At 38.8% G+C, this 72,089-nt stretch overlaps 1 protein-coding gene and 1 pseudogene across 1 annotated transcript; both read right to left on the bottom strand.

The window, feature by feature from the left end:
• Window positions 1–20,379: 20,379 nt before the first annotated feature.
• LOC149178981 (uncharacterized) lies at window positions 20,380–43,329 on the bottom strand. The gene is made up of 2 exons (XM_089422312.1): window positions 43,084–43,329; window positions 20,380–23,484 (listed from the first exon to the last, which is right to left on the bottom strand). Exons 1-2 carry the CDS (start codon window positions 43,327–43,329, stop codon window positions 20,380–20,382), a joined length of 3,351 nt encoding a protein of 1,116 aa, XP_089278438.1.
• A 10,566-nt stretch (window positions 43,330–53,895) lies between these two features.
• On the bottom strand, window positions 53,896–63,202 carry LOC149178980 (histone-lysine N-methyltransferase, H3 lysine-9 specific SUVH6 pseudogene; annotated as a pseudogene).
• Between the last annotated feature and the right edge of the window lie 8,887 nt (window positions 63,203–72,089).

Raw genomic sequence — 72,089 nt, 5'->3', positions numbered from 1 at the left:
CTTGAGCCACGAATTTGTTATTCTGGTGCAAGGTTTTTTCTCAAAACATGGAGCAATTTTGACATTGTTGCCAACTTTTGTTCTTTCGATGTACTTGGTGCAACAATAACAGTTGTAATTTCCCTGTGCGCAACTTGATCATTGGGTTTTCTTGATTTTCCAAACATATTAAATTCCTTTGATATATTTTTAGTGGCATTCATATGTGTCTTATTGATTTTAGCATCTTGGACACCAAAAATCTTTGTGGCATGTTTTAGTTTCTTATGTTTGATCAACCCATGTAGTATCTCAGCTTGTGCAACAACTGAATGTTTCTCAAAATGTTGTAGAGTGATGTTATTGTCATGGTATCTAATAGTGTGAGGAGGGATAGGCTGCCCAAGGTCGTCTATTGTTCTTGCATCCACATTTCCTATAAATGGTCCACCACTTTCCAAACTACTGTAACTCCTTATTATCCTCTTAACTTGAGAGGAAAAAATTTGTTCTTCTAGTGGTTGATCAGCTTCATAGGGAAAATATTCTTCCTCCATTGGTTGATTAGCTTAACTAGCACATGTTGTTCCCCTAGTAAAAATTAATTAGCTTGATAGGGCACATGCTCCTCTAGCGGTTGATTAGGTCAATAGGGAACATCTTGATCATCTTTTGATTGATAAGCTTGATTGGACACATCTTATCCATCATGTGGCTTTTCAATTTCCATCTCTACATAGTGAAATAAAAAATATACTTGTAAGTCAAGTGAATCATCATCATAAGACAAGTGAATAGTAAATTTACACATGTTTATTTAAGAAACCACCATAGGTGGAAGGTCATGCTATGATTTGATAGTAGGAAACTAGGTAGCATAAGTTGACATCGACCAAGGGTTAGAAGTTGAAACATGAAAATAAAAGGGTGATTCATAATGTGATGAAAAGTAAAAGAATTCCTCCTCACTCAAAAAAAATCATTTTGGAAACCCTAGGGTTCTAGTCACAAACCCTAGGGAAAAGTTAAATGAAAAACATGTTGAGCGTTGGCAACTAGGTAGCAGAAGTTGACATGGACCAAGGGTTATAATATGAAACATGGAAATAAAAGGGTTTCTACCTCAGGTAAAGATGGGTCAAAGAAAAGCGGACCAGTAAAGGTATTAGTCCTTGTGTCAACAAAAAGGGTGATTCACAGTATGATGAAAGGTAAAACCATTCCTCCTCACTCAACAAAAATCTATTTGGAAACCCTAGGCTTCTAGTCACAAACTGTAGGGAAAAGTTAAATGAAAAATAAGTTAAGAGTTGATAACTAGGTAGAAGAAGTTGAGATGGACCAAGGGTTATAAGTTGAAACATGGAAATAAAAGGGTTTCAAGCTCAAGGAAAGATGGTTCAAAGAAGAGTGCACTAGCAAAGTTATGAGTCTCTATGTCAACAAAAAGGTTGATGCAAAATATGACGAAAGATAAAAGCATGCATCCTGAATCAATAAAAATAAATTTGGAAACCCTAGGGTCCTAGTCACATGGACCAAGGGTTCTAAGTTGAAACGTGAAAATAAAAGTTTTTTTAGCTTAGGGAAAGATGGGTTGAATAAGAGAGGAGCTTAGTAAAGGTAGCAGTCTGTGTATCAACAAAAAGAGTGATTCAAAATATGATGAAAGGTAAAAATTTCAGCATGTATCAAAGGTAAAATAATTTTAATGATGTTTGAATTGTATGTAGGAGGCAGTTGAGGATGATATAATCCCTATGAACCATGTAACTAATGACAAGCATTATATTTTGAGAAATAAATGAGTTCGAAAGAAAGGACCAATCAAACTTTGGAGGACATGCTAAGAATGTATGTTATGAATCAACCTACTAAGTGGGAGGAGCTTCTACATTTAGTATAATTCGTGTATAATAATAGTAAAACTTTCAGCATGTATGAAAGGTAAAAGAATTTTAATGATGTTTGAATTGTATGTAGTAGGAAGTTGAGGATGATATAATCCCTATGAACCATGTGACTAATGATAAGCATTATATTTTGAGAAATAAATGAGTTCAAAAGAAAGGACCAATCAAACTTTGGAGGACATGCTAAGAATGTATGTTATGAATCAACCTACTAAGTGGGAGGAGCTTCTACATTTAGTATAATTCGTGTATAATAATAGCTACGAGGATTCTATTAAAATGAGTCTCTTTAAGGCTTTGTATGGTAGGAATTGCAATACACGCCTGAGCTAGTGTCAAGCAGAAGATAAGCTAATATTAGGGCCAGATGCTTTGCGGGAAATGGAACAGATAGTGCGGAAAATCAGGTAGAATACTAAAACAACACAAGATCAAAAGAAACGTTATGCAAACAAAAAAAGAGTACATAAATAATTTAACATTGAAGACCATGTGTATTTATGGGAAAAACCCAGGAAGAGTACTCTAAGCGCACAAACTTGTCAAAGTTGGTGCCACAATTTTGCGAGCCTTTTGAACTCTTGGACACAGTTCACGTAGTGGCTTATCATCTCGCTCTGCCCAACCATGTTAGATTTCATAATTTATTTCATGTGTCTTTATTAAAAAAATTATGTTCATGGAAATTCTCATGTGATTGACTGGAATATGATACATGTGGAAACTGGAGAAGATTTCATGCCCGATCCACTTTTCATCTTGGAGCGAAGGGAAACCGTGGTTCAGAATCAACTTGTCACTTAGGTTAAGGTACATGTGGTCTTGTGTACATGTCATACATGTGGTGCAGTGTACATGTGCCATCATGTACATGTTGTGTACATGTGACATTGTGTACACATTGTATCGACGGTGCAGTGTACATGTGGCACTGTGTACACGTTGTGCATGTGGTTTCGTGTACATGTGACATTGTGCACACATTATGGAAGTGGTGTTGTGTATAGGTCGTACTGTGTACATGTTGTAAATATGGTACTAGTATACATGTGGTATTTTTTGCATGTCATACATGTTGTGTTACGTGTTATGTATGTGTATTTTGTAGTTGTTATATCGTGACATGTGTATTCGTTGTGTTACCTGATTCTACCTGATTCTATAAAGAACAATTTAGGAAAATGTTCATCAGCAAAGGGTATATGGGACACACTTCATGACCTTCACTCAAAAGGAGCATTGACCATGACCACTAGTCAAGAAGATGATGGAAACCAATAAGGAAATCTAGAACCCATCATAGAAGCTGAAAATGAGAATGATGACATCAAGGCTAAAGAAGACCTAAAAGATGAAGAGAATGAAAAATATTTTGAAATAGATCTCCTCACTAAACTTATGGCTGCCATGGAAGAGATTATCAATTTGAGAAAGGAAAACAAGGAACTTAATAAGAAAGCACTAGCTGGTGACCAAGACCAAACAAGGAAGAAATTTGACCTTGTCAAGCTTAAAGTACAAGAAAGGGATGAAGAGCTTGCCAGGCTTAAGAAGGAATTTCATCAAAGAAAAAGAAAGCATCATGAAGAAGTAATATCCATGACAAATCAATTAGATAAAGCAAAGAAACAGAAAGATAACTTGTCAAACCACCTTGAACAAAGGCACCAGAGCTTGAACAAATTTGAAGCAGAGATTGGTAAATACAAGGAAGAGGTCTCCTCCCTTAGATCACAACTACAAGAAGCAATAAAGTTAGCACAATGAGCTAAGAAGACAATGGAAACACTGGTAATCATAGGACAACAGGTTGATGAAGCAGAAAAGGAGAGAAACACCATGATATACCAACTAAAAGAAAAGGATGAAGATATCTTCAAACTAAAATCCGACCTCAATCTTCTCAAGGATGAAACATATAAAGCTACTAAGATCAAGGAAGAAATGGAGAGTAGTCTGGAAAAAGAAAATGAAGAAATCTACAAAATGAAGTTAGATATCATCTCCCTTAAAATAGAAGTGAATGAGGCAATACATATCAAGGAAGAGTTTGAGAAACAACTTGCTAAGAAGAATAATGGTTGCGAAAGATTGGAAGAAGAGATTGTCTCCCTCAGGAAAAGGGTTGAAGGAATGGATAAAATATTGAAGAGATCTCAAGCCTTGGATTACATGCTCAACCATGAAAGATCTCCATTTGATAAATCAGGTCTTGGCTATGAAGGTGAATCCTCAAGCAAGAATGATAATACTTCAAACAACAAAGATGTCAATATGTCAGAACGAAATGTTGATGCTCCCAATTTTAGCAAAGGTAAGGATAAGAGTCAAGGAAACAATGAAGTCTTGTTCCAAGAAGAAATGTAGATGACGTCAAGGATGCGAGAAGCAATGGTTATCATCAAAGGATCTCAAGGTAGAAAGACTTTAGAAGCACATCAAGGAAATATCCATCTCCCATGTACCAAAGTTTATTTCTTGGTTATTGTTATTCTTGTTCAAACTTTGGACACATGGAAACATATTGCAGCGCTTATAATGATCCTTGTCAATCTTCGAGAAGCAATTTCGCAAGAAGAAGCCATGAATTCTTATTCACGAACAAAATAGAATGCTTCAAGTGTCATAACATTGGTCAATTCCTACCAAGTGTCATAACATTGGTCATATGGCACGTAATTGTAACTTGATTTGGGCACCTACTCAAGCTAGAACTATGCTAGATAATAAAGTTATGCAAGTATGGAGAAAGAAACAAATTGGATCCGAAAAGTCTCCTCAACTCTCCTACCAACAACACATTTTGTTGAGCTGATCTCGACAATCTAAGCATTTGATGGGGAGACTATGCCAAAAGGAAGATCATGCATACAGTTAGGGGGGCCTCAGGAACACTCCTTTGAAAGAACATGATCTCTTAAATTCTTGCAACACCATGGCTATCCCAGAGATGACCTCTCCACAAACTTCATGACCTTCACTCAAAAGGAGCATTGACCATGACCACTAGTCAATAAGATGATGGAAACCAATAAGGAAATCCAGAACCCATCATAGAAGCTGAAAATGGGAATGATTCATCAAGGCTAAATAAGACCTAGAAGATGAAGAGAATGAAAAAGATTTTGAAATAGATCTCCTCATTGAACTTATGGCTGCCATGGAAGAGATTATCAATTTGAAAAAGGGAAACAAGGAACTTAATAAGAAAGCACTAGCTGGTGACCAAGACCAAACAAGAAAGAATGTTTACCTTGTCAAGCTTAAAGTACAAGAAAGGGATGAAGAGCTTGCGAAGCTTAAGAAGGAATTTAATCAAAGAAAACGAAAGCATCATGAAGAAGTAATATCCATGACAAATCAATTGGATAAAGCAAGGAAATGAGAAGATAACTTGTCAAACCACCTTGAACAAAGGCACTAGAGCTTGAACAAAATTGAAGCAGAGATTGGTCAATACAAGGAAGAGGTCTCCTCCCTTAGATCACAACTACAAGAAGCAAGAAAGTTAGCACAAGGAGCTAAGAAGACAATGGAAACATTGGTAATCATAGGAGGACAGGTTGATGAAGCAGAAAAGGAGAGAAACACCATGATATACCAACTAAAAGCAAAGGATGAAGATATCTTCAAACTAAAATCTGACCTCAATCTTCTCAAGGCTGGAACATATAAAGCTACTAGGATCAAGGAAGAAATGGAGAGTACTCTAGCGAAAGAAAATGAAGAAATCTACAAAATGAAGTCAGATATCATCTCCCTTAAAATAGAAGCAAATGAAGCAATACGTATCAAGGAAGAGTTTGAGAAACAACTTGCTAAGAAGAATAATGGTTGCGAAAGATTGGAAGAAGAGATTGTCTCCCTTAGGAAAGGGGTCCAAGGAATGGATAAAATATTGAAGAGCTCTCAAGCCTTGGATTACATGCTCAACCATGAAAGATCTCCATTTGATAAATCATGTCTTGGCTATGAAGGTGAATCCTCAAGCAAGAATGATAATACTTCAAACAAAAAGGATGTCAGGAAGTTAGAAAGAAATGTTGATGCTCCGAATTTCAGCAAAGGTAAGGATAAGAGTCAAGGCAACAATGAAGGAAGTCTTGTTCCAAGAAGAAATGTAGATGATGTCAAGGATGCGAGAAGTAATGTTTATCATCAAAGGATCTCAAGGTAGAAAGACTTTAGAAGCACATCAGGGAAATCTCCATCTCCCATGTACCAGATTTTATTTCTTGGTTATTGTTAATCTTGTACAAACTTTGGACACATGGAAAAATATTGCAGCGCTTATAATGATCCCTATCAATCTTCGAGAAGCAATTTCGCAAGAAGAAGCCATGAATTCTTATTCATGAACAAAATAGAATGCCTCAAGTGTCATAACATTGGTCATATGGCACGTAATTGTAACTTGATTTGGGCACCTACTCAAGCTAGAACTATGCTAGATAATAAAGTTACACAAGTATGGAGAAAGAAACAAATTGGATCCGAAAGTCTCCTAAACTCTCCTACCAACAACACATTCTGTTGAGCTAATCTTCGACAATCTAAGCATTTGATGGGGAGACTATGCCAAAAGGAAGATCATGCATACAGTTAGGGGGATCTTATGATGATTAAACATTTTTTCAGAAGCCATCTGTGAATGGGGCCTTATGTATTCCTTGATGAGATATATTAACAATAATTCTTTGATGGATCATTTCTCAGGAACACTCCTTTGAAATAACATGATCTCTTAAACTCCCGCAACACCATGGCTATCCCAGAGATGACAAGGCTACGCAAATCAACTATTAATCCAGGCAATCATCCCTGCCAATGATGAATCATAACCAAGAAACCACATGCATATGCCATGCATGCCCAAACTAATGGGCAAAACATACATGAAACTCAGTACCTGCAAGAAAATCACGATGTGGCTACTGATCCCGATGTCCTCTTGCACTTTCCTGCTCTTCCTTTTCCTTCTTGCTCCAAAATTCAAGTATGCCACACTCCTCTAAGTGTCCAAGAGTATGAGAGAGAGAGAGCTCCACCAAAACCTGTCAAAATGTTGCCAACTAATCCTCAAAAGCATTCTCAGCTCTCTCAGCTCCTCTCGCTTGTACCTTGTACCTCCTCTCGGTCGTACCCTGTACCTGCTCAGCCCTTTGGCTCCCGATCTGTAGCTCTTGTGTCTATCAATGCTGCAAGTCCATCTAGCCACTGAATCTAGGTTACCCAATATCCTCTCTAATGTGCCTTTGTCCATAAAGGACACAACACATCAATACTCTTGTCGAGTTGTTCATAGCTCCACTTCTGAACAACTCTCGATATTCCCATTATTTCTCCTCACCTACTAAGGGACTTCATCCCACTATGGTCTTCTGATGTTGCATCGATGAAGACTAGGCTTGTAGTACTATTCGTCATCTACTGTAGAATCACTTCTTCACACACGATTCTCGGGCTCCATAAACTGCTCCTGGCTAATCAGACCCTTGAGCTCAACAACTCCCTCTCTTCAAACTACCTTTTTCCATCAAGGTGTTGGTCATTGGGCTCTAGCTCGGACACTATCACATTGTCCTCCAGCAGACCATAAGTGCCCAATGACGTCCACACATGGTCTTCTCTCATGCTGCCCTCCAACAATCTACAAGAGACCAAGTCCACACTTTAGCATATGCACCTAGTTAGGTCATCCCCACGCTTAGGAGAACCTTACACATGTTTTCCAAGAGACTCCACCAATATTCCCTTTTCTTTGCAATAGAGGAGCTATTGCACAAACACGGGCACCAGCAACCTGTCCTCTCCTAGGACACAATCAACCCATCATACAAGAGTCATTTGCAACTCCTTTTGTTGTTGTCCTCTTGCCTCTCTCTTGATGTTCATGTTGTCACCTTGTTTGCTTGGTAGGCCTCCCAACACTCCACGTGGGCTCCTCCAAACAACACCTAAGTTCTCCTACGACTACCCATCAAACTCATCATTAATGCATACCTCTAGGGATAATGTGATTCTATTGTAGGTTGTTGTTTCTAGTTAGGGTTAACTACAGATCATGTCAACCTTGTTCCATTCTCCAGCAAGCCTTCCCACAGCTGCAACATCCCTCCAATAGACTTCACTTCCCTTCATTGTTCTGAATGGAAAGTCTGCACTTGATCTCTAGGCTTTCCAATCCTCTCCTCAAGATGTTACAAACTCGACCTAGGAATTCCAAGCTACAGGTGCTTGCGACTCTATTGAAGGTCCACCCACATATTAAGCACCATGAAAACTACCCAGAATTCGTTCAATATGTACATGGAGAACTCAACTCCTCTAAAAATTATTTTTCCCTCAAACCCATGCAAAAATCAACCCTCAAGTCTTGGCCTAGATAGGGTATACAAGGTCTGCATTAACTCAAATTTTCTCCACCCTAGAGGTTTCCTTTCCTTGCGTTCTTGTTGGATATGCCTATGACCTACTTTAGGGAGTATGTAGCCTACTCGGCCTCCCTAAATAGGCCTTATATCCACCTACACTTTCAATGCAACACTTTAGCCTGCAATAGAGAAAATACCCATAGATTTTATGCCTAAGACACCTTTCACCTACTTGGCCTAGTCTCAATTAGACCCTCTCTTCCTCATTGGTTGCATCTGCTCAATACTGGCCCAACAGTCACAATAATTACTACATTATCCTCTTCATTAGTTCTCCTAGGGCTGTGGCTCCCTCAGGTATATTTTGACCTCCTTCCTCCTTAAATGATCTCCTTTCTATGCTCCTTAAGGTGTGACTATAACCTACAGAACACCTCTTATTTATAGACCAACAAGAGGGGTTCTCCAATGTTATCTGAGGGCTTGAACAGCTATCGCAAGTAATTTTTATGCCAACCCAACCTTGACACTTCATGTGCAAACCCATTAAATAACTTCAAAAATTTGTAAATCCTCAACGACAAATTGAAATCAGATGATTCTCATTGCGTTAGAATTGTCTCACTAAGAGCTATCATCCTCATCCATCGCATGTCAAAGACTCGTCATGGTTTTGACCCAAATATCTATGGGTGAGAAACCCTAGGCTTGGGTTCTAAGCCAATACGCATACTTGTGGTGCTTTTTCCTCCAACTCTTGAACACTAGTGCTTGGAGTAGCTCATAAGCTACACAAAAATCAACACCCCCTCTTAGTAATGGAGGTGCTTCGAAGACTACGAAGTAACCATCATCATTTGGCGACACTATCCCATCTATCATCCATCACTGCAACGTACCCTATAGAACGAATCCAGCAATATCGGTAGTGACTTTGCCTCTATCACATCCAAACCTGAAGATCCTGAACCTCGACAGGATTGCTCCCTATGAGGCTAGACTCCCTCTGAGCCTACACGATCTCGAGTGGCTCAGTCCTGCAAACACTCATCCTCCTAGATCGAATACCACTCGTGCAAGTTCCTTCAATATTGGATATGAAACATCATGATCTGATGAAGAATCCAACATTCCAACTTGTAGCCCATCAAATGAAGCCATATCGATCAACCTGATCTCTTCCTTGCCAAAGAAACCCTCGAGTTGTCCCAACCATTCATGAAAAGACATAGGAAGTCCATGATCTATAGATTGCCACACAACATGCTGAAGTGCACCAGGTTCACCATCGATCCACCAAAACTCCCAACCCATCTCATAATGTAGTCTATCGAGACCACAACTCCATGTCTCCACCTCAATCATGTGTAACTCCTACAGTTAAATGATGCTTGCGTACATACAACAAAACCACACCAACCCTAGAGGTATGTATTAATGATAAGTTTGATGGGCACTTTTAGGAGATCTTAGGAGTTGTTTGGAGGAGCCCATGTGGATTTTTAGGAGGCATACCATGTAGCCAAGGTGACATCAGGAACATCAAGAGAGAGGCAATAGGACAAGAGAAGGAGTTGTAGATGGACTCTTATATGATGGATTGATTGTGTCCTAGGAGAGGACAAGTTATTGGTGCCTAGATTTGTGCAATAGATCCTCTATTGTAGAGAAAAGGGAAGATTGGTGGAGTCTGTGGGAAGCCATGTGTAAGGGTATCCTAAGTATGGGGATGCCCTAACTAGGTGTAGATGCTACAATGTCGACTTGGTCTCTCGTGGACTATTGGTGGGCAGCGTGAGAGAAGAGCAAGTGTGGATGTGAGTGGGAACTTATGGTCTGTTGGAGGATAGCACGATAGTGTCCAAGTTGGATCCTGGTGAGCAACACCTATATGGACAAAGGTAGCTGTGAGAGAGGCAATTATTGAGCTCAATTGTCTCATTAACTAGGAGAAGTTTGTGGAGCCCGAGACTTGTGTTTGGAGAATGACTTCTACAAAAGATGATGGGCAATCCTCCTAGCCCATGTTCGTTGTGGGATATGAAAATATTGCAGTGATAGGTAGCATCCCTCTGAGCCCTATGTTGGTCTTCATTAGTGCAGCACAGGAAGACCATAGTGGGTTGAAGTCCCTGAGTAGCTAAGGAGTAGCAGTGGGTAGATTGAGAGTTGTTCACAGGTATAGATGTGAAAACCTTGACATGGGTCTTGATGTGTTGTGGCCTTGATGGACAAAGGCACAACTAGAGAGAATAGTGAATAACTGAGATTCTGTGGTGAGATGGACTTAGAGCATTGACAGAGGCAGGAGTTACAGATCGAGAGCCGAAGGACCATGTTGGTACAGGGTACGACTAAGAGGAGCTGAGAGAGCACGCTACAGTCATATGGTAAGCGTATCTTCTTGAGGGTATATTGGTTGTTGATGGACTAAGACCAAGCCCCTATATATTGTCTTGTACTAGTGGATGTATGAGGGCCATTATCCTTGGTATGAGAACCTTAAACTGTTGTATTATATGTTGTTTAATATAACAAAGTTGGGGTGAAAATTGTAAAAAGTTGTCTATACTTTGTAAGTGTGTGATTTATTGTTGTTTATAATCCGCTATGCAAAGTAGTATCGCTGAGATTCTTGGTTTGGTAACGTCAGAGATTTTAAGATTCTATATTAGACCCAAGTTCATCGAAATTAAACATGGTATCAAAGCATATCTAGGCTACTTTGAGGGACAATAAATCAAAGTGTGGACAAAGAAACAAAAAAGAGGGAGTTGTGGGTGTCTGGATCATGTAGTAGAGGGCTCAGCAAAAGACATGGTGATGTGGTCTTGACAGACTACATGATGATATGGGTTGGGAGTTTTGGTGGATCGGTGGTGAACCTGGTGCACTTCAACATGTTGTGTGGTAGTCTATAGATCTGGACTTCTTATGTCTTGTCATGGATGGTTGGGACAACTCGAGGGTTTCTTTGGCAGGGAAGAGATTAGGTTGATTGATATGGCTTCATTTGATGGACTACAGGTTGGAATTCTAGATTCTTCATCAGATTGTGATGTTTCATATCCGAGATTGGAGGGACTTGCATGAGTGGTATTCGATCTAGGAGGATGAGTGCTTACAATACTGAGCCACTTGAGATCGTATAGGCTTAGAGGGAGTCTAACCTCATAGGAGCAACCTTGTCGAGATTCAGGATCTTGAGGTTTGGATGTGATAGAGGCAAAGGCACTACTGAGATTGCTAGATTCGTTCTATAGGGTACGTTGTAGTGATGGATTCCAGATGGGATAGTGTCGCTGAATGCTGATGGTTACTTCCTAGTCTTTGAAGCACCTCTCTCGCTAAAAGGGAGTGTATATTTTTGTGTAGCTTGTGAGCTACTCCAAGCACTAGTGTTCAAGAGTTGGAGGAAAAAGCGCCACAAGTATGCTTACAGGCTTAGAACCCAAGCCTAGGGTTTTTCACCCATATATGTTTGGGTAAAAAACGTGATGAGTCTTTTACATGTGATGGATGAGGATGATAGCTCTCAGTGAGACAATTCTAACTCAATGAGAATCATCTGATTTCAAGTTGTCGTTGAGGAGTTACAAATTGTTGAAGTTATTTAATGGGTTTGCACGTGAAGTGTCAAGGTTGGGTTGGTGTAAAAATTAATTGTGATAGTTGTTCAATCCCTTAGATAACATTGGAGAAGCCCTCTTGTTGGTGTATAAATAAAAGGTGTTATGTAGGTTATAGTCACACCTTAAGGAGCATAGAAAGGTAATCGTTTAAGGAGGAAGGAGGTCAAAGTATACCTAAGGGAGCCAGAACCCTAGGAGAACTAATGAAAAGGATAATGCGGTCATTATTGTGATTGTTGGGATAGTTTTGGGCAGATGCAGCCAATGAGGAAGAGAGGGTATAATTGAGATTAGGCCAAGTAGGTGAAAGGTGTCTTAGGCATAAAATCTGTGGGTATTTTCTCTATTGCAGGCCAAAGTGTTGCATTGAAAGTGTAGGTGGATAGAAGGCCTATTTAGGGAGGCCAAGTAGGCTACAGACTCCCAAAAGTAGGTTGTAGGCATATCCAGCAAGAACGCAAGGAAAGGAGACCTCTAGGGTGGAGACAATTTGAGTTAATGCAAACCTTGTATACTCTAACTAGTCCAAGACTTGAGGTTTGATTTTTGCATGGATTTGAGGGTAGAATCATTATTACAGGAGTTGAGTTCTCCATGTACATAGTGAAAAAATTCTAGGTAGTTTTCATGGTGATTAAGGTGTGGGTAGACCTTCAATAGAGTCACATGCAGCTATAGCTTGGCATTCCTAGGTCGAGTCTGTAACATCTTGAGGAGAGTGCTGGAAAGCCTAGAGAGCAAGTGCAGACTTTCCATTAGGAACAATGAAGGGAAGTGAAGTCTATTGGAGGGATGTTGCAGCTGTAGGAAGGCTTGCTGGAGAATGGAACAAGGTTGACATGATCTGTAGTTAACCCTAACTAGAAACAACAACCTACAATAGAATCACACTATCCCTAGAGGTGTGCATTAATGATGAGTTTGATGGGTAGTTGTAGGAGAACTTAGGATTTGTTTGGAGGAGCCCACGTGGATTGTTGGGAGACCTACCAAGCAGCCAAGGTGACAACATGCACATCAAGAGAGAGGCAAGAGGTTAACAACAAAAGGAGTTGCAAACGAATCTTGTGTAATGGATTGATTGTGTCCTAGGAGCGGAGGGGTTGTTGGTGCCCATGTTTGTGAGAAGCCTTTTTATGAATAAGGCCTCTATGTTCTTCATTTTCCATTATTTTTGTTCATTTTCCTCCTCACATGCAACCTATGACCTTTCACCTCCTTTTTCTCCTAATTTCCATTATTTCCATAAATAGACGTGCCAAAATGTCATTTAATGCAACATCCATTGCCTTTGCCAATTTTCTTAGCCATAAACAATCAAATGAACACCCCCTAGGATGTCTTTCCCAACATTCATCTTGGAATAAGTGTCCTGTCCATCTGTTTTTAGTTTTTAACATTTATTACATGGAATTTTCATGAGAGTGGTTACAAACATGATAGTGTCTAAGTTGAAGCCCGGTGTGCATATTGGTTGTCGATGAACTAACACCAAGCCCCAGTTTTGTGTCTTGTATCAATGGATGTATGAGGTCCATTATCCCTGATACGAGAGCCCTAGACTGTTGTATAATATGTGGTTTAATATAGCAAACTTGGGTTGAAATTTGTAAAAAGTTGTCTATATTTTGTGCACTAGTAGATCTACTATTGTTTATATTCCACTCTATCAAGTAGTATTGTTGTGATTCTTGGTGTGGTAGTATCAAAGATTTTAAGTCTCTATCCTAGACACCAAGGTCGTGGAAAAAAAACATCGTATCAAACGGTACCTGACCTACTTTTAAGGGAAATGAATGAGATTTTTCACAACAAAAAAACTCAAATGGAGTTGTGGGTGTCTACATCATGGAGAAAATGGTTAAGATAAGGACATGGAGATGTGGTCTTGATAGGTTACATGGCGAGATGGGCTGGGAGTTCTGGTGGATCGGTGGTGATCCTTGTGCCCTTCAATATGTTGTGTGGTGCTTTTCATATCATGGACTTCCTTCGACTTGTCATGGATAATTAGGATAGTTCGAGGGTTTCTTTGGCACCGATGAGATTAGGTTGATCGAGATGGCTTCATTGGAGGGACTTTAGATTGGCAGGCTAGAGTATTCATTGAATCACGATGTTGCATAGCCAAGGTTTGAGGGATTTGCACGAGTAGTATTTGATCCAGAAGGATGAGTGCTTGCAGGACTGAGCTAATGGAGATTGTATAGGCTCAAAGAGAGTCTAGACTTAGAGGGAGGAGCCCAATGGAGGATCTTTAGGTTTAGATAGAGGTACTACCGAGGTTGTCGGGTTCATTAGATAAGGTATGCTACACTAATGAACACCATATGGGCTATTGTCACCAATGATGATGGTTACTTCCTAGTCTTGGAAGTACCTTGTTGTGGAGGTAAATCCTCTCTGTGGACAGAGACGATCCCTACTAGCCCAGACCGGGTCTAGACACAATCACACAATGCTATCACGCAAGTTCCTAATTGCAAATAAAAAGTGGATGGTGAGAACCTACTTGGATTCCAATGCTAATGTTCGTAGAAGAGACGTCGCCCTCGTTCCTTTGCCTCGGCCGGTCACGATCCCCATGATCTCCGTGATTGGACACCTGCACATGCAAAGAATAACACGAATACAAGCATAAAATCTAGTAGATGCAATTATATATCAGTCAGAAAAGATATAACTCAACATCAAACATAGGACAATGAGAGTGGAACCATAATGATAGTCATCTATTATTGATAAATAACAAAGAAGAATACAACCATTGTTCTGACGTCAAATCCTCCTTTGGCTGGGTAGTCAGCTACACAAGTCTTGCAAAGCTTGTTGGGATGGGAACAAGCCTCTCTCTCTTTGGGTGACAAGAATCTCCTTACTTAGATTTGGCCTTATGGGTGCAAAGAAGGCTCTTGCAGCTTCAAACTCTTGAGCTCCTGGAATTCTCTATCACTATGCTAGAACTGGAACTACTAGCTTGCTCAAGGCATAGAGACAAGCTTTTATAGATAGAGAGGGAAGAGATAGGATCAACCACATTATTCATGGGATTGGCTTTATCACTTGGAAACTTCCATGAAAGGTGGCAAACCACTTCCCTTCTATGGAGATTCGAAGCCAAACCATCCTAGCTCAACATAGATTCAGTTGGTGAATGGGTTAAGGAGAACCTTCGGAAGCTAGTTCATTGAAAACTTTACTCAATTCGGTTGGCGTGAGTGCGACTCCGAGACAGAGCGCCAATGACACGCCCTCTTTAGAGGATTTCCCTCATTGGAGCGGGCACTGAACTGTGGACCCGCGCTAATGCAAAAGAGCTATTTTCATGGATATTTTGCAGGAGTCCTCCAGTGTGAGAGTGAGGGGTAACAGGGACGGTGACAAACAGTGACAAATTACTGTGTAACATACCTCCCTCGCTAAGAGGGAGTGTTGATTTTTATAGGTTGCTAGGTACTCCAAGCCATGAGGATTGAGAATTTGGAGGAAGGAGCTCCAAAAATGGCCTTGTGGGCTTGAAACCCAAGTTTGAGGTTTTGAATCCATCGATGCTGGGGAAACAACTATGGAGATATTTTTACATGTGATGGATGAGGATGATAGTACTCATTGAGGCAAATCTGACACATCGAAAGTCATTCGATTCCGAGTTGTGGTTGAAGAGAAATGAATTTTTTAGGTTAAGATGGGTAAATTTGTCTAGTTGGGTAGGTCGAGTTAAGGTTAAAGTAGTGAACAATGACAAATTTGTTGGAGCCACTTGATTCCTATGAATATAGATCAAGTGTGAGGAATGTAGACACATCCGAGAAGCATCTTTCATATCTACACATTAATAAAGGTAGTGAAAGCGTAGGAAACATGAGTGCAGGAACGCACAAGTTCATGAATATGGGTGAAGAAAATCGCATGTGCAAGAATGCAACAGTGTGGGAATGCGAGTAAAGGAATGTGAGTGCAGCAATGCACGACTATAGGAATGCGCAGGAAGCACAAGTGCAGGATGAACGCATGAGCGCAGGAATGCGCGAGTGCAGGAATGCATGAGTGCAAGAAAATGCCAGTGCAGGCAAGCATGGATGAAAGGAGCACAAGTCAGGGCTGGAAATATTAGTAATCCCCCTCTTACTACCCAAGTAATAGGGTGTGTAATGCCCTCCTCCCACATCTACCCAAGTAACTGACCAACTAGGGTAAAATGTGACGAAGAGTTACTATGATGTGATTACACTCCCCATGTGTCAGTTAAGGAATTATAACCTGCGGAACACAACAACATATACCTTCTAGACCTACTACAAAACCCCCAGGAGCCATCCAAATCTTCCAAGTGACTAGCCCCTCAGACAAACTAACATTATTACTGCATTAATCCCCCAGTCACTTCCATGACAAGGGCATGAGTGAGATTGGGACCCTCTAGTTTCTCCCAGAGCATTGGTATGCCTGCGACTAGGGAATTTCCCAAGCAATTTTGTGCCTACGTCTCTAAATTTTGTGCCACGTTTTTTGGCCCAAGGCTCAGGTCACTGCCCATAACTCTGTGACACTTCCAGAAATGAAGGATAACATCGAAATAATGATACACATGTAATTAATTGAACAAGGACTTGACTAGACCCCTACTAACCATGGCATGCATTTCGTCAAATATGTCACAAATATGGATTTTACAGGTTTAAACAACATATCTAAGCATAGGGGTCACATACTTATTTGAGAATCACTAAGAATCATTGATGTGTCATTACAATAATTGCATTACCATCTATTAAGTCACATATTCATTGTACATTCAATGGTTAACAAAAACATGATGGGAGTCATACATTTTCACTGTCATAAAACTCATTCATAACCAACATATAACCAATAGAAAAATTAGGGATATAACAACCATATAATCCACATATAAACAAGTATATTTAGCCATAAAATACTAAGGAGAAAGAGAGCTCTTATTGATGATTTCATAAACTGACCAGGTATGGGATTTCCACAAACCACGCAACCATAGACTAGGCTGAACCAAATCTTTCTTTAAGTCAGTCACCCCCATGCCATATTCCAAGCATGAATGTGGGATCTCATAAAAGAATCAATCAAAACCATCCATGGATTCTATTGGCCAAACCACCTCAACCCTCAACTAGTGTTTCCACCCCACATTCATACAACACTAACCATCCCCATATTTGTCTCTACCCAAGCTCTCTAGGGCTCCAAAGCGTTCTTTCAACCAAGGCTCCAGGACCAATAACTCAATCCAGAACTATTGGTGAGTTCTAGAGTGTTTGTCCAACCAAGGCTCTAGGACTAGTAACTCAACCCACAGGGAAAGGAACATGAGAACCAACCAGAAAACAAAAGGAAAGACTCCCACAACAACATGGCTATCCCAGAGATGACAAGGCTACACAAATCCACTATCAATCTAGGTATTCATCCCTGCCAAGGCTACACTTTATAAACTTAGGCTATAACTGATGCTCTCTTAGAAATTTCAACACTACTGCTAAATTCTCGATGTGCTCTTCCTCATTTTTTGAATATACTAGTATATCATCAATGAACAAAACAAAAAAATTATCCAAATATGGATGCAACACACTATTTATCAAACACATGAATGTAGTTAGAGAATTAGTTAAACCAAATGGAACAAAAACAAACTCATAATGCACATACCTGAACCTACATGAAGTCTTGTAATTGTCCTCCTCTTTGGTGCATACTTTATGATATCCAGATCTCAAATCAATCTTTGAGAACACTGCTACTACCTTCAAATGATCGAACAATTCCTCAATCCTCAGCAAAGGATATCTATTCTTGATAGTCACTTCATTCAACTACGTGTAGTCAATGCATAAATTGAGAGTACCATCTTTCTTCCTTACAAACAAGATCGGTACACCCCAAGGTGATACACTTGGCCTAATGTGTCCCTTGTCCAACATTTCCTTCAGCTCCAATTTTAACTCAATCATGAGAGAGGCTACTATGGTGAGATTCAACCTCCTACGTGACCTCAAGGAAGTGTAATCGACGAAACATCACTAGATCCTCCACACACACTGTAAATATTTGACAACCTTTAGTAAAACCTTTTTCAAGGTATGGGGTTAAAAATTTAAGTTATGGAGATGGGTTTTTGGAATTCATTCTTTCATTACCCTTCCTCATAAAGGCAATAAATTCCTTATTGTAACAATTTAGGATAAATAATATTTTCCCACCAATTCCTCCCAACAAGAATATCATAGGAACCCAATGGAATGATATATAAATATGCAATTGTGTCCACCCCATTCAAATTTATAGGATAACTCGTGAAAATTTTGCTAATCTTTCTCTTGGATCCAATGGTTTGTTTGACGGCCAAGATATTTCAATATGGTTATTTTTCAAGTGAAATATATCCGCTAGCTTAGAATCATAATGTGACCAAATTGCACTAGCCTTATCTTCCACCTCAATCATGTGTAACTCATGTTCAACTTTAGGTCTTCAAAGGATGCATATATGTTCAGAATATTCCTCATTATTCTCCCATTATCAAACCTCTAACATTGCACTTTCATTTAGACTCATGTTCAACTTTTAGATCTTCAAAGGATGCATATATGTTTAGAATACTCCTCATTATTCTCCTATTATCAAATCTCTAACATTGCACTTTCATTTAAACTCTTCATGGCGGTTTTTATCTTAATTAGATATGGTCTACTCCAATGTCCACTACACTATGTCTTGATTGCCCATATTAACATCCATGTTTCTTACTTCTCCTTAATGGCTAAGAGCTCTCTAGTCATCCTTTGTGCTTCTAGCCCTCATGATTTTGCAATGTGTAGAAAACAAAAACTATTATATACAGGTAATGCTATAATTATGGAAGTTACATGTACTATTTTACTCTTTAAGACCACTAATTTATTTTTCTTGATTTTTTTTAGATTTAAATTACCCTAATGAAAATTATGGGTGGAGAGATGTATTTAAATCTTAAACTTTCTAGGGATTATTCATATGTCCCATTCATAGAGTTATCATCATATGAATTTTGTCAATTTTGGCCAAATTTTCCCTTTAATTTCAACAAGAAACTTGCTTCTTATCTCTCAAGGATTTGAGTGCTCATATTCCAATTATAACTTTGGAGGTAGACTTTCCTATCTGATATATTTATGATGACTACTCTTATGCTATTTTTTTAGCTCCAAGAAGAAAGTTATGCTTCATTATTTACAATACATAATTTTGGCACTTAGCATATAATGTAACTCCCCAATGTATATGACCTATGTCAATTGTTGGACAAAATAATTGGTCTATATAGAAGAGAAAAAGAATCATTTTAAAGATAAAGAGAAGGCACATAACTTCAGAAAAAAAAATTCATGTGATTGGTGCGGCAAGGAAGATGGAAAGTTTGAGATGTAATGACTCAAAATCCTCATTCTATCTAGTGAAAAAGTTCATCCTTGAATCTCAAGTTTTTATCATAAATGTTCTTAGGCTTTGTTTTAAGAAACAATAGAGGAGAGTGCAAAACTCACACCATATAAATATTATGGTTATAAGTTTTTTATATAAAAGAAGCACAATGTAATTTCAACATTTTATGTTGATATAATTTTCTCAATTCAGTATTTTATAGACAACATTTAATGAATAATTTCTTCTAAATCTAATCATAATCGATAATAAAACTAACAAATATTTGGAAAATATCTTGAAGTTATTAATATCACATTTAAAACAATTTTACCACAAAACCTTCTATTCCTAATCACAAAGTTTTGATGACTATTTTCAAAATAATGCTTTATTCCTGTTATCTTTAGTGGCTTCTTACAACATTTGTAAGTTTTAAGACTCTCAGATTTATTTGCTTCTTAATGATTGTTGTCTAACTTTTCCAATAAATCTACAGGACCACAATGTTTTTCCTTCTCTATTTCAATAACAATTCTATCAAAAACAACTCTTGTTATATGTGTATTGAACACTTGAAAAATCCCATGAATAAAAAAGAGCTAAATACTTTGTATAGAATGACTACAATTCTGGTTTATATGCATAGCAAAGCTTCCCAGCAACAAAAGCACACTTAGAACACTGACCCAAACAAAGCCTGTAGATATCGTGCTTTCAAATAACACAAAAATCTCCGTAGATATATTGCTTTCAAATAACACAAAAATCCCTGCACCTGTAAAAGTCCACCTGTTCCAACACAGTATATATTCTAAGAATCAATCCCATTCCCAAGTGTTTCATTCTCAATATACCATTAGTTAAAGAGCAAATCAATCTAGACTATAGCAAATCAGAATACATCATTTGCTGATTAATTGAATAGCTGATTGAAGCAAATTTAAAAAGCATAAGAATTATGAATGCAGAGAATGGTTCTGTACCTGGGAAAAAATCTCTAATTGTATATCAGATATTGCAACCAGAACTTCCAGGCACTTAATACATCCTCACGGTGCATTGTGAAGAGCCACAGTAACAGGGTTTCGTTTTTATGTTACCATCAGAATCACGAACCTCATCCACACTGTAATTATAGTGATAACAAAGCTCCCTCATAGGAGGAATGTTCTCAGCAGCAAAGAGCATGATATGTGGTAACTTTCTGTCATCATGGTCATCAAGAACATTCTGTGCATACAGATTAGGAGAACAACTATGATTAACAAATCTACCCACATTTCCACACTCGGCTGCATCAATCGTGAATCCTCCATCTTCCACCATGTCAGAGGTTGCACTAGCCTCAATGTCGGGCATCAAACTAGAAAGATCACTCCAAAGAGATTGATCTCTGCTATTGCAATTGCGACCAATATCAAAGAGGTACTCATCATTCCCAACACATTTTTCAGCTTCAGTATCAGAAAGAAGGTTACCAGTGTATTCACAAATAAAGCTACCAGAAGGTATGGACTCTAACGATCTAACCCCCCAACCTCTCTTATCTGTCTTGAAAACCTCAAGTGTATATCGAACACCATGTTGACTCACTCTATTGTGACAAGTCCCACGACATTTACAAGAAGGACCGCATTCATATACAATAGGCTTAGGAAACACAATAGCACCATCGTGATTAAATGGAAATTCTCCCCCGTTTTTCGAAGCACAGAAGAATTTGGAAGGATCCAAACACCCGTCTTTACATTCACATCCCTTGGGAGGCTCAGGCTTAACCTCATCAATGGTATTCACTGCACAAATGCATTTTCTCTCTTTGCCTCCAGAAATGTCCTTAACGCTAAGACCTTCACGAATTCGATGTTTTTGTTCCCTCCCTATAAATTGCACTGCCTTCAAGCCCAGCTCTGGTTGACCATGCCGTCTTTTTAACTGGAACTTGAATACTGAGTATCCAGATTCCCCTTTATCGAGCCAGTATGTTTGCACATCATAGAGCCCATCATATGTATATATTACATTGACTGTGCCTTTTCTGTTTTCATGAATTCCAGTATTCGTTTGCTTGTATCCACGGATAACTCTCACGGGTGTCTTCCTGTCTATGCTGTTCTTAAGTGCCAAGTTTCCGCGTTCAAGTTTCTGGTGTTTGTATTGCCTTTTGTCCCCACTGTAGTTATTTCCACCATGGCCAGTGTATATCAACACATCCCCACCGTCTATATCATCTTCATAACCACCTGATGCCACGATGCTGGTAGCCAGTGTCACATTTCCTTGTCTCAAGAAATCAATCCCAGCCTGTACCTGCCGATGAAGACCCACAATGCAGAGCTCAATTCTATAATGAAATTGGTCTCCAACTTCTACTCCAGGAACAGCTCCCACAATTTGTTTACCCGTATTGACATAAAGGTTATTATCTCTTAAGATTTTGGATGCCTTTAGATCCACACGGAAACATTTACCAGCTAGTGCATGGTCTTGAACTTGGGCTTCATGATTCTGCAACAATTTCCGGCAAACCACTTGAAATAATCGCACGGTTTCTTTAACTTTTGACCGGGTATGGGACTCTCCAATTTTAAGAACTGCATTAGTCAGAGATTTAGATGGGGGAAGCTTTGGGGTATTTGTCACAAGACTATGCGGATACAGTGGATCTCTGGTTCTGACATTTTTTGAAGAGAGCTGCTTAGGGGTTGACACACCCTTATATGGAGGCACTCTAATGGTTCCAATTGGTGGATCTCTGGTTCTGACATTTTTTGAAGAGAGCTTCTTAGGGGTTGACACACCCTTATATGGAGCCACTCTATTGGTTCCAATTGGTGGATCTCTGGTTCTGACATTTTTTGAAGAGAGCTGCTTAGGGGTTGACACACCCTTATATGGAGCCACTCTATTGGTTCCAATTGTATTATGTTGAGAACATAACCCTTGAACCTTGACTGTAGAATGTCTTGGGTTGGCTTCTTTCTTGACCATATGGGCCACCTGATTAGCATTCTCTGTTTTGGGTCGCACCTGGAAATGTTGCAAGTTTTTGTACTTTACTTGGCTAGAATGCTGAGAAATATAGTGTGGTTCTTTCAACGCTGGTCTACAAGGCTGGAGGTTCTCATTCTCTCTGTTTCTAAAAGACAGCATGCTTTTCTTCTCTCTGTTTCCAAAACCATCTTCTTTGTTTCTAGCACTATCTTTGTTCACACCATCCGACTGAAGGTCGCCCTCTCTGTTTCTAAAATACAACATGTTTTTCTTCTGTTTCTTTCCAAAACCATCTTCTTTGTTTCTAGCAACATCTTTGTTCACACAATCCGGCTGAAGGTTGCCTCTAAATTTGACACTTTCTTTAGCACTTGAATGATTTTTAAAATTAGAATACACCATGTTTTTCTTCTCTTTCTTTCCAAAACCATCTTCTTTGTTTCTAGCAACATCTTTGTTCACACAATCCGGCTGAAGGTTGCCTCTAAATTTGACACTTTCTTTAGCACTTGAATGATTATTAAATTTGGAATGATGTTGACTACTACCCTTAACACCATCAGTATGGGACTTAGAGGCAACGGATAATTGGTACTGCTCCTTGCTTACTGAGGGAACATTTCTACCATTACCAGAGGTATAATATCCAGAACCTGAAACTGGTGGCGTGAGAAATTTTTGTGGCAAAGATTTATAACTCGCAGGTGCAACAGTAGATATATATCTCCCACAGCCAGGAGGAAAATTGCTGACTGCAGATGGTTTGGTTGGCTTCTTAAGCTCAGGAATAAGATTACTTTCCTCTGAACGGTTGTTGTCCTTTTCAACTATCTTTTTCCCTACAATTTTATTTAGAACTTCACTATGATCAGGGTTGACACTCTTACCAGACTTCTGCTTCTTGAGCTTAGATAAATGTACATGTTTCAGGGAATCATCCATGTTCGGGTTTTCTTCAATCCTGCGTTTGCCCAAAATGGTCTTACCAGCAGCATCATCGTGGGTGCCCAAAATGGTCTTACCAGCAGCATCATAGTGGGAGCAATCAGCCTCACCAGAATATCTGAGAATGTTATGTTCTGTTTGGTTTCCCATTCCCACTTCAGGGATCGCCAGCCTGCGAGAACGTATTATTTCCAACAGTCCCTCCTGTCCATATATGAAAATGATCAACGTTTCAAAAAAGATAGGTGCAGAAATCATTAACACCATAATAGGAATAATTTGAAAGATTCAACCAAGAAAAATAATTTCATAATACAATTAAGAAAAGATCAACTACATTTCACAACAAAATAAATTGCATAAAATATCAGATCTACGAAAGTTCAGATGTATCTCCAGAGGCATAGGAGAGTATTGCATTTGGACTAATCCCTACAGTACAGATAGGCCAAGAGAATATTTCAGAATGGTCGAAGCCAGGGATTTGCCTGAGGAAGCAATAATGATTATGATTTCCAAATTGGACGGACACCGTAAATTGGATCCTAGGGTTTCCTTTAGACTTTTATGATTTCCCAAATAATCCGGTCATGACATATCTATGAATATCAACCACGTGGGTGATGATAACGCATTCAAGGAAAGGAATCAACGGCTGTGGTCCATTGTCGCAACCTGCAGAAAACGTCAATTCATGCAGATCGGTAAAAGATAGTTATGATCTAATCCGGTAAGGCATTTTAATTGTACAGTAGCAGACCCCGCCGAGGCTAACAGGCTGCGTCGTGTGGAGATTTTACGATGAGGCCCTTGTGCATATAATCGGCTACTAAATTCTTATTGTATCTCGAATGCGATGACCGAAGACGTTAGAATTTTACATATATAGAATTTTGATAATCTAACAAAATTGGTCGATTCAAATAAACAAAATCTTGAATTCTATAGTAAATCTGGGCAGATCTGAAACATTTACCACTCCTATCAATTTAGAATTTTACAAATCTAAAATTTGACTATCTGGAAAAAGTTGGCCGATTCAACTTAACAAAATCTCGCAATACAATTATATCGTGGAAAATTTGAAATCTAGTGAGAATTTGAAATATCTGCATTTCTATCACATTATTAAAAAATTCTTCACTATGCGATAAACTTACTCCGTTCACAATAAACGGCTTCTTACTCAGAGTGTTGGCCGGATGAAAGACTTGTACAGTAGCAGACCCCGCCGAGACTAGCACGCTGCGTCGTGTGGAGATGTTACAGCTCGTACAGTTGAAAATGTCACCAAACTGACCCGGAATGGCACCTTGTATTAACACCCTCCCAATGGTACATTGCATTCCTTTTATAGATTTAATAATACATGGATTCTTTCAAGTCCATGTGGTCGGCTAGATGAAATGGTGGACGCCCCACGAAGAAAGTGTTTTCTAATCAATATGGGGTGTGCTTGGGTTCTAATATTCCGTTTCTAATTAATAGTGGGTCCGTCAAGGTTCTAAATTGAGTTAACTTATTTGAGTTACTTACCGTGTTTGTAACCACTGTCCTAGGTTCAAAAAATTCAATTAAGTTATCTTGTTTTGTGTGTTTGAATATTCCGTTTCTAATTTATAGTGGGTCGGTTTAGCTTCAATTAACATTTTAAAATAAAAATTTTATACAATTAATTCTTTCCATCGGTTAAATCTTAAATCAAATATATATTTTTAATAATAAATGTAACTTAATAACTCATAGTTATTAAATGTAGTGTTGCAAAATTCAATTTTGATGATGAAACTAAGAGTGTTTTCCCCATTGAGGGATTTTAAGGATTTCCAATAAAATACCTTGTACATCTTTTTAAGGAAAAATTCTCATTATTCAGTTTAGAATATCCTTGTACCGTTATTTTAGTGGAAAGGCTCTCAATTTGCACAGGAGCATTGATGATGTTATCACAAAATCTTGTAAGAAATCAAATTATATTATATTTTATGAAGGGTGCAATCATATATCGCAAATTGGGCATGATATTGATTTTGATTTTTTTAAAGATTTAGAGAAATTGATAATTTTTTAAGATTATTTAGTTTAGATCATTTAAGAGTCACTCTAACCTATAAATTAGTGTTGAGTAGGAAATTTATGACTTAGAGACGTTATGTTTATAGACACACCCACATGGGATCCCACTTCACGGTTGCATCTTTGCTTTTAGGATTATTACAATTGGCTAATATATATTTTGTGAAAATAAATCTCGGTGCAGAGAAGAATAAACAATCCACCCAACTAACTAAAATATGATGTTAGAAAGTATCCCTAAAAGAAAAGGTTGAAATAAGGCTCTAATAAGTATATTTTCCCAATTTTATTCAATATTTTATATATGTTTTTTAAATTTTATTAAACAAACTGCTCCAAAATCAATGCATATTAGCCTTGGAAAGCCCCTACACAATACAGTGCCAAATGAATAAATTTTGGATGTTGTTTGATAGTTAGAATTTTATTATCCTACATGGCATTTAACCAGCCCAAACATAGTATAGTAATCAATGTACACCTACAGAAACTTATGAATGAATGGTTTGAATGGAGCAATGACTACACATGAAAAAATCACAGGTGCATTCTTCAATCCGAAAGGCATTACATTGTACTGAAAACATCCCCACTCAGTCACAAAGATCATCTTTCTTCTATCCTCCATCGCGATTTTGATCTGATGGTACCCAAAGAACCCATCAGTGAAGGAGTACACTTCCTAGCCACGTACATTATCCAATACCTCATCAGTGAATCGAGACGGGAAAGGATCATGTACGCAAGCATCATTTAACTGTAGGAATTTACAGGGTAAGTTCCTCAGACAGAACACCAAAGGACACTGCTCACAAACAGATCACAAATCAATACACCAGTACTTTTGACGTGGTTAAAACCCTCAAAGAGGGAAACAGTCCACGACCTGCACCAACACGGCCACTTCAGGCAATTTATTAATAAAAGAATGAATATTTACATAAGCTTCTCTCATGAACGGTTAACCTACAAATGACCCTCCATGCTCTTTAAATAGAGATCATGGACCAATCAGGTGTTAAGCCATGGATCAAGTGTCGGTAATACCGAGGAGAGAATGAACCGTTGGATCACTACATATCGTGACCGTCAGATTGTAAGTTACAAAATGTACATAGTAAAGAAGCACACTTTACCTAACTCTATACCTAACTCTATACTAGACCAAGTTGTACTTAACTATTTCCTATGTGTCGGAATATCCTAACATCCCCCCTTAAGAACAACTTGGGATAGGATTGAAGGATTTACAAATATGACACAATAGGAGAAGGAAAGAGGCACTAGAGCCTATGCCCCCTTAGTGACAACTTCCTGAACTCCAACCATAAATCAAAGTTTAGTGAACTTAGCCTCTGTGAGAGCCTTTGTAAAGATGTCTGCAACTTGATCATCTGTTGAACAATATTGAACTTCAAGAACATGGTCATGAATGAGCTTTCTGATGAAGTGCATGTGCAGTTCAATGTGTTTGCTGCGTTGATGTTGGACTGGATCTTTGCATAGTTGAATGGCACTTTGATTATCACAACAAAGTGTAGTCGGATGCTACTGCTGAAAGCCAAACTCTGACAGGATCTGATGAAGCCACAAGGCTTCCTTACTAGCTTCTACGGCACCACGATACTCTGCTTCAGCTGAAGAAAGAGAAATGGCACCTTGTTTCTTGCAAGCCCATGTAATAGGTCCTGAACCAAGAGTGAAGACATATCCTGCAGTAGACTTCCGATCATCAGGGTCACCAGCCGAATCGGAATCAGTGAAACCAACCAATAGAGGAGATGCTTCGGCACTATAATGAATCCCAAACTGAACTATACCTCGAACATAACGAAGTATTCTTTTAGCTACTTTCCAATGACTTTCACGTGGGTTTTGCATAAACCGAGCAACAAGGCCAACAACAAAGGAAAGGTCAGGATGAGTATGGGTTAGATACAAAAGTTTTCCTACAAGTTGCGGGTATAAGGTAGCATCAACTTCAGGAGAAGTACAAGTGACTGAAAGTTTGACTCCAGACTGAAAGGACACCGCTCACAAACAGATCACAGACCAATACACCATTACTTTTGACGTGGTTAAAACCCTCAAAGAGGGAAACAGTCCACGGCCTGAGCCAACGCGACCACTTCAGGCAATTTATTAATAAAAGAATGAAAATTTACATAAGCTTATCTCATGAACAATTAACCTACAAATGACCCTCCATGCTCTTTAAATAGAGATCATGGACCAATCGGGTGTTAAGCCACGGATCAAGTGTCGGTAATACCGAGGAGAGAATGAACCGTTGGATCACTACATATCGTGATCGTCAGATTGTAAGTTACAAAATGTACATAGTAAAGAAGCACACTTTACCTAACTCTATACTAGACCAAGTTGTACTTAACTATTTCCTATGTGTCAGAATATCCTAACATTAACTTCCTATCATCTATGCATATCCTTATTTCATCATTTTGCTTCTTTTCCTGTACCACCATTGGGCTCACACGATCTCATTCTTCTATGGGCTCAATAATGCCTGCCGCGAGCATCTTGTCCAGCTCTAAGCAGACTTTCTCCTTCTACTTCGGATTGAGATGATAAGGTATTTTCTTAACTGGCATCGCTTTGAGATTTAATGTGATCTTCATAACACCCAAGTCTCCTATTATCCCTTTTAGCTTCATAAACATGGTAGGGAAAAAATCCTAGTATTCGCGGAGAAATTCAATGACCTTATCGACCATCGCGTCATCCCATTAATCTCCAATCTTCGCGAATTTGGGCTCTGCCTCAATACCAATATTTACCTATTTTGTTTTCAGTGGCGCAGTTATATCAAGATTCTAAAGCTACGGTCCGTCCACCTCACAATGACCCTCTGTTTCAGGGATGTTAATATTTCATGAATCCACATCTTCTTCTTCATCAGTTACATTATAGCATTTCAGCGCATGGCTCAACTGAGTAGTCGAATCGGGCTGAATTAGATCCAAAGGATCCTGCGGTATCCTAAAGTTTACTGCTTTCACTCCTTGTCGCACTTCGTCAATACAATCAAACCCATATTCAAAGTTGAATGTCATTATAAATCCTTCGTGCAAAATATCGCATTCACTTGTACCATGGCGGAGCTCTATTGCCAAGTACCAGTTCATTGGGATGACATTGAGGGTATGACAGAACAAGTGGACCCATTCAGGTTGTGGCTTCACTCCATAAGCCTTAGCCCGTTTGACCAAGTGTGCATACAGATCATTATTCCCATCATATTTGTCTATCATTCTTATCTTTAGCTTCCCAAAGCATGTGCGCATCATCCTCCTACACTCACGCCAATCATCAAAGCTACCCTTATGCGTACCCCACCATCTTGCGGGCATAGCGCGCAGTTCCCAATCCAAAGCCTCGAATCGCTGCTTCTCTGGTACTTCCCTCTCAAATTCATCCATAAATACATCTACATCATTCAAGCCATCGTAAGTGGGAAGATTTCTTACCTCCGATGACGCACATCGTAGTGACTGGGTCATCATGTTATAGTTCAGCGTCATTACTTCATGTAATCGATTCTGCTAGCACTCTAAGTCTTCATCAGACTCTGAGGTGCAAGAAATCTCACGATCCCATATAACTCGTCCATCTACTATTGGATTCACCCAATCTTGGTCTCACATTGTTATCTTATATATGCAGTCAAAATCGTCATTGCTCTCATAATCGCAGACTAGTTCAATATAGCACTATCCTTCAGCAGGATCTAGGGGTAGTATTACGTGGGGCGATTTCTTATCAAATATCATCTTTCACTTTTTTAGGTTGATTACCCTGTTCATATCAGGAGCCCAATCAATACCAAGGAGGACAAGGTAAGGGTTGTTGTCATCCACAATTACTATTACTTCAAAGCCATCAAATGCACTTGCGCCTTCCAAATCTACAGTTACTTCTTGTATTCGTCCCTTGGGGATGATCTTCTATTGATTTTCCATCCTTAACTAAATCAGAGACCACTGCAGTGTGGGCCTTCCCATCCGATCCCAAGTCTGCTTCGGTAAAATTTTCGTGTTTGACCCCAGATCTAAAATAACCTGATCAATTTCATATTCTCCTATCTGCAGGGTGAGTCTCATCTCTTGACCTATCCTTGCTTTAAGCTTACCAATCTTCCGTACCATGCACGGTTCACCTGGAGTGTTTCCGACGCATTTATTTTTAAGCTCATGTAACCCCTTTATAGCTTTATTACCATGCATCAGCTTCATGCAGGTTTCTAGAAAGGTCGTAAGCATAGAAGGGTTCATTTCTTGACGAGGCTCGTCCTTTCTCCCTAGGTTGGAGGCCTTAGTGAAGATCTTATTTGCCTCCATGAATGTTTCACGTGCGCGCTTCAAATCAAATTAAACCTCCTTCGCTAGAGATTTGCGAACCCGTGCACTGTCTTCGGGTTGTTTCCCCTTATCATCACCTGTTTCAATTCCACTTCGGAGCACTATATTCAAATTCAGATCCTCTTCGCGAGACTCAATCCTCATCATCTGCAGGTTTTGAGTCGGCTGAGGTTTATACACGATGATTCAGTTAGATATTATAGTTTTACTTGTTTTGACAGGAAGTAAGCATAATTTCAAGTGTACCTTGTTAACGAACTACCAGTGACGTATGATTTGAATTTATTTCAATTTGTTTTAAATCTAATGGACGTTATTTTCTTGGTACATGAATCATGAAAATGCTTGGTTGGCTAGTTGAAACTCACTGCAAGGATTGGCAACAACATAAAATAAGCAACATTATGTCGATCAAGCACTTCAGGAGTAGGGCCATTGTGGGACACTATTTCCTAATAGCATCCATTGATTTTAATGAGCATGCTATGGATGGTATGATTGTTTTGAGGCAGGTATATGCCTTGGTTATTGACCTTCTGATTCGAGGAATCCTTACCAAGGAATGGATCGCCCAGAATAGGGGATGTCAGATAATTTGGGCGGTGACTGACTACACAAAAGGGGGTGAGTAGATAGCCCGAGGAACTATGTAGTAGATAAGGGAAGGTCAGGGATATATTTGTTTTGGTCATTAGAATTACCAAATAGAATTAAATTCAAATTGGGAGTGTGCCTTAAAAGAATGAGCCAATAATTGTTCCCTGAGAGGACAACAACACAGGATTGTAGCATTGGACATTAGATGCATCTTTGACTTTGGTAGTGGATTCTGGACTTCCTAGGAAGGAGGTTAATCCTGGTACTACTTTTGACGGTGGAGGTGTAAGCCTTTGTATTCCCTTATTGAGGATGCGCACAACATATCCTTTTATTTGTTGGTCGAGAACATGTGCATATGTGTATATGTGTATATTATTGTATATATTGTATCGATATGGATTTATAAATCTCCATAGACAGTATAGTTATTTACTAGTTGAAGCAAGTATGAATGAATATATGAGCTTATTGTTATAAATACCATAATGAGCTCTCTTATAAAGCTCCAATAAATAGTATGCTTTTCATGTTTCAAAAGTGGTCATTGTAAATACTATAATGACCTGTGTTATAAAGCTCCTTAGGCGGTATGTTTTTCTTTTCAGCGGTCTTGCTAGTTTTAGGTGTCATTGAACACCAACGATAATGTCCCCCCAAGGGAGGATTTTGTAATAGCCCTGGTTAAAAATTCATGTAAAAAAATATAAGACCAAGTTCATGGGACAAGTAATCTAAGATGAATGGTGGGAAAAACATCATAGTGGAAATTATCAAAGGTAATGGAAAAGGCTTTCGAATGGCATAATGGCATTAACTAACATTTTATTTATGAAAATAATGGAAATTAGGAGAAAAGGGAGGTGAAAGTTCACAAGTTTCACGTGAGGAGGAAAATGAATTAAAATAATTTAAAATTGAAGAAAATAGAGGCCTCATTAATAAAAAGGCTTATGAGGATTAGTTGGTGGAATTTTTTCATTTTAGTTTTGCAAATCTCTTTATTCTCCCTCTCTCACACTCTTGGACACTTGTATTTTTCTTGGATCACTCCTGCATTGGATCAAGAAAGGAAAAGAAGGCAAGGGGAAGCAAAAATAAAGAAAGGAAGAGCAGGATCAAGTGGCTACCACAAGATTATTTGGAGTTATCGAGTTGCATGCATGATTTCCTTGATATTTCTGGAATGCATGGCTATACATGTGTGTTCTTAGTTCTCTTGTTGTCAGTCTTATGGGTTTTTCCAAGTGTGAAATTTTTTTCAACCTACCATTTCCATTTCTGAATAGCCATGGTGCGATTGGGTTCTCATCTTTTAGTCAAGTTGGATTTCCAGATGGATTCAAAGATGAGTTAGGTGGATCTCTAAAAGGAAAGATCACATGGCATAGTGATCCCTCAACCAGACTATGGATTACGGTAAATAAACTAGTGTAGTGTCCCCGAAACCACACTATGGGTTGCGATAAAGCCAGGTATTTTGTGCCTCGGTGGGCCTAAGAACCCTTGACCAGTGAATGGTAGGATATATGATAAATCCTAGAGGATGTTTCCCTTGATTAAGCCTCGTAATCCTTACCATTGAATGGAAGGATGTACGATAATACCTTGAGGGTGGTGTCTCGACTATGACCTAGTGATCCCTAGATTGGATCATGGATTGGGGTAAAGCCTAGAGACTAGGAGACACACAAATTCCTCATGGTATAGGTGGATAAATCCAATGGCATACATTCTTGTTTATGGCCTAGTGATCCGGTGAGGGCTGCGATAATGCCTGATTTTATTAATGAGGGTGAGAGGATTTAGCCTCCGGAAGCCCTATTTGGTTCTTTTGTTTTGAGTCCCACATTCATGCTTGCAATATGGCATAGGGGTGACTTGCTGGAAGTAATATTTGGTTCATCTTATCTATGGTCAGGTGGTTCATGGAAGTCCCAACCTTATTGGCTTTTGTATTCATTAATAAGAGTTCCTTCTCCTTAGTATTTCATGTGTAAATGTATGGATTCATATGTGGTATTTATGGCTATTGTATCCTTGTTATTTCTGTTGGTTATATGATGGTTATGAGTATGTATTATGATAGTTATGATGTATGGATCTCATGATGATTTGGTTTATAAATGACTAAAAAATAGATATATTACCCAATAGATTATAATGCAAATAATTTGATAAGGCATCAATGCTTCCTTACGACTCTCGGATAAGTATGAGACCCATATACTCAGATATGTTGTTATAACCTCTAGATTACATGTGCACAATGTGTTCGACGAAATTTATGTCATGGTTAGGCTTCGTTAGGTCAATTCCTTGATCAAGTTTTGTGTTAAGAGGCTTTGTCATAGTTTCATTTATTGTCTTGGAAAGTATCATCAAGTTTCAGGGAGTGGTTTGGAGACTAGCCTTGAAAACGTGGCTTAAATCTTGTAGTCTGTGACATATAATTGGTTGAAAAATACTACAGTCTCTCCCTTGTAGGCACCGTGGGAGTCAGTATGCATCATGAATCATTTTTATTGGCTCAACCAATAAAAAGTGTGTGTTGACCTGAACTTCCCTACACAACCATCTGACCATATTCAATGCTTCTTGAATGTTATACCATTTTTTTAATGATTCATAAATCATGTCAAAGAAATGGTGCACGAACAATGTGTCATGCTCATGTTAATCACTGATGTAAAAGTGATAGTCCTTAATCACATCATGTGACTCATGAGTGTTATCCCTCGCATCAATATTCAATTGTGCACGTATATACAGAACATATACTAATATGGACACTTGGTTTGAATTATAATACTCACTTTGTATCTATGATTGAGGACCAAATGTGTAACTTTAAGAAACTTCCACCACTAATAAGGTTGTTCTTGGCTCAGATACTTTGCGAGAATGCTTAAATCTAGATGCTTGCCACCTCGACCTATGGAACTGTTTGATATATTTATAGATATGGTTTTGAAAAACCACCATTAATTGTGGAATAGGAATCTCATCCTCAACATAGTTGATCCTCTTAGGTGCCAGAGTTGAAGAAGATTGTTGATTTCCCATGACATACTCATAATCCTTCCATGTGACGATGACATCTAACATCCCATATTGGTTGGGATCAATAAAAAAGTTCATATGGAACAATGTTAAATCACCACATTCAATGCTTCTTCTCCCACCTATACATATTTTCTTATAATACAACTCTTCTGGATCCCTTTTGCACAATATTGATGAAACAAAATCATGCACTATAGGAGGGTCGTCGTTACAGTTATTCTTGTAAAATTCCTGGAAATTATCATAATGTAGTTGAAATTCAACATGACATCAACAAAAACATGTGTCACAGATTGTTTTAGGCCTAATCAACCATGTCTTCAATTTCTAAAACTTTTTTATGGATATCTTCAAATGGTGATTGCTTTCCTGGAATTACATGAACATTGCAACTTCTTTCATTTCCACAATGTTCTTAGCACGTTCCACATACTCACCTTTAGTTATGTGATGTCATATGACATGGTTTCTATCTAGAATAGTAGGGGAATGACTCTCCGAAAACTCTACCACAAATGCTCTGATTCTTGCTGTAAACTTATCTTGGTAGGGTTGCCTGGTGATAAGAGCCCAAAAAGAAGATCCATCATTTTCATTCACTTGAGCCACGAATTTGGTATTTTGGTGCAAGGTTTTTTCTCAAAACATGGAGCAATTTTGACATTGTTGCCAACTTTTGTTGTTTCGATGTACTTGGTGCAACAATAACAGTTGTAATTTCCCTGTGCGCAACTTGATCATTGGGTTTTCTTGATTTTCCAAACATATTAAATTCCTTTGATATATTTTTAGTGGCATTCATATGTGTCTTATTGATTTTAGCATCTTGGACACCAAAAATCTTTGTGGCATGTTTTAGTTTCTTATGTTTGATCAACCCATGTAGTATCTCAGCTTGTGCAACAACTGAATGTTTCTCAAAATGTTGTAGAGTGATGTTATTGACATGGTATCTAATAGTGTGAGGAGGGATAGGCTGCCCAAGGTCGTCTATTGTTCTTGCATCCACATTTCCTATAAATGGTCCACCACTTTCCAAACTACTGTAACTCCTTATTATCCTCTTAACTTGAGAGGAAAAAATTTGTTCTTCTTGTGGTTGATCAGCTTCATAGGGAAAATATTCTTCCTCCATTGGTTGATTAGCTTAACTGGCACATGTTGTTCCCCTAGTAAAAATTAATTAGCTTGATAGGGCACATGCTCCTCTAGCGGTTGATTAGGTCAATAGGGAACATCTTGATCATCTTTTGATTGATAAGCTTGATTGGACACATCTTATCCATCATGTGGCTTTTCAATTTCCATCTCTACATAGTGAAATAAAAAATATACTTGTAATTCAAGTGAATCATCATCATAAGACAAGTGAATAGTAAATTTACACATGTTTATTTAAGAAACCACCATAGGTGGAAGGTCATGCTATGATTTGATAGTAGGAAACTAGGTAGCATAAGTTGACATCGACCAAGGGTTAGAAGTTGAAACATGAAAATAAAAGGGTGATTCATAATGTGATGAAAAGTAAAAGAATTCCTCCTCACTCAAAAAAAATCATTTTGGAAACCCTAGGGTTCTAGTCACAAACCCTAGGGAAAAGTTAAATGAAAAACATGTTGAGCGTTGGCAACTAGGTAGCAGAAGTTGACATGGACCAAGGGTTATAATATGAAACATGGAAATAAAAGGGTTTCTACCTCAAATAAAGATGGGTCAAAGAAAAGCGGACCAGTAAAGGTATTATTCCTTGTGTCAACAAAAAGGGTGATTCACAGTATGATGAAAGGTAAAACCATTCCTCCTCACTCAACAAAAATCTATTTGGAAACCCTAGGCTTCTAGTCACAAACTGTAGGGAAAAGTTAAATGAAAAATAAGTTAAGAGTTGATAACTAGGTAGAAGAAGTTGAGATGGACCAAGGGTTATAAGTTGAAACATGGAAATAAAAGGGTTTCGAGCTCAAGGAAAGATGGTTCAAAGAAGAGTGCACTAGCAAAGGTATGAGTCTCTATGTCAACAAAAAGGTTGATGCAAAATATTACGAAAGATAAAAGCATGCATCCTGAATCAATAAAAATAAATTTGGAAACCCTAGGGTCCTAGTCACATGGACCAAGGGTTCTAAGTTGAAACGTGAAAATAAAAGTTTTTTTAGCTTAGGGAAAGATGGGTTGAATAAGAGAGGAGCTTAGTAAAGGTAACAGTCTGTGTATCAACAAAAAGAGTGATTCAAAATATGATGAAAGGTAAAAATTTCAGCATGTATCAAAGGTAAAATAATTTTAATGATGTTTGAATTGTATGTAGGAGGCAGTTGAGGATGATATAATCCCTATGAACCATGTAACTAATGACAAGCATTATATTTTGAGAAATAAATGATTTCGAAAGAAAGGACCAATCAAACTTTGGAGGACATGCTAAGAATGTATGTTATGAATCAACCTACTAAGTGGGAGGAGCTTCTACATTTAGTATAATTCGTGCATAATAATAGCTACGAGGATTCTATTAAAATGAGTCTCTTTAAGGCTTTGTATGGTAGGAATTGCAATACACGCCTGAGCTAGTGTCAAGCAGAAGATAAGCTAATATTAGGGCCAGATGCTTTGCGGGAAATGGAACAGATAGTGCGGAAAATCAGGTAGAATACTAAAACAACACAAGATCAAAAGAAACGTTATGCAGACAAAAAAAGAGTACATAAATAATTTAACATTGAAGACCATGTGTATTTATGGGAAAAACCCAGGAAGAGTACTCTAAGCGCACAAACTTGTCAAAGTTGGTGCCACAATTTTGCGAGCCTTTTGAACTCTTGGACACAGTTCACGTAGTGGCTTATCATCTCGCTTTGCCCAACCATGTTAGAGTTCATAATTTATTTCATGTGTCTTTATTAAAAAAATTATGTTCATGGAAATTCTCATGTGATTGACTGGAATATGATACATGTGGAAACTGGAGAAGATTTCATGCCCGATCCACTTTTCATCTTGGAGCGAATGGAAACCGTGGTTCAGAATCAACTTGTCACTTAGGTTAAGGTACATGTGGTCTTGTGTACATGTCATACATGTGGTGCAGTGTACATCTGCCATCATGTACATGTTGTGTACATGTGACATTGTGTACACATTGTATCGACGGTGCAATGTACATGTGGCACTGTGTACACGTTGTGCATGTGGTTTCATGTACATGTGACATTGTGCACACATTATGGAAGTGGTGTTGTGTATAGGTGGTACTGTGTACATGTTGTAAATATGGTACTAGTATACATGTGGTATTTTTTGCATGTCATACATGTTGTGTTACATGTTATGTATGTGTATTTTGTAGTTGTTATCGTGACATGTGTATTCGTTGTGTTACCTGATTCTACCTGATTCTATAAAGAACAATTTAGGAAAATGTTCATCAGCAAAGGGTATATGGGACACACTTCATGACCTTCACTCAAAAGGAGCATTGACCATGACCACTAGTCAAGAAGATGATGGAAACCAATAAGAAAATCTAGAACCCATCATAGAAGCTGAAAATGAGAATGATGACATCAAGGCTAAAGAAGACCTAAAAGATGAAGAGAATGAAAAATATTTTGAAATAGATCTCCTCACTAAACTTATGGTTGCCATGGAAGAGATTATCAATTTGAGAAAGGAAAACAAGGAACTTAATAAGAAAGCACTAGTTGGTGACCAAGACCAAACAAGGAAGAAATTTGACCTTGTCAAGCTTAAAGTACAAGAAAGGGATGAAGAGCTTGCCAAGCTTAAGAAGGAATTTCATCAAAGAAAAAGAAAGCATCATGAAGAAGTAATATCCATGACAAATCAATTAGATAAAGCAAAGAAACAGAAAGATAACTTGTCAAACCACCTTGAACAAAGGCACTAGAGCTTGAACAAATTTGAAGCAGAGATTGGTAAATACAAGGAAGAGGTCTCCTCCCTTAGATCACAACTACAAGAAGCAATAAAGTTAGCACAATGAGCTAAGAAGACAATGGAAACACTGGTAATCATAGGACAACAGGTTGATGAAGCAGAAAAGGAGAGAAACACCATGATATACCAACTAAAAGAAAAGGATGAAGATATCTTCAAACTAAAATCCGACCTCAATCTTCTCAAGGATGAAACATATAAAGCTACTAAGATCAAGGAAGAAATGGAGAGTAGTCTGGAAAAAGAAAATGAATAAATCTACAAAATGAAGTTAGATATCATCTCCCTTAAAATAGAAGTGAATGAGGCAATACATATCAAGGAAGAGTTTGAGAAACAACTTGCTAAGAAGAATAATGGTTGCGAAAGATTGGAAGAAGAGATTGTCTCCCTCAGGAAAAGGGTTGAAGGAATGGATAAAATATTGAAGAGATCTCAAGCCTTGGATTACATTCTCAACCATGAAAGATCTCCATTTGATAAATCAGGTCTTGGCTATGAAGGTGAATCCTCAAGCAAGAATGATAATACTTCAAACAACAAAGATGTCAATATGTCAGAACGAAATGTTGATGCTCCCAATTTTAGCAAAGGTAAGGATAAGAGTCAAGGAAACAATGAAGGAAGTCTTGTTCCAAGAAGAAATGTAGATGATGTCAAGGATGCGAGAAGCAATGGTTATCATCAAAGGATCTCAAGGTAGAAAGACTTTAGAAGCACATCAAGGAAATATCCATCTCCCATGTACCAAAGTTTATTTCTTGGTTATTGTTATTCTTGTTCAAACTTTGGACACATGGAAACATATTGCAGCGCTTATAATGATCCTTGTCAATCTTCGAGAAGCAATTTCGCAAGAAGAAGCCATGAATTCTTATTCACGAACAAAATAGAATGCTTCAAGTGTCATAACATTGGCCAATTCCTACCAAGTGTCATAACATTGGTCATATGGCACGTAATTGTAACTTGATTTGGGCACCTACTCAAGATAGAACTATGCTAGATAATAAAGTTATGCAAGTATGGAGAAAGAAACAAATTGGATCCGAAAAGTCTCCTCAACTCTCCTACCAACAACACATTTTGTTGAGCTGATCTCGACAATCTAAGCATTTGATGGGGAGACTATGCCAAAAGGAAGATCATGCATACAGTTAGGGGGGCCTCAGGAACACTCCTTTGAAAGAACATGATCTCTTAAATTCTTGCAACACCATGGCTATCCCAGAGATGACCTCTCCACAAACTTCATGACCTTCACTCAAAAGGAGCATTGACCATGACCACTAGTCAATAAGATGATGGAAACCAATAAGGAAATCCAGAACCCATCATAGAAGCTGAAAATGGGAATGATTCATCAAGGCTAAATAAGACCTAGAAGATGAAGAGAATGAAAAAGATTTTGAAATAGATCTCCTCATTGAACTTATGGCTGCCATGGAAGAGATTATCAATTTGAAAAAGGGAAACAAGGAACTTAATAAGAAAGCACTAGCTGGTGACCAAGACCAAACAAGAAAGAATGTTTACCTTGTCAAGGTTAAAGTACAAGAAAGGGATGAAGAGCTTGCGAAGCTTAAGAAGGAATTTAATCAAAGAAAACGAAAGCATCATGAAGAAGTAATATCCATGACAAATCAATTGGATAAAGCAAGGAAATGAGAAGATAACTTGTCAAACCACCTTGAACAAAGGTACTAGAGCTTGAACAAAATTGAAGCAGAGATTGGTCAACACAAGGAAGAGGTCTCCTCCCTTAGATCACAACTACAAGAAGCAAGAAAGTTAGCACAAGGAGCTAAGAAGACAATGGAAACATTGGTAATCATAGGAGGACAGGTTGATGAAGTAGAAAAGGAGAGAAACACCATGATATACCAACTAAAAGCAAAGGATGAAGATATCTTCAAACTAAAATCTGACCTCAATCTTCTCAAGGCTGGAACATATAAAGCTACTAGGATCAAGGAAGAAATGGAGAGTACACTAGCGAAAGAAAATGAAGAAATCTACAAAATGAAGTCAGATATCATCTCCCTTAAAATAGAAGCAAATGAAGCAATACGTATCAAGGAAGAGTTTGAGAAACAACTTGCTAAGAAGAATAATGGTTGCGAAAGATTGGAAGAAGAGATTGTCTCCCTTAGGAAAGGGGTCCAAGGAATGGATAAAATATTGAAGAGCTCTCAAGCCTTGGATTACATGCTCAACCATGAAAGATCTCCATTTGATAAATCATGTCTTCGCTATGAAGGTGAATCCTCAAGCAAGAATGATAATACTTCAAACAAAAAGGATGTCAGGAAGTTAGAAAGAAATGTTTATGCTCCGAATTTCAGCAAAGGTAAGGATAAGAGTCAAGGCAACAATGAAGGAAGTCTTGTTCCAAGAAGAAATGTAGATGATGTCAAGGATGCGAGAAGTAATGTTTATCATCAAAGGATCTCAAGGTAGAAAGACTTTAGAAGCACATCAGGGAAATCTCCATCTCCCATATACCAGATTTTATTTCTTGGTTATTGTTAATCTTGTACAAACTTTGGACACATGGAAAAATATTGCAGCGCTTATAATGATCCCTATCAATCTTTGAGAAGCAATTTCGCAAGAAGAAGCCATGAATTCTTATTCATGAACAAAATAGAATGCCTCAAGTGTCATAACATTGGTCATATGGCACGTAATTGTAACTTGATTTGGGCACCTACTCAAGCTAGAACTATGCTAGATAATAAAGTTACACAAGTATGGAGAAAGAAACAAATTGGATCTGAAAGTCTCCTAAATTTTCCTACCAACAACACATTCTGTTGAGCTAATCTTCGACAATCTAAGCATTTGATGGGGAGACTATGCCAAAAGGAAGATCATGCATACAGTTAGGGGGATCTTATGATGATTAAACATTTTTTCAGAAGCCATCTGTGAATGGGGCCTTATGTATTCCTTGATGAGATATATTAACAATAATTCTTTGATGGATCATTTCTCAGGAACACTCCTTTGAAATAACATGATCTCTTAAACTCCCGCAACACCATGGCTATCCCAGAGATGACAAGGCTACGCAAATCAACTATTAATCCAGGCAATCATCCCTGCCAATGATGAATCATAACCAAGAAACCACATGCATATGCCATGCATGCCCAAACTAATGGGCAAAACATACATGAAACTCAGTACCTGCAAGAAAATCACGATGTGGCTACTGATCCCGATGTCCTCTTGCACTTTCCTGCTCTTCCTTTTCCTTCTTGCTCCAAAATTCAAGTATGCCACACTCCTCTAAGTGTCCAAGAGTATGAGAGAGAGAGAGCTCCACCAAAACCTGTCAAAATGTTGCCAACTAATCCTCAAAAGCATTCTCAGCTCTCTCAGCTCCTCTCGCTTGTACCTTGTACCTCCTCTCGGTCGTACCCTGTACCTGCTCAGCCCTTTGGCTCCCGATCTGTAGCTCTTGTGTCTATCAATGCTGCAAGTCCATCTAGCCACTGAATCTAGGTTACCCAATATCCTCTCTAATGTGCCTTTGTCCATAAAGGACACAACACATCAATACTCTTGTCGAGTTGTTCATAGCTCCACTTCTGAACAACTCTCGATATTCCCATTATTTCTCCTCACCTACTAAGGGACTTCATCCCACTATGGTCTTCTGATGTTGCACCGATGAAGACTAGGCTTGTAGTACTATTCGTCATCTACTGTAGAATCACTTCTTCACACACGATTCTCGGGCTCCATAAACTGCTCCTGGCTAATCAGACCCTTGAGCTCAACAACTCCCTCTCTTCAAACTACCTTTTTCCATCAAGGTGCTGGTCATTGGGCTCTAGCTCGGACACTATCACATTGTCCTCCAGCAGACCATAAGTGCCTAATGACGTCCACACATGGTCTTCTCTCATGCTGCCCTCCAACAATCTACAAGAGACCAAGTCCACACTTTAGCATATGCACCTAGTTAGGTCATCCCCACGCTTAGGAGAACCTTACACATGTTTTCCAAGAGACTCCACCAATCTTCCCTTTTCTTTGCAATAGAGGAGCTATTGCACAAACACGGGCACCAGCAACCTGTCCTCTCCTAGGACACAATCAACCCATCATACAAGAGTCATTTGCAACTCCTTTTGTTGTTGTCCTCTTGCCTCTCTCTTGATGTTCATGTTGTCACCTTGTTTTCTTGGTAGGCCTCCCAACAATCCACGTGGGCTCCTCCAAACAACACCTAAGTTCTCCTACAACTACCCATCAAACTCATCATTAATGCATACCTCTAGGGATAGTGTGATTCTATTGTAGGTTGTTGTTTCTAGTTAGGGTTAACTACAGATCATGTCAACCTTGTTCCATTCTCCAGCAAGCCTTCCCACAGCTGCAACATCCCTCCAATAGACTTCACTTCCCTTCATTGTTTTGAATGGAAAGTCTGCACTTGATCTCTAGGCTTTCCAATCCTCTCCTCAAGATGTTACAAACTCGACCTAGGAATTCCAAGCTACAGGTGCTTGCGACTCTATTGAAGGTCCACCCACATATTAAGCACCATGAAAACTACCCAGAATTCGTTCAATATGTACATGGAGAACTCAACTCCTCTAAAAATTATTTTTCCCTCAAACCCATGCAAAAATCAACCCTGAAGTCTTGGCCTAGATAGGGTATATAAGGTCTGCATTAACTCAAATTTTCTCCACCCTAGAGGTTTCCTTTCCTTGCGTTCTTGTTGGATATGCCTATGACCTACTTTAGGGAGTATGTAGCCTACTCGGCCTCCCTAAATAGGCCTTATATCCACCTACACTTTCAATGCAACACTTTAGCCTGCAATAGAGAAAATACCCATAGATTTTATGCCTAAGACACCTTTCACCTACTTGGCCTAGTCTCAATTAGACCCTCTCTTCCTCATTGGTTGCATCTGCTCAATACTGGCCCAACAGTCACAATAATTACTACATTATCCTCTTCATTAGTTCTCCTAGCGCTGTGGCTCCCTCAGGTATACTTTGACCTCCTTCCTCCTTAAATGATCTCCTTTCTATCCTCCTTAAGGTGTGACTATAACCTACAGAACACCTCTTATTTATAGACCAACAAGAGGGGTTCTCCAATGTTATCTGAGGGCTTGAACAACTATCGCAAGTAATTTTTATGCCAACCCAACCTTGACACTTCTTGTGCAAACCCATTAAATAACTTCAAAAATTTGTAAATCCTCAACGACAAATTGAAATCAGATGATTCTCATTGCGTTAGAATTGTCTCACTAAGAGCTATCATCCTCATCCATCGCATGTCAAAGACTCGTCATGGTTTTGACCCAAATATCTATGGGTGAGAAACCCTAGGCTTGGGTTCTAAGCCAATACGCATACTTGTGGTGATTTTTCCTCCAACTCTTGAAAACTAGTGCTTGGAGTAGCTCATAAGCTACACAAAAATCAACACCCCCTCTTAGTAATGGAGGTGCTTCCAAGACTACGAAGTAACCATCATCATTTGGCGACACTATCCCATCTATCATCCATCACTACAACGTACCCTATAGAACGAATCTAGCAATATCGGTAGTGACTTTGCCTCTATCACATCCAAACCTGAAGATCCTGAACCTCGATAGGATTTCTCCCTATGAGGCTAGACTCCCTCTGAGCCTACACGATCTCGAGTGGCTCAGTCCTGCAAACACTCATCCTCCTAGATCGAATACCACTCGTGCAAGTTCCTTCAATATTGGATATGAAACATCATGATCTGATGAAGAATCCAACATTCCAACTTGTAGCCCATCAAATGAAGCCATATCGATCAACCTGATCTCTTCCTTGCCAAAGAAACCCTCGAGTTGTCCCAACCATCCATGACAAGGCATAGGAAGTCCATGATCTATAGATTGCCACACAACATGCTGAAGTGCACCAGGTTCACCATCGATCCACCAAAACTCCCAACCCATCTCATAATGTAGTCTATCGAGACAACAACTCCATGTCTCCACCTCAATCATGTGTAACTCCTACAGTTAAATGATGCTTGCGTACATACAACAAAATCACACCAACCCTAGAGGTATGTATTAATGGTATGTTTGATGGGAACTTTTCAGAGATATTAGGAGTTGTTTGGAAGAACCCATGTGGATTTTTAGGAGGCATACCAAGTAGCCAAGGTGACATCAGGCACATCAAGAGAGAGGCAAGAGGACAAGAGAACGAGTTGTAGATTGACTCTTGTATGATGGATTGATTGTGTCCTAGGAGAGGACAAGTTGTTGGTGCCCACATTTGTGCAATAGATCCTCTATGGTAGAGAAAAGGGTAGACTGGTGGAGTCTGTGGGAAGCCATGTGTAAGGGTCTCGTAAGTGTGGGGATTCCCTAACAAGGTGTAGATGCTACAATGTGGACTTGGTCTCTCATCGACTGTTGGTGGGCACGTGAGAGAAGAGCAAGTGTGGATGTGAGTGGGAACTTATGGTCTGCTAGAGGATAGCACGATAGTGTCCAAGTTGGATCCTAATGAGAAACACCTATATGGACAAAGGTAGCTTTGAGAGAGGCAATTATTGAGCTCAATGGTCTCATTAACTAGGAGAAGTTTATGGAGCCCGAGACTTGTGTTTGGAGAATGACTTCTACAAAATATGATGGGCAATCCTCCTAGCCCGTGTTCGTTGTGGCATATGAAAATCTTGCAGTGATAGGTAGCATCCCTCTAAGTCATATGTTGGTCTTCATCGATGCAGCACAGGAAGACCATAGTGGGTTGAAGTCCCTGCGTAGCTAAGGAGAAGTAGTGGGTAGATTGAGAGTTGTTCACAGGTATAGATGTGAAAACCTTGACATGGGTCTCGATGTGTTGTGGCCTTGATGGAGAAAGGAATAACTAGAGAGAATATTGGATAACCGAGATTATGTGGTGAGATGGACTTAGGGCATTGATAGAGGCAGGAGTTACAGATCGAGAGCCGAAGGACCATGTTGGTACAGGGTACGACTAAGAGGAGCTGAGAGAGCACGCTACAGTCATATGGTAAGCGTATCTTCTTGAGGGTATATTGGTTGTTGATGGACTAAGACTAAGCCCCTATATATTGTCTTGTACTAGTGGATGTATGAGGGCCATTATCCTTGGTATGAGAACCTTAAACTGTTGTATTATATGTTGTTTAATATAACAAAGTTGGGGTGAAAATTGTAAAAAGTTGTCTATACTTTGTAAGTGTGTGATTTGTTGTTGTTTATAATCCGCTATGCAAAGTAGTATCGCTGAGATTCTTGGTTTGGTAACATCAGAGATTTTAAGATTCTATATTGGGCCCAAGTTCATCGAAATTAAACATGGTATCAAAGCATATCTAGGCTACTTTGAGGGACAATAAATCAAAGTGTGGACAAAGAAACAAAAAAGAGGGAGTTGTGGGTGTCTGGATCATGTAGTAGAGGGCTCAGCAAAAGACATGGTGATGTGGTCTTGACAGACTTCATGATGATATGGGTTGGGAGTTTTGGTGGATCGGTGGTGAACCTGGTGCACTTCAACATGTTGTGTGGTAGTCTATAGATCTGGACTTCTTATGTCTTGTCATGGATGGTTGGGACAACTCGAGGGTTTCTTTGGCAGGGAAGAGATTAGGTTGATTGATATGGCTTCATTTGATGGACTACAGGTTGGAATTCTAGATTCTTCATCAGATTGTGATGTTTCATATCCAAGATTGGAGGGACTTGCATGAGTGGTATTCGATCTATGACGATGAGTGCTTACAATACTGAGCCACTTGAGATCGTATAGGCTTAGATGGAGTCTAGCGTCATAGGAGCAACCTTGTCGAGATTCAGGATCTTGAGGTTTGGATGTGATAGAGGCAAAGGCACTACTGAGATTGCTAGATTTGTTCTATAGGGTACGTTGTAGTGATGGATTCCAGATGGGATAGTGTCGCTGAATGATGATGGTTACTTCCTAGTCTTTGAAGCACCTCTCTCGCTAAAAGGGAGTGTATATTTTTGTGTAGCTTGTGAGCTACTGCAAGCACTAGTGTTCAAGAGTTGGAGGAAAAAGCGCCACAAGTATGCTTACAGGCTTAGAACCCAAGCCTAGGGTTTTTCACCCATATATGTTTGGGTAAAAAACGTGATGAGTCTTTTACATGTGATGGATGAGGATGATAGCTCTCAGTGAGACAATTCTAACTCAATGAGAATCATCTGATTTCAAGTTGTCGTTGAGGAGTTACAAATTATTGAAGTTATTTAATGGGTTTGCACGTGAAGTGTCAAGGTTGGGTTGGTGTAAAAATTAATTGTGATAGTTGTTCAAGCCCTTAGATAACATTGGAGAAGCCCTCTTGTTGGTGTATAAATAAAAGGTGTTATGTAGGTTATAGTCACACCTTAAGGAGCATAGAAAGGAAATCGTTTAAGGAGGAAGGAGGTCAAAGTATACCTAAGGGAGCTAGAACCCTAGGAGAACTAATGAAAAGGATAATGCGGTCATTATTGTGATTGTTGGGATAGTTTTGGGCAAATGCAGCCAATGAGGAAGAGAGGGTATAATTGAGATTAGGCCAAGTAGGTGAAAGGTGTCTTAGGCATAAAATCTGTGGGTATTTTCTCTATTGCAAGCCAAAGTGTTGCATTGAAAGTGTAGGTGGATAGAAGGTCTATTTAGGGAGGCCAAGTAGGCTACAGACTCCCAAAAGTAGGTTGTAGGCATATCCATCAAGAACGCAAGGAAAGGAGACCTCTAGGGTGGAGACAATTTGAGTTAATGCAAACCTTGTATACTCTAACTAGTCCAAGACTTGAGGTTTGATTTTTGCATGGATTTGAGGGTAGAATCATTATTACAGGAGTTGAGTTCTCCATGTACATAGTGAAAAAATTCTAGGTAGTTTTCATGGTGATTAACGTGTGGGTAGACCTTCAATAGAGTCACATGCAGCTATAGCTTGGCATTCCTAGGTCGAGTCCGTAACATCTTGAGGAGAGTGATGGAAAGCCTAGAGAGCAAGTGCAGACTTTCCATTAGGAACAATGAAGGGAAGTGAAGTCTATTGGAGGGATGTTGCAGTTGTAGGAAGGCTTGCTCGAGAATGGAACAAGGTTGACATGATCTGTAGTTAACCCTAACTAGAAACAACAACCTACAATAGAATCACACTATCCCTAGAGGTGTGCATTAATGATGAGTTTGATGGGTAGTTGTAGGAGAACTTAGGATTTGTTTGGAGGAGCCCACATAGATTGTTGGGAGACCTACCAAGCAGCCAAGGTGACAACATGCACATCAAGAGAGAGGCAAGAGGTTAACAACAAAAGGAGTTGCAAACGAATCTTGTGTAATGGATTGATTGTGTCCTAGGAGAGGAGGGGTTGTTGGTGCCCATGTTTGTAAGAAGCCTTTTTATGAATAAGGCCTCTATGTTCTTCATTTTCCATTATTTTTGTTCATTTTCCTCCTCACATGCAACCTATGACCTTTCACCTCCTTTTTCTCCTAATTTCAATTATTTCCATAAATAGACGTGCCAAAATGTCATTTAATGCAATAGCCATTGCCTTTGCCAATTTTCTTAGCCATAAACAATCAAATGAACACCCCCTAGGATGTATTTCCCAACATTCATCTTGGAATAAGTGTCCTGTCCATCCGTTTTTAGTTTTTAACATTTATTACATGGAATTTTCATGAGAGTGGTTACAAACATGATAGTGTCTAAGTTGAAGCCCGGTGTGCATATTGGTTGTCGATGAACTAACACCAAGCCCCAGTTTTGTGTCTTGTATCATTGGATGTATGAGGTCCATTATCCCTGATACGAGAGCCCTAGACTGTTGTATAATATGTGGTTTAATATAACAAACTTGGGTTGAAATTTGTAAAACGTTGTCTATATTTTGTGCACTAGTAGATCTACTATTGTTTATATTCCACTCTATGAAGTAGTATTGTTGTGATTCTTGGTGTGGTAGTATCAAAGATTTTAAGTCTCTATCCTAGACACCAAGGTCGTGGAAAAAAAACATCGTATCAAACGGTACCTGACCTACTTTTAAGGGAAATGAATGAGATTTTTCACAACAAGAAAACTCAAATGGAGTTGTGGGTGTCTACATCATGGAGAAAATGGTTAAGCTAAGGACATGGAGATGTGGTCTTGATAGGTTACATGGCGAGATGGGCTGGGAGTTCTGGTGGATCGGTGGTGATCCTTGTGCCCTTCAATATGTTGTGTGGTGCTTTTCATATCATGGACTTCCTTCGACTTGTCATGGATAATTAGGATAGTTCGAGGGTTTCTTTGGCACCGATGAGATTAGGTTGATCGAGATGGCTTCATGTGAGGGACTTTAGATTGGCAGGCTAGAGTATTCATTGAATCACGATGTTGCATAACCAAGGTTTGAGGGATTTGCACGAGTAGTATTTGATCCAGAAGGATGAGTGCTTGCAAGACTGAGCTAATGGAGATTGTATAGGCTCAAAGAGAGTCTAGAAGAGACGTTGCCCTCGTTTCTTTGCCTCGGCCGGTCACGATCCCCATGATCTCGGTGATTGGACACCTGCACATGCAAAGAGTAACACGAATACAAGCATAAAATCTAGTAGATGCAATCATATATCAGTCAGAAAAGATATAACTCAACATCAAACATAGGACAATGAGAGTGGAACCATAATGATAGTCATCTATTATTGATAAATAACAAAGAAGAATACAACCATTGTTCTGACGTCAAATCCTCCTTTGGCTGGGTAGTCAGCTACACAAGTCTTGCAAAGCTTGTTGGGATGGGAACAAGCCTCTCTCTCTTTGGGTGACAAGAATCTCCTTACTTAGATTTGGCCTTATGGGTGCAAAGAAGGCTCTTGCAGCTTCAAACTCTTGAGCTCCTGGAATTCTCTATCACTATGCTAGAACTGGAACTACTAGCTTGCTCAAGGCATAGAGACAAGCTTTTATAGATAGAGAGGGAAGAGATAGGATCAACCACATTATTCATGGGATTGGCTTTATCACTTGGAAACTTCCATGAAAGGTGGCAAACCACTTCCCTTCTATGGAGATTCGAAGCCAAACCATCCTAGCTCAACATAGATTCAGTTGGTGAATGGGTTAAGGAGAACCTTCGGAAGCTAGTTCATTGAAAACTTTACTCAATTCGGTTGGCGTGAGTGAAACTCCGAGACAAAGCGCCAATGACACGCCCTCTTTAGAGGATTTCCCTCATTGGAGCGGGCACTGAACTGTGGACCCGCGCTAATGCAAAAGAGCTATTTTCATGGATATTTTGCAGGAGTCCTCTAGTGTGAGAGTGAGGGGTAATAGGGACGGTGACAAACAGTGACAATTTACTGTGTAACATACCTCCCTCGCTAAGAGGGAGTGTTGATTTTTATAGGTTGCTAGGTATTCCAAGCCATGAGGATTGAGAATTTGGAGGAAGGAGCTCCACAAATGGCCTTGTGGGCTTGAAACCCAAGTTTGAGGTTTTGAATCCATCGATGCTGGGGAAACAACTATGGAGATATTTTTACATGTGATGGATGAGGATGATAGTACTCATTGAGGCAAATCTGACACATCGAAATTCATTCGATTCCGAGTTGTGGTTGAAGAGAAATGAATTTTTAGGTTAAGATGGGTAAATTTGTCTAGTTGGGTAGGTCGAGTTAAGGTTAAAGTAGTGAACAATGACTATTTTCGTTGGAGCCACTTGATTCCTATGAATATAGATCAAGTGTGAGGAATGTAGACACATCCGAGAAGAATCTTTCATATCTACACATTAATAAAGGTAGTGAAAGCGTAGGAAACATGAGTGCAGGAACGCACAAGTTCATTAATATGGGTGAAGACAATCGCATGTGCAAGAACACAACAATGCGGGAATGCAAGTAAAGGAATGTGAGTGCAGCAATGCACGACTATAGGAATGCGCTAGTGCAGGAACGCACGAGTGCAGGAATGCACAAGTGCAGGATGAACGCATGAGCGCAGGAATGCGCGAGTGCAGGAATGCATGAGTGCAAGAAAATGCCAGTGCAGGCAAGCATGGATGAAAGGAGCACAAGTCAGGGCTGGAAATATTAGTAATTCCCCTCTTTTTTATGAATATTGAAGTTGAGTTTACTACATTGAACAGAAGAAATAAGAATATGAAATAAAAAGCAATAGGGTGTGTAATGCCCTCCTCCCACATCTACCCAAGTAACTGACCAACTAGGGTAAAATGTGACGAAGAGTTACTATGATGTGATTACACTCCCCATGTGTTAGTTAAGGAATTATAACCTGCGGAACACAACAACATATACCTTCTAGACCTACTACAAAACCCCCAGGAGCCATCCAAGTCTTCCAAGTGACTAGCCCCTCAGACAAACTAACATTATTACTGCATTAATCCCCCAGTCACTTCCATGACAAGGGCATGAGTGAGATTGGGACCCTCTAGTTTCTCCCAGAGCATTGGTATGCCTGCGACTAGGGAATTTCCCAAGAAATTTTGTGCCTACGTCTCTAAATTTTGTGCCACTTTTTTTGGCCCAAGGCTCAGGTCATTGCCCATAACTCTGTGACACTTCCAGAAATGAAGGATAACATCGAAATAATTATACACATGTAATTAATTGAACAAGGACTTGACTATACCCCTACTAACCATGGCATGCATTTCGTCAAATATGTCACAAATATGGATTTTACAGGTTTAAACAACATATCTAAGCATAGGGGTCACATACTTATTTGAGAATCACTAAGAATCATTGATGTGTCATTACAATAATTGCATTACCATCTATTAAGTCACATATTCATTGTACATTCAATGGTTAACAAAAACATGATGGGAGTCATACATTTTCACTGTCATAAAACTCATTCATAACCAACATATAATCAATAGAAAAATTATGGATATAACAACCATATAATCCACATATAAACAAGTATATTTAGCCATAAAATACTAAGGAGAAAGAGAGCTCTTATTGATGATTTCATAAACTGACCAGGTATGGGATTTCCACAAACCACACAACCGTAGACTAGGTTGAACCAAATCTTTCTTTAAGTCAGTCACCCCCATGCCATATTCCAAGCATGTTTGTGGGATCTCATAAAAGAATCAATCAAAACCATCCATGGATTCTATTGGCCAAACCACCTCAACCCTCAACTAGTGTTTCCACCCCACATTCATACAACACTAACCATCCCCATATTTGTCTCTACCCAAGCTCTCTAGGGCTCCAAAGCGTTCTTTCAACCAAGGCTCCAAGACCAATAACTCAATCCAGAACTATTGGTGATTTCTAGAGTGTTTGTCCAACCAAGGCTCTAGGACTAGTAACTCAACCCACAGGGAAAGGAACATGAGAACCAACCAGAAAACAAAAGGAAAGACTCCCACAACAACATGGCTATCCCAGAGATGACAAGGCTACACAAATCCACTATCAATCTAGGTAATCATCCCTGCCAAGGCTACACTTTATAAACTTGGGCTATAACTGATGCTCTCTTAGAAATTTCAACACTACTGCTAAATTCTCGATGTGCTCTTCCTCATTTTTTGAATATACTAGTATATCATCAATGAACAAAATAAAAAAATTACCCAAATATGGATGCAACACACTATTTTTCAAACACATGAATGTAGTTAGAGAATTAGTTAAACCAAATGGAACAAAAACAAACTCATAATGCACATACCTGAACCTACATGAAGTCTTGTAATTGTCCTCCTCTTTGGTGCATACTTTATGATATCCGGATCTCAAATCAATCTTTGAGAACACTGCTACTACCTTCAACTGATCGAACAATTCCTCAATCCTCAGCAAAGGATATCTATTCTTGATAGTCACTTCATTCAACTACGTGTAGTCAATGCATAAATTGAGAGTACCATCTTTCTTCCTTACAAACAAGATCGGTACACCCCACCCCAAGGTGATACACTTGGCCCAATGTATCCCTTGTCCAACATTTCCTTCAGCTCCAATTTTAACTCAATCATGAGAGAGGCTACTATGGTGAGATTCAACCTCCTACGTGACCTCAAGGAAGTGTAATCGACGAAACATCACTAGATTCTCCACACACACTGTAAATATTTGACAACCTTTAGTAAAACCTTTTTCAAGGTATGGGGTTAAAAATTTAAGTTATGGAGATGAGTTTTTGGAATTCATTCTTTCATTACCCTTCCTCATAAAGGCAATAAATTCCTTATTGTAACAATTTAGGATAAATAATATTTTCCCACCAATTCCTCCCAATAGGAATATCATAGGAACCCAATGGAATGATATATAAATATGCAATTGTGTCCACCCCATTCAAATTTATAGGATAACTCGTCAAAATTTTGCTAATCTTTCTCTTGGATCCAATGGTTTGTTTGACGGCCAAGATATTTCAATATGGTTATTTTTCAAGTGAAATATATCCGCTAGCTTAGAATCATAATGGGACCAAATTGCACTAGCCTTATCTTCCACCTCAATCATGTGTAACTCATGTTCAACTTTAGGTCTTCAAAGGATGCATATATGTTCAGAATATTCCTCATTATTCTCCCATTATCAAACCTCTAACATTGCACTTTCATTTAGACTCATGTTCAACTTTTAGATCTTCAAAGGATGCATATATGTTTAGAATACTCCTCATTATTCTCCTATTATCAAATCTCTAACATTGCACTTTCATTTAAACTCTTCATGGCGGTTTTTATCTTAATCAGATATGGTCTACTCCAATGTCCACTACACTATGTCTTGATTGCCCATATTAACATCCATGTTTCTTACTTCTCCTTAATGGCTAAGAGCTCTCTAGTCATCCTTTGTGCTTCTAGCCCTCATGATTTTGCAATGTGTAGAAAACAAAAACTATTATATACAGGTAATGCTATAATTATGGAAGTTACATGTACTATTTTACTCTTTAAGACCACTAATTTATTTTTCTTGATTTTTTTTAGATTTACATTACCCTAATGAAAATTATAGGTGGAGAGATGTATTTAAATCTTAAACTTTCTAGGGATTATTCATATGTCCCATTCATAGAGTTATCATCATATGAATTTTGTCAATTTTGGCCAAATTTTCCCTTTAATTTCAACAAGAAACTTGCTTCTTATCTCTCAAGGATTTGAGTGCTCATATTCCAATTATAACTTTGGAGGTAGACTTTCCTATCTGATATATTTATGATGACTACTCTTATGCTATTTTTTAGCTCCAAGAAGAAAGTTATGCTTCATTATTTACAATACATAATTTTGGCACTTAGCATATAATGTAACTCCCCAATGTATATGACCTATGTCAATTGTTGGACAAAATAATTGGTCTATATAGAAGAGAAAAAGAATCATTTTAAAGATAAAGAGAAGGCACATAACTTCAGAAAAAAAAATTCATGTGATTGGTGCGGCAAGGAAGATGGAAAGTTTGAGATGTAATGACTCAAAATCCTCATTCTATCTAGTGAAAAAGTTCATCCTTGAATCTCAAGTTTTTATCATAAATGTTCTCAGGCTTTGTTTTAAGAAACAATAGAGGAGAGTGCAAAAATCACACCATATAAATATTATGGTTATAAGTTTTTTATATAAAAGAAGCACAATGTAATTTCAACATTTTATGTTGATATAATTTTCTCAATTCAGTATTTTATAGACAACATTTAATGAATAATTTCTTCTAAATCTAATCATAATCGATAATAAAACTAACAAATATTTGGAAAATATCTTGAAGTTATTAATATCACATTTAAAACAATTTTACCACAAAACCTTCTATTCCTAATCACAAAGTTTTGATGACTATTTTCAAAATAATGCTTTATTCCTGTTATCTTTAGTGGCTTCTTACAACATTTGTAAGTTTTAAGACTCTCAGATTTATTTGCTTCTTAATGATTGTTGTCTAACTTTTCCAATAAATCTACAGGACCACAATGTTTTTCCTTCTCTATTTCAATAACAATTCTATCAAAAACAACTTTTGTTATATGTGTATTGAACACTTGAAAAATCCCATGAATAAAAAAGAGCTAAATACTTTGTATAGAATGACAATTCTGGTTTATATGCATAGCAAAGCTTCCCAGCAACAAAAGCACACTTAGAACACTGACCCAAACAAAGCCTGTAGATATCGTGCTTTCAAATAACACAAAAATCTCCGTAGATATATTGCTTTCAAATAACACAAAAATCCCTGCACCTGTAAAAGTCCACCTGTTCCAACACAGTATATATTCTAAGAATCAATCCCATTCCCAAGTGTTTCATTCTCAATATACCATTAGTTAAAGAGCAAATCAATCTAGACTATAGCAAATCAGAATACATCATTTGCTGATTAATTGAATAGCTGATTGAAGCAAATTTAAAAAGCATAAGAATTATGAATGCAGAGAATGGTTCTGTACCTGGGCAAAAATCTCTAATTGTATATCAGATATTGCAACCAGAACTTCCAGGCACTTAATACATCCTCCCGGTGCATTGTGAAGAGCCACAGTAACAGGGTTTCGTTTTTATGTTACCATCAGAATCACGAACCTCATCCACACTGTAATTATAGTGATAACAAAGCTCCCTCATAGGAGGAATGTTCTCAGCAGCAAAGAGCATGATATGTGGTAACTTTCTGTCATCATGGTCATCAAGAACATTCTGTGCATACAGATTAGGAGAACAACTATGATTAACAAATCTACCCACATTTCCACACTCGGCTGCATCAATCGTGAATCCTCCATCTTCCACCATGTCAGAGGTTGCACTAGCCTCAATGTCGGGCATCAAACTAGAAAGATCACTCCAAAGAGATTGATCTCTGCTATTGCAATTGCGTCCAATATCAAAGAGGTACTCATCATTCCCAACACATTTTTCAGCTTCAGTATCAGAAAGAAGGTTACCAGTGTATTCACAAATAAAGCTACCAGAAGGTATGGACTCTAATGATCTAACCCCCCAACCTCTCTTATCTGTCTTGAAAACCTCAAGTGTATATCGAACACCATGTTGACTCACTCTATTGTGACAAGTCCCACGACATTTACAAGAAGGACCGCATTCATATACAATAGGCTTAGGAAACACAATAGCACCATCGTGATTAAATGGAAATTCTCCCCCGTTTTTCGAAGCACAGAAGCATTTGGAAGGATCCAAACACCCGTCTTTACATTCACATCCCTTGGGAGGCTCAGGCTTACACCCATATGGATAAATAACCTTAGTTGTATAAAAAAAAATTGGTAGACTTTCCTCATCAATGGTATTCACTGCACAAATGCATTTTCTCTCTTTGCCTCCAGAAATGTCCTTAACGCTAAGACCTTCACGAATTCGATGTTTTTGTTCCCTCCCTATAAATTGCACTACCTTCAAGCCCAGCTCTGGTTGACCATGCCGTCTTTTTAACTGGAACTTGAATACTGAGTATCCAGATTGTTAGGTATTTTTGATGGGGAAAATACCAAAAACCAAACATTCAAACACACAGAGGCAATGCTCTGTTTTTACTTTTCTCCTGGATCCTTTTGTGCACAGAAGACTTAAAAAAATTCACTGAGAGACAGAGTATTTCAACACCATAAAAGATTTCTGAGAAATTACTGGGTTAACTACTGTAAATCCCTTTTTACATTCACTGTAATAAAAGTTTACATAAGTTTACTGCTGTAAACAAAATTCACACAGACTTACAAAAAAAACTTCACCATTTTCTTTATGCACTGCTTGTGCAAAAACCACACATGGTTTTCTTACAACTCCAAAAATTACATCACCTGGTTCTTATCCTTTTACACACTGCTGTGTGTTCAATACATACCACACATGGTTTTTCGCTGCACCACTATTCTACGATGGCCAACAACAAAAACCTTATATCCCATGTGCCAAACAAAACAGAGATGCAGAGCACGTTTTTCACTGCTCTCTTTTTTTTTTACAATAGTCAATGCACGAGCCCTTTTCATTTTTTGAAAACAAAATAAAAAAAAAAACACAATTACTTTTACGTGCCGTAAGTATTTTTAACACCCATGCCTTTCTTTAAATGCACCACCATACCTCCGATACATATAAAAACATTAAAATTTAAATCACCTTACCTATTCTCTACGGTAACAATTAATTCATTAATTATTTTACCGCGGTCAACCAAAAATGAAATTCACTCCACGCAAAGTCATTAATGTATGTTCATATGCAGGTTTGGGCAATCAACGGACGAAAAGGGTGGAGTAGATCGAACGGAGGAGGAGAATATCGGAAGGCCAACAAGTACTGAACATTAACCCCCGAGATTCTTACGTTGCGTTACGTCAGGGCTGAACCACGTGTCATCACCAAAATTTCTCGGGTTCAAACATCGGAAAAGTACCTTTGCCTGAAATCAACCCGAGAGCTTTCCGGCGGATTAGTTGACCGGTTTCTGGCAGCTGCGTTGAAATTAGATTTCAACACTCCCCTTTAATTTCAACAGCTGGGCATTCGGTCATACCGAGACACTTTCTCAAAAATTCAAAGCTCTTCTGATCAAGTGGCTTTGTCAAGATGTCTGCAACCTGTTCTTGAGTCCTGCAATGTTCTAGGACAATTTCTCCATTGTTCACCAATTCTCTGATGTAGTGAAACCTTGTATCAATGTGTTTCGTTCTCTTATGAAACACTGAATTCTTTGACAATGCAATAGAAGAGCTATTGTCACAAAAGATCACTGTCGCTTTTGCCTGCTCTTGGCCTAAGCTTCTCAACATTCTTCTCATCCAAACTCCTTGACATGCTGCTGCTGTAGCTGCCACATATTCAGCCTCTGTTGTAGACAATGCTACAATGGACTGCTTCTTAGAAGCCCATGAAATGGCTCCTGAACCCATATTAAAAACATAACCGGAAGTGCTCTTCCGATCATCTACACTTCCAGCCCAATCGCTATCTGTGTACCCAACCAAATCTGAATGTTATGAGGCATGATATAAAATTCCAAACATTTTGGTGCCTTTGACATACCTCAAAATTCTCTTTGCTGCCTGCCAATGTGCCTCCTTTGGCCTCTCCATGAACCTGGAAATTAAACTAACAGCATACATTAAATCAGGCCTAGTGGCTGTTAAATACATAAGGCTGCCTACAATACTTTTATACAAGCTAGGATCAAAATCCTTGCTGCTGTCCTCTCTGCTGAGCTTTAATCCCATCACTGTGGGAGTGATGGCTGCCTTGCACTCTTGCATGTTAAATCTGCCCAAAACTTGATTTACATATCTTGCTTGAGATATAAAAATTCCTTTTTCATTTTGATCTACTTCTATGCCTAAGAAGTATCTCAAGAAACCCATATCAGTCATTTCAAATTCATCCTTCATGACTGATTTAAAATTCTTAATGAGCTGATCATCATTACCTGTGAAAATAACATCATCAACATATAAGACAACAATTAAAATCTTACCATCCTTTTCCTTGATGTAGACTGTGGGTTCTCCTTCACACTTGTCGAATTCATTATCCAATAGATATGAATCTATCCTGCTGTACCATGCTCTTGGCGCTTGCTTCAGCCCATAAAGAGCTTTCTTCAATTTGCACACTTTGTGCTCTTCACCTTTCTTCTCATAGCCGAGAGGCTGTTCAACATAAACCTCTTCTTTTAACACTCCATTTAGGAATGCTGATTTCACGTCCATTTGGTAGACTTTCCATTTGTTTTGTGCTGCTATGGACAACACTGCTCTCACGGTTTCCATCCTTGCAACCGGTGCGAAAGTCTCCTCATAATCTCTCCCATACTGCTGCTTGTACCCTTTGACAACCAGCCTTGCTTTATGCCTTTCAATCTTGCCTTCAGCATTGCTCTTGGTCTTGTAGACCCATTTCACACCAATGACTTCTTTGCCTTTTGGTAACTCAACCAAATCCCATGTTTTGTTTCTCTCTATGGCATTCATCTCCTCATCCATAGCTTCTATCCATTTCCTATCTTTAATAGCTTCTTCAAAATGAATAGGATCATCAACATGACAATACAAGGCAAATAAGGAATTCATTCCTTCTTCATAAATTTCACTTAGATTTCTAAACTTCTTACCTCGTTCACTTGGTGTGCAAGTGCTTGAAGATGCACTTGAATTTCCTCCTTGTGGTGTGCTTGGAGAAGCACTCTCATTGATCCTCAATGGTGTTCCTTGCTGTCCTTGTGTTGGCGCTGCTGTTTGGGGATGCATTTCAGCCACCTCCTCTTCATCTTCATCATGAGACAAACAGTTCTTGACATTCACTGTTTTCTCTATGCTTCCATCCCAAGCTTCCTCTTCAATGAATTGAACATCCCTGCTGACAAAGAACTTCTTGGTAGATGGAATGTACAGCCTGTAGGCTTTGGATTCATCACTGTATCCAATGAAGATGCATTTCTCCCCTTTGCTGTCCAACTTCCTCCTTAGCTGATCCGGAATGTGTGCATAGGCCACACACCCAAAAACTCTCATGTGGGTGACTCCTTGCTTTCTCCCACTCCATGCCTCTTCTGGCACCTTGTTCATGACTGCTTTTGTAGGACACCTGTTCAATATATAAACTGCACAATGTACAGCTTCAGCCCAATACTCATTTGGCAAATGCTTTGCCTTTAGCATGCTCCTCGCCATGTCCATGATGGTCCTGTTCTTCCTTTCAGCAACTCCATTTTGCTGCGGAGTGTACCGAGTTGTGAACTGTTTATGTATTCCATTTTCTCTACAAAACTTTAGGAATTCATTTGAGATATACTCACCTCCTCTATCAGTTCTCAATACTTTTATGTGCAGCCCGCTTTGGTTCTCCACAAGTGCTTTGAAATTTTGGAATTTCTCAAAGACTTCACTTTTGTTTTTAAGGAAATATATCCAAGTCTTTCTTGTACAGTCATCAATGAATGTCAAGAAATATAGGCTGCCAGCTAATGATGGAGCTTGCATTGGTCCACACAAATCTGAGTGGATGATCTCTAAGGGTGTCTTTGCCCTTATGCTCTTCCCTGATGGAAAACTTTCTCTATGTTGTTTTCCCAAAATGCAACCTTCACAAAGGCTGTCCGACTTCTCTATCAATGGTAATCCTCTTACCATTCCTTTTCTGCTCAGTAAGTTTAGACCTCCAAAATTTAGATGCCCGAATCTCAAGTGCCATAACCAGTTCTCATCCTTTGGCACGCTTTGAAAGGCCTCTTGGGTGACTGCTGCAATTTCATTTTTGTTTTTCAAATCTGCCCTTATCCTGAGAGGGAACATCCTGTTCCTTGTCATTTTTACTTCAGCAATGCATCTTTTGCTGGGTGGTATGTCCATGATGGTGCACACATCATTTACAAAGTAAACATTGTAACCCTTTTGGATAAGCTGTCCAACACTCAATAGGTTACATCTCATTCCGGGGACATAGTAGACATCTGCTATGGTTTTCCTTTCTCCTTGTTTTGTAAATATTTTTATCTCCCCTTTTCCCATAACAGACACTTTACTATCAGTTCCTAGTGTGACCTCTGATTTCAAATTCTGATTTAAGGCTGAAAAGAGGGCTATATTCCCTGTCATATGGTTGCTGCAACCTGAGTCTAAAAACCATATGTCCTCACTATGTGTTTCAGCCATGTTACAAGCTAACAGGACATTGTCTTGACTGCTGTTTTCTCTTGTAACATTTGCATTTTGTCTGTTGTTCTTATCATGCTGTTTCTTTCTACAATCACTTGCATAATGTCCATACTTTTTGCAATAATAGCATTGGACATTAGATTTATCATACCTTTGTCCTTGAGCCTGATACTGATCTCTCTGTTGGCTGCTGCCTTGACCTTGGTTCTGATTTGGATTGCTGCCTCTTCCTTATGCATTTGATGGGCTGTTCCTTCCACCTCTGTTCTGGCTTCTGCCTCTTCCTCTTCGGTTTCCTCTTCCTTGACCTCTTCCTCTTCCAAAGGACATCTGGGTCTTGAAGGCTTGCTCAAGAGATGAGTTTTCATTCCTACTCAACCTCTGCTCATGTGTTATCAGTGATGCATGTAGCTCATCAACTGAATAGTTTGAGAGATCCTTTGTCTCTTCGATGGTGGTGACTATGGCATCAAACTTTGAGGGTAAGACCCTCAATATTTTCTCCACAATCCTTCTGTCTTCAATGGTTTCTCCATGAGTTCTCATTTGTGTGATTACACCAATCACATGAGTGAAGAATGTGTCAATGTTATCTGACTCCTTCATGCACAGATTCTCAAAATCCTTCCTCAGCAATTGTAGTTTTGTTGTCTTCACTCTCTCCATGCCTTGATAAGCTGTCTTGAGGGTTTGCCATGCTTCATTGGCTGTCTTAGCTGCTGCTAACCTTGGAAACATACTCTGGTCTACTGCTAGATACAACAACACATGGGCTTTTGAGTCCTTCTTCCTATTGTTCTTCAGCAGATCCTTCTCTCCCTGAGTTAATGCATTGAACTCAGTTTCATCTGCTGGTTCTTCAAAACCTTCCTCAACTATTTCCCATAAATCTTGGGAAGCAAGCAGGGCTGTCATAGTTATTGACCAGTAGTCATAGTTCTTCCCATTAAACTGTGGGAGCTGGGTGTTAAACAAACCCATACCAGTGCTTGTGCTAGCCATTCCTTGTATTCTGATCTATGTCTCTAAATCCTTGACTGTGTGTTTAAAACAGCTGACTGTTTCTTCAGCAACACAAAAAAAACTTTTTGGAATACCTGAATCTTTTGTTGACTGTCTTCTGTCTGCCTGAGAAGTTTTGCTGCAGCAACAACCTTCTCCCTTCAGCTTCTTTAACTTCTTTAAAGAGCCTGAGCCTGCTCTGATACCACTGTTGGAATTTTTGTAGGGGAAAATACCAAAAACCAAACATTCAAACACACAGAGGCAATGCTCTGTTTTTACTTTTCTCCTGGATCCTTTTGTGCACAGAAGACTTAAAAAAATTCACTGAGAGACAGAGTATTTCAACACCATAAAAGATTTCTGAGAAATTACTGGGTTAACTGCTGTAAATCCCTTTTTACATTCACTGTAATAAAAGTTTACATAAGTTTACTGCTGTAAACAAAATTCACACAGACTTACAAAAAAAACTTCACCATTTTCTTTATGCACTGCTTGTGCAAAAACCACACATGGTTTTCTTACAACTCCAAAAATTACATCACCTGGTTCTTATCTTTTTACACACTGCTGTGTGTTCAATACATACCACACATGGTTTTTCGCTGCACCACTATTCTACGATGGCCAACAACAAAAACCTTATATCCCATGTGCCAAACAAAACAGAGATGCAGAGCACGTTTTTCACTGCTCTCTTTTTTTTTTACAATAGTCAATGCACGAGCCCTTTTCATTTTTTTTGAAAACAAAACAAAATAAAAAAAAACACAATTACTTTTACGTGCCGTAAGTATTTTTAATACCCATGCCTTTCTTTAAATGCACCACCATACCTCCGATACATATAAAAACATTAAAATTTAAATCACCTTACCTATTCTCTACGGTAACAATTAATTCATTAATTATTTTACCGCGGTCAACCAAAAATGAAATTCACTCCACGCAAAGTCATTAATGTATGTTCATATGCAGGTTTGGGCAATCAACGGACGAAAAGGGTGGAGTAGATCGAATGGAGGAGGAGAATATCGGAAGGCCAACAAGTGCTGAACATTAACCCCCGAGATTCTTACGTTGCGTTACGTCAGGGCTGAACCACGTGTCATCACCAAAATTTCTCGGGTTCAAACATCGGAAAAGTGCCTTTGCCTGAAATCAACCCGAGAGCTTTCCGGCGGATTAGCTGACCGGTTTCTGGCAGCTGCGTTGAAATTAGATTTCAACACAGATTCCCCTTCATCGAGCCAGTATGTTTGCACATCATAGAGCCCATCATATGTATATATTACATTGACTGTGCCTTTTCTGTTTTCATGAATTCCAGTATTCGTTTGCTTGTATCCACGGATAACTCTCACGGGTGTCTTCCTGTCTATGCTGTTCTTAAGTGCCAAGTTTCCGCGTTCAAGTTTCTGGTGTTTGTATTGCCTTTTGTCCCCACTGTAGTTATTTCCACCATGGCCAGTGTATATCAACACATCCCCACCGTCTATATCATCTTCATAACCACCTGATGCCACGATGCTGGTAGCCAGTGTCACATTTCCTTGTCTCAAGAAATCAATCCCAGCCTGTACCTGCCGATGAAGACCCACAATGCAGAGCTCAATTCTATAATGAAATTGGTCTCCAACTTCTACCCCAGGAACAGATCCCACAATTTGTTTACCCGTATTGACATAAAGGTTATTATCTCTTAAGATTTTGGATGCCTTTAGATCCACACGGAAACATTTACCAGCTAGTGCATGGTCTTGAACTTGGGCTTCATGATTCTGCAACAATTTCCGGCAAACCACTTGAAATAATCGCACGGTTTCTTTAACTTTTGACCGGGTATGGGACTCTCCAATTTTAAGAACTGCATTAGTCAGAGATTTAGATGGGGGAAGCTTTGGGGTATTTGTCACAAGACTATGCGGATACAGTGGATCTCTGGTTCTGACATTTTTTGAAGAGAGCTGCTTAGGGGTTGACACACCCTTATATGGAGCCACTCTATTGGTTCCAATTGGTGGATCTCTGGTTCTGACATTTTTTGAAGAGAGCTGCTTAGGGGTTGACACACCCTTATATGGAGCCACTCTATTGGTTCCAATTGTATTATGTTGAGAACATAACCCTTGAACCTTGACTGTAGAATGTCCTGGGTTGGCTTCTTTCTTGACCATATGGGCCACCTGATTAGCATTCTCTGTTTTGGGTCGCACCTGGAAATGTTGGAAGTTTTTGTACTTTACTTGGCTAGAATGCTGAGAAATATAGTGTGGTTCTTTCAACGCTGGTCCACAAGGCTGGAGGTTCTCATTCTCTCTGTTTCTAAAAGACAGCATGTTTTTCTTCTCTCTGTTTCCAAAACCATCTTCTTTGTTTCTAGCACTATCTTTGTTCACACCATCCGACTGAAGGTCGCCCTCTCTGTTTCTAAAATACACCATGTTTTTCTTCTCTTTCTTTCCAAAACCATCTTCTTTGTTTCTAGCAACATCTTTGTTCACACAATCCGGCTGAAGGTTGCCTCTAAATTTGACACTTTCTTTAGCACTTGAATGATTTTTAAAATTAGAATGTTGTTGACTGCTGCCCTTAACACCGCCCGTATGGGTCTCAGGGGAAGCGGATAATTGGTACTGCTCCTTCCTCACTGAGGGAACAATTCTACCATTACTAGAGGTATAATATGCAGAATCTGAAACTGGTGGCGTGAAAATTTTTTGTGGCAAACATTTATAACTCACAGGTGCAACAGTAGATATATATCTCCCACAGCCAGGAGGAAAATCCCTGACTGCAGATGGTTTGGTTGGCTTCTTAAGCTTAGGAATAAGATTACTTTCCTCTGAATGGTTGTTGTCCTTTTCAACTATCTTTTTCCCTACAATTTTATTTAGAACTTCACTATGAAGAGGGTTGACACTCTTACCAGACTTCTGCTTCTTGAGATTACGTAAATGTACATGTTTCAGGGGATCGTCCATGTTCCGGTCTTCTTCAATCATGCATTTGCCCAAAATGGTCTTACCAGCAGCAGCATCGTGGGTGCCCAAAATGGCCTTACCAGCAGCATCATAGTGGGAGCAATCAGCCTCACCAGAATATCTGAGAATGTTATATTCTGTTTGGTTTCCCATTCCCACTTTAGGGATCGCCAGCCAGAACGTATTATTTCCAACAGTCCCTCCTGTCCATATATGAAAATGTTCAACGTTTCAAAAAAGATAGGTGCAGAAATCATTAACACCATAATAGGAATAATTTGAAAGATTCAACCAAGAAAAATAATTTCATAATACAATTAAGAAAAGATCAACTACATTTCACAACAAAATAAATTGCATAAAATATCAGATCTACGAAAGTTCAGATGTATCTCCAGAGGCATAGGAGAGTATTGCATTTGGACTAATCCCTACAGTACAGATAGGCCAAGAGAATATTTCAGAATGGTCGAAGCCAGGGATTTGCCTGAGGAAGCAATAATGATTATGATTTCCAAATTGGACGGACACCGTAAATTGGATCCTAGGGTTTCCTTTAGACTTTTATGATTTCCCAAATAATCCGGTCATGACATATCTATGAATATCAACCACGTGGGTGATGATAACACATTCAAGGAAAGGAATCAACGGCTGTGGTCCATTGTCGCAACCTGCAGAAAACGTCAATTCATGCAGATCGGTAAAAGATAGTTATGATCTAATCCGGTAAGGCATTTTAATTGTACAGTAGCAGACCCCGCCGAGGCTAACAGGCTGCGTCGTGTGGAGATTTTACGATGAGGGCCCTTATGCATATAATCGGCTACTAAATTCTTATTGTATCTCGAATGCGATGACCGAAGACGTTAGAATTTTACATATATAGAATTTTGATAATCTAACAAAATTGGTCGATTCAAATAAACAAAATCTTGAATTCTATAGTAAATCTGGGCAGATCTGAAACATTTACCACTCCTATCAATTTAGAATTTTACAAATCTAAAATTTGACTATCTGGAAAAAGTTGGCCGATTCAACTTAACAAAATCTCGCAATACAATTATATCGTGGAAAATTTGAAATCTAGTGAGAATTTGAAATATCTGCATTTCTATCACATTATTAAAAAATTCTTCACTATGCGATAAACTTACTCCGTTCACAATAAACGGCTTCTTACTCAGAGTGTTGGCCGGATGAAAGACTTGTACAGTAGCAGACCCCGCCGAGACTAGCACGCTGCGTCGTGTGGAGATGTTACAGCTCGTACAGTTGAAAATATCACCAAACTGACCCGGAATGGCACCTTGTATTAACACCCTCCAAATGGTACATTGCATTCCTTTTATAGATTTAATAATACATGGATTCTTTCAAGTCCATGTGGTCGTCTAGATGAAATGGTGGACGCCCCACGAAGAAAGTGTTTTCTAATCAATATGGGGTGTGCTTGGGTTCTAATATTCCGTTTCTAATTAATAGTGGGTCCGTCAAGGTTCTAAATTGAGTTAACTTATTTGAGTTACTTACCGTGTTTGTAACCACTGTCCTAGGTTCAAAAAATTCAATTAATTTTTCTTGTTTTGTGTCCCATTAGGTTTGAATATTCCGTTTCTAATTTATATTGGGTCGGTTTAGCTTCAATTAACATTTTAAAATAAAAATTTTATACAATTAATTCTTTCCATCGTTAAATCTTAAATCAAATATATATTTTTAATAATAAATGTAACTTAATAACTCATAGTTATTAAATGTAGTGTTGCAAAATTCAATTTTGATGATGAAACTAAGAGTGTTTTTCCCATTGAGGGATTTTAAGGATTTCCAATAAAATACCTTGTACATCTTTCTAAGGAAAAATTCTCATTATTCAGTTTAGAATATCCTTGTACCGTTATTTTAGTGGAAAGGCTCTCAATTTGCACAGGAACATTGATGATGTTATCACAAAATCTTGTAAGAAATCAAATTATATTATATTTTATGAAGGGTGCAATCATATATCGCAAATTGGGCATGATATTGATTTTGATTTTTTTAAAGATTTAGAGAAATTGATAATTTTTTAAGATTATTTAGTTTAGATCATTTAAGAGTCACTCTAACCTATAAATTAGTGTTGAGTAGGAAATTTATGACTTAGAGACGTTATGTTTATAGACACACCCACATGGGATCCCACTTCACGGTTGCATCTTTGCTTTTAGGATTATTACAATTGGCTAATATATATTTTGTGAAAATAAATCTCGGTGCAGAGAAGAATAAACAATCCACCCAACTAACTAAAATATGATGTTAGAAAGTATCCCTAAAAGAAAAGGTTGAAATAAGGCTCTAATAAGTATATTTTCCCAATTTTATTCAATATTTTATATATGTTTTTTAAATTTTATTAAACAAACTGCTCCAAAATCAATGCATATTAGGCTTGGAAAGCCCCTACACAATACAGTGCCAAATGAATAAATTTTGGATGTTGTTTGATAGTTAGAATTTTATTATCCTAGAGGTAAGGAGAAAATATTGGCTCAATTTGAGCGAACTATACCATGTTGTATACACATTGAAAGCTAGTTTTCAAATAATTGATCTCAATCATTTATTGCAAAATAGAAAAGACATCACGGAAAATATGTGTTATATGTATATTGGTGGTTGTCCACATGTGTATGGGTGTCAATGTGTATATGTTATATATTAGTCCGTTGTTAATGGACTATAACTATGACAACATTAGTAGTTGTCAACATTTATTCTAAGTCAACTCATGTATAGTGGTGAAAGTTAACCTTCAAAAAATGTAGAAAGTTAGTTAATTAATGACTGTGAACACTGAAATAAGGAACATGGCTTTTGAAGCTTGGTGCTTGAGCTTGTTGATTCAAAATAATGATGTGAAATTAACACAGAGGAAGTGAAAAGTTGGTGGTGTCCATGTATTAACAATTTGTATAATATACATTAGTATATTACTTGGAAATGGATTTTTTACACCTTAAGGAATTTAATGCCACTCTTTCACATGTCTTGATGCCATGAAATATTAGTAATCCCCCTCTTTTTTATGAATATTGAAGTTGAGTTTACTACATATAAAATAAAAAGCAATAGGGCATGTAACGCCCTCCTCCCACATCTACCCATGTAACCGACCAACCGAGGTAAAATGTGACGAAGAGTTACTATGATATGATTACACTCCCCATGTGTCAGTTAACGAATTATAACCACTAGAACACAACAACACATACCTTCTAGACCTACTACAAAACCCCTAGGAACCATCCAAATCTTCCAGGTGACTAGCCCCTCATACAAACTAACATTTTTGCAGCATTAATCCCCCAGTCACTCCCATGACAAGGGCATGAGTGGGATTGGGACCTGTTGTGGCCACCAACAACCCCCCTTCTTATTTAGTATTAGCGATAACACTAGGTAAGTGGGGAACCTTAGTAAAAATTCAAAAAATTCAATTAAGGCTCATGCATTTTACTCCTTAAGAAAACATCGCATCGCATGCATTAAGAAACGCTCACATTGGAAATCCTTTAGAAAATCGCCGATATCAGATATGCGATATCGCATATCACATATCGCAATGTCGTATAAAAAACACATAACCATTTAACGATTGTAACGAACTGCGATCTTGCGATAGCGCGATACGGCGATCTGCGATCTTGTGATAGCGTGATACTACAATCCGCGATCTTGCGATAGCGCGATCGAGCAACCCTGTGATAGCACATCTTAATGAAATTTGCGGCAATGCGATAATGCGATACTGCGATGTCGCGATGCGAATCGCAGAAACGTTCCATCGTAGATTTTCCCCGGCTCAACATTCAAGAAAAGCTTTCCATAAACCAAGAACTGGATACGCGCTTTAATGATAATTAATGAATGATATGCAAGTTGTTAATGAATGATGGTTTTGTGTTTTCCGAAGAGTCAGTACACGTCAGATGGCATGTTTTTGTACATCCATAGAGCTTAGAGCTTTCTTTTCGATTTTTATTATCATTACTCTCCCCTCAAGTGTGAACTACACGAACAAAAAAAAGAAGTAACACAAAGCAATGTGCAGGAAGGCATGAAGGAAAAGGGTAAAACTCCAATGCTCAGAGATAGAGAAGATATTCCCTCATGAATAGATACGGCATGCAACAGAGCCGCATATTCACAGAGCGCTGCTGAGCTATCCATTACAGATATTTCATTCACAGCCATGGTTGAATGAGCAGTTCAACAATGCTGATATCAACAGGCGGTTTGACGCTCAAGGTCAGAAGTTCACGAAAGCAGTATGTTTACAAAATTTTGAAGCTTATACCCGGTGAAGGGAAAGGCGCTAAAGACGAAAAACGCATCAGAAAATCCTGGATCAAAGAACGGAGGCAATTTCCGATGCGGGATTAGCGCCTAGTGCTAATTGCGCATCACTAAGAAAATTGCTCAAAACGAAAATCCTATAACTGCTCAGTCACTTGTAAGCCTGGAAAACACAAGAAAGCAATGGTAAAGAACAAACTAGAAACATAAAGTTGAAAGAAGAAGCAATTCGAGGATTAACCAAGTGGAACTTGGATTATTACTGGGCATACATAGTAAATCCACATAGCCAAAGGATGACTCTTGAGAATATCATTGATTTTGCTGAAAAAATGGTGCCAGCTCTTACCATTTCTGTTTTCTTAGCTAAACCAAAAGCGGAAGATAGTCAGCCGACTCCACCCAGGCAAATATTGAATGCTCACAACATTAAGGAGCAAATGCAGAAATAGTTAGATATTAGATTTAATTTTTAGAAATAGTTTTGCTTAGAAAAAGGGCGGTCATTTAAACTGTATCCTAAATCTGTGTAATTAAGTTATTTAGTTAGTAGTATTTAAACCCTTCTCATGCATTTAGAGAAGGGTCCAGAAATTTATCAAAAACTTGTCCTCAGAACATGCACTTTTGCACCCTCAGAGGAGGTTTTGGTGAATGATGGATCAAGATTTGTTGATGTTTGCATTTGATATCTACTACTGATGTTGCACTTCTGTACTCTTAGTGGATGTTAGAGCAAGGAGAGATAAATCATTGTTGCTTGAAACTTATGAGTAGGACTAGTCATAAATGGTACTTTTATCTCTTGACCATTTCTACTTATATGTTAAAGTGATATACAGTTCTTAGTTGTTTATGTATTAATGCATGAATGCTTGAGTTATCATTTGGCACTTTTGTACGGTGATAGCTATTTATTTATGCCTAATGTATGAATAGCTCATTATGCGATATGTTGTTCACAACTGTTTCGTCTAACTTTTTATGCGAAATGGTTCATCTTGATTGATTTCCTTTCTTATAATCGCTGAATGATCTTTATTACCAGTTGCTATTTGAAATCTCTTTAGATCGCATAATAGAATAATTACATCCCGGGTTAGTATAGATTTAGATGTGTTGTTTATTAGATTACCATAGCATAGAATTAGATTAAAGTTTGAATTAGAATAGCTTAGATAGGAACTGTTAGATCAGCAACATCAAATTCTACACACACACTCATAGATTAGGAAACTGGTCCCATTATCCCCAGTCGCACCCGCTATACCAAACGGATAAGGAGCTGCCAACCAAGGTCCGGACTGGGCGGGTATCCCCCTTGTTGTCGACCCGATTTTTGGGGCCTCAACATATTTGGCGCTAGAAGGAGGGCCAGAACTATGAATGGCAAGTAAATCCAAATCTGAATACCATTCTGAGAGGAAATCTCCCTCATCATCTCCCCCGACTTCTCCATTACATTTAAATCCAGAGTCAGAAGTCGCTCGAGTATCACCCGCTGCTACACACCCTGATATTTCAGAACAATCTACCGTCGAACTTCCTGAAGTCGAATCCCTGATTCACAAACTTCAGCGATTTTCCATTTCTCCTCAGAGGTCTGATAAATCTCAAGGGAGTGTGACTTCGCAGTACAACCCTGCTCATCCCCTGACCAGGCTAAAGAGTGAAAAGTTTGGCGTCCAGCCAACCGAATTACCTCTTCCCACCAGGAAAAGAGCGAGGAAATCACCTAAAGAGTCTGACAGTGAGACTCTTTCGTCAACATCGTCCATCTCAACTACTTCACCGCGAAGTCAACCATCCACTCCTCCACTCCAGATCATCATCCATCCGTCCACCGAAAGCCCCACAACCCCTCTTCAATCATCTACAATCGTAGTATCCTGATCCTCCCATCCGCAGGGATCATCTTCTGCACTTTCCTCTATTGGCAGTTCAACAATGGCCCAGTCTCCATGGAATAACCCTGGGGCAGTCTTAATGCCTGCACCCTTGAGTCAAATACTGGCCCATCCTGAGAAATGGCTGCCTAAATTCAATCCCGAGGCAGGCATACTAGCAGAAGAGCACATAAACAACTTCATGCTTTCCATTAATCTCAAAGGGGTTACTAATGAAAATGTTGTTGTTCGGCTTTTTCCTTATACACTACAAGGAACAGCTGGGTCATGGTACTTTTCATTACCCTCTAGATCCATCACAAGTTGGGACATCTTCCAGGACCAATTCCTAACCAAGTTTGGTGATGACAGGTCAATGGAAACGTTAATCAATGACCTATCCAATCTTAAAGCCGAAACTAGAGAGCCTATCAAGGATTTCAATTTATAGTTCAACAAAATTTTCAACAAAATTCCTACTGCTTCCTAGCCCAGCGAAGAAGTACGATGTGAATGGTATATTACCGCTCTACCATCGAACATAGAAATCTTCGTGGACAGGACCAATAAAATAACCTTAGCTGATAACATGAAAGAAGCGATAACAGTAGAGAAACGAATAATAGCCCTGGAAAAGAGATTCGCGATAGAGGAACGTAAGTCCAGAAAAGTCACCTTCAAGGAAGACTCCAAGAAGAAACAAGCAAAAGATCCATTTGATTTGGAAGGATTGTAGAAAGTTCTAAAGACCATGTCCAATGAAATGGTCGACATAAAAAGCAAGTAGCAGAAACTGCCTCAAAAAATCCCTACAGAGCTTTTAAAAGAGGTCCTTCAATGGATGCACAGCCGCCCAATGCCATTTCAAATGTTGAATCCGAGGAAGAGGAAGAGGAACTTGCCACTGAAGGGTAGAATGATGACGAAGAAGTTATGGAATTACAAGGAATGTGGGATTTCATCCTCCCACAAGAAGAAGATCAAGAAGTATTTCCAGTTAGCACACGAAGCAAAAATCAGCTTGATCCTCCCCAAACTACCCCTAAGCCGAAGAGCGCAAGCTCTACAACAAAGGATAAAGTCGCAACAAAGAAAACGATATCTAAAGCGACTCAAACTAGCCCAGTCCAAACAGATGAAACGACTCCATCTAAAACACTGATAGTGTCGAATGAAATGGAGTACAATATTATTGAAGACATGAAGAAGACTAGGGCTAACATCACCCTTTACGAATTGAGCAAGTTGAAACATCAACAAAAGATAATGATGAAAGAATTACATGCCGTGCCAGTTGCACCTTTGCCTACCACTGTGCTTTCTCAAGCTTCCCATAACGTGGGAAGACCTCCAACTAACGCGATCAATAAGATTGATCCAAATGACATCGCCCTAATTGGAGGAAGATCAAGATCTCACACTGCCCCGTTTCTCCTTACTTATGAAATCTTCAATAAGAATGTGCACAATTGTTTGGTAGATTCCGGTGCTTCATCAAATATTTTACCCAAATCTATATGTGCCAAGTTAAATGTTCAACCACAGAAATCCGCAGTCCGCATAGTTCAGCTAGATCGGTCCCAAGTTGAAGTGATTGGCGAACTAAATCAAGTAACCATAAGGTTGTCCTCCAACCCGAAGGTATGCCAGGTTATTGACATTCTAGTTGCCGATATCCTAGAATTTTATGGCTTAATTCTTAGTAGGGATTGGTCAGAAAAACTCCATGGATACTTCGCAACCGACTGGTCGCACATGTGGCTGCCCTACAACGTTAAACTGAATCAAATCAAAGTTGAACGAGAGCTACACCAGAAGTACATAGTAATAGAGTTAGAGGGAGAAAATGAACCAGTAGCGTATAACAGCAGCATTATTGGCAATTACTCGGTAGATTCTTTCGTCGGCAATTTCAATGCTCATGCGTCACCCTATTTAGAACACTCTGTTTTGTCCGAAGTCGAAAATTTTTCTCGAACTAATAGTTCGAAATGTATCAATTTTTTAGATAAACCTGTAAATAAATCTTTGTTTTGGAAATTATTTTTTGATGGTTCTAGATCTAACAAAGGAGCAGGAGCAGGATGAATTCTGATTAGTCCAGAAGGAGATAAGATCATGCTCACATGCAGACTCGAATTTGATTGAACAAACAATACAGCAGAATATGAGGCTTTGGTTCAAGGCCTGTATAAAGCAATCAGGTTAGACATCAAGTATCTTCAAGTTTTTGGAGACTCTGAGATTGTGGTTAAACAGGTACGTAACACTATACATTGCTTATCAGGTCATTTAAAACACTATCAATCCTTAGTACAAGATCTGACTAAGCATTTCATAGCATTTAATATTTCTTCAATCCCCGGGCTCCATAGCGAAAGTGCAGACCTTTTGGCTAACGTAGCTTCTAAGCTTATTCCCTCTGAAGATTTTAGTCCAGATAGATTCTCGATAGAATTAATCTTTAGACCGTCCATTCTTGACAACATCACAAATTGGAGAGTATTCAATGACGATCCTGACATTGTAAATTTCCTTACGTCTGAAGGATCCTACTCCAATCAAATAATTGACGAAGACCAGCACGATCGGCAATTGCAACAAAATAGCACTAATAATGATATACCTAAGTCGGTGGTCAAGTTAGAAGACTTGTACGATTTGAAAGATCGGTTTAAGAGGTCTACTAATTCAAAACTCAAAAGTTCAACCTTGAACTACGAATTAGTAAACCTAGGAACTGATGCTAAACCACAAAACATTAATCTAGGCCTCGGCCTAGCCCCTGAAGAGAAACTAGTGTATAT

The sequence above is a fragment of the Pinus tabuliformis genome, chromosome 4_1, assembly GCF_031772625.1.
Source record: "Pinus tabuliformis cultivar Carrire ecotype Pingquan chromosome 4_1, CPIR1, whole genome shotgun sequence".
Taxonomy (NCBI): domain Eukaryota; kingdom Viridiplantae; phylum Streptophyta; class Pinopsida; order Pinales; family Pinaceae; genus Pinus; species Pinus tabuliformis.
Note: the sequence above shows the minus strand (reverse complement) of the source record. Positions and strands in the feature narration are given on the sequence as shown.

Bases quoted from the DNA above. Each gene is read 5' to 3' on its own strand.
- LOC149178981 (XM_089422312.1), bottom strand. From the start codon at position 43,329: ATGGGTTGGGAGTTTTGGTGGATCGATGGTGAACCTGGTGCACTTCAG. The intron at 23,485-43,083 runs GTATTCGATCTA...ATATATGGACAG, and splicing joins TGAAGGAACTTGCACGAGTG to GAGGGACTGTTGGAAATAAT.